This window comes from Pristis pectinata, chromosome 12 (genome assembly GCF_009764475.1).
Source record: "Pristis pectinata isolate sPriPec2 chromosome 12, sPriPec2.1.pri, whole genome shotgun sequence".
In the NCBI taxonomy this organism is placed as follows: domain Eukaryota; kingdom Metazoa; phylum Chordata; class Chondrichthyes; order Rhinopristiformes; family Pristidae; genus Pristis; species Pristis pectinata.
The window spans coordinates 10,840,059-10,912,147 of NC_067416.1; the positions used below are offsets into that span (position 1 = coordinate 10,840,059).

At 38.4% G+C, this 72,089-nt stretch overlaps 1 protein-coding gene across 1 annotated transcript; it reads left to right on the top strand.

Annotated features, from left to right (window-relative positions):
- The first annotated feature begins 2,757 nt into the window (after positions 1 to 2,757).
- Positions 2,758 to 59,172, top strand: smc3 (structural maintenance of chromosomes 3). The gene is given in 30 exon segments (XM_052027521.1): positions 2,758 to 2,984; positions 6,632 to 6,707; positions 9,167 to 9,205; positions 11,697 to 11,764; positions 12,542 to 12,613; positions 13,325 to 13,404; positions 14,390 to 14,468; positions 17,494 to 17,611; positions 18,607 to 18,782; positions 19,217 to 19,297; positions 19,809 to 19,973; positions 21,642 to 21,763; positions 24,308 to 24,440; positions 24,442 to 24,522; positions 25,713 to 25,816; positions 27,045 to 27,144; positions 27,912 to 28,072; positions 28,524 to 28,665; positions 29,012 to 29,162; positions 37,299 to 37,451; positions 39,920 to 40,071; positions 40,623 to 40,781; positions 42,558 to 42,665; positions 44,231 to 44,339; positions 46,618 to 46,865; positions 51,553 to 51,765; positions 53,359 to 53,529; positions 54,145 to 54,322; positions 57,358 to 57,464; positions 58,637 to 59,172. Coding segments are annotated over 30 exon segments (3,633 nt in total). The 5' UTR covers positions 2,758 to 2,969; the 3' UTR covers positions 58,709 to 59,172.
- The last annotated feature ends 12,917 nt before the right edge of the window (positions 59,173 to 72,089 follow it).

Here is a 72,089-nt window from a genome sequence, read left to right on the forward strand (position 1 = left end):
AAATGTTTAGGGCTCACTAATGGGGTGCCAATTAAGCAGAATGCTTTGTCTTGATGTTGGTCAAGTGGAGTATTCCATCACCCTCCTGACTTGTGATGTGCAGGTGACAGAAAAGCTTTGAGAAGATCAGGAGGTGAGTCACTGGCCATACGATACACAGCATTTGATATCCTGCAGCTGTAGCATTTATGCAGCTAATCCTGTTAAATTTTAACAGTGACTACACTTCAAAGGTATTCCATTGGTTTTAATTGCTTTGGAATGTCCTCAGGAACTAAATGCAATTTCTTTCAAAATGTTGATTGTCCTATAATTATGATAACGGCTGGCTCTGTGCGGGTTCGGAGAAGGCCAATATGTAAATCGACTGAAGTCGTTGTAGTTTTCTAAGGCTGGACTCAAAAGTACTGCAGTCCCTGAACTGTAGGAGTAACCTGGATGCATAATTCAAAACATTGATGTACTTGATCATTATGATTATTTCTTTTATCATTAATAATTACTAGACATAAATTCTTGGAATCTCAATGGTTGAATTAATCTGTCAAATTCTGATTAACCTGTTAATGTAAAATGAATCATGCCTAGCAACAAATACCACAAAAGGAGGCAATTTGCCCCATTGTACTTTCCAGCACTAACTGTGACCCAACCATTATAAAATCATGATATCATAAATAGTACAGCACAAAGGAGACATTGAGACCACTGATTCATTAGTGGCTTTTACATTTCAGGTAGACCCATACCCCAGTTTTTTTCTTACATATCCTCAGCAAAGTACTTGTGTGTCAATATGCCAGCTGTGTAGAAGGCTAAAGTGGAAGATACACCTAGAAAAGTTCAGTCATAGTCATAGAGAGACACAGCATGGAAATAGGTCCTTTGGTCCACTGAGTCCATGCCAACCATCAACCAGCCACTTACACCAATCCCACATTAATCCCATTTTTTTATTCTCGCCACATTCCCATCAACTCAATCCCAGATTCCTCACACCTGCACGTCTTTGGGATGTAGGAGGAAACTGGAGCAATCGGGGGAAACCTATGCAGTCACAGGGAGAACGTACAAACTCCATACACAGACAGTACTGGAGTTTGGGATCGAACCTGGGTCACTGGAGCTGTGAGGCAGCAGCTCTATCAGTCATGCCACTGTTCATAATGTTTTCTTTTATAAATTCTTTTTCCGCCTTTAGGAGTGGCTTGGAATGGAAGCTGGTTGATAATGAGAACTCAGGTTTGTTGAGTGATAATTTGTGGTTGGCAAAAGTTGCAGGAGAAAGACTGCAATTGGCTGATATGGTTGGTGATTGAGTTTCACTTCAAAGAGAAATGCTACAGTTCATACAATGAAGGCTGAGATGTTTATTTAGAGACTGAGGTGGTACTCCTTCAAAGAAAGAGTGCTTAAATTGGAACGTCTTAAGAGTTGGCATCTCCTAATTCCTTTTCAATGTTGGATTTCCCTTCCCCTGGGAGAATTTTATATCAGGCCTCAAAATGTGCTCAAGAAGATCTGATGGACATAGTTATTGTTATGCTGATGGACCCCTAGGTACTGTATAGAGCAGGAGGCAGGTGTTTCCAATATTTAAGTCTTCTACATATCCTAAATCCTAACAGCAGCTTCATTTCTTCTGATTAAGTCCTTTTGGATCAAAGATGACTTGCTTCCACCCAGGTGTGTGGGTCCTAAGGTAGCTAATAAGGTCAATATTGAATTGTAGTCTCTTCCACTGACGGGGCAGAAGAGTGGGTAGTTTGTATTGGTGCTGTGCTCTTCTAGCACCTAGGCAAGGTTTTATATATCATCCCAAAATCTCCTTCTCCATACCAACTCCCACAGTTATCATTGTCATTGTATATAAATACCAAAGCATTGTTCCATCGCCCCATCTTGTTTCTTTGGCTGACACATTTTGGATTTCCTGTCAAGTTGCTCTTGTGCAGTGGAATTTATTGTTGACAAAATAAATTTGCCTGCACAAATCTAACATAAGAGCTCCAGTACAATACAGCAAAATACTGCAGATATTGGAACTATGCAGTGAAAGTTAAAAATGTTAATCAAACAGCATTTATGAAGAGTTAATTTTTTTGGCACTGAGACAGATTCTTGAAGAATAAGGTACAATTAAGACTGAGTTTGTGCTAATTGTATCCTGACATTCTTAACTCATGAATGTTCCACTGATTTTAAAGCCTACAAAAAATATCTGCAAAAAATAAAATATTCTCAAAAGCAGTGAGAACATTTTAGAGACACAAAAGAGATTCTGCAAGTGCTGGAATCTGGAGCAACAATCGATGTTTCGGGTCCAGACCCTTCATCGGGAGTTTCTCCAGCATTTTGTGTGAGAAAGTTTTGGACGGTGGCAAGACTCCCGGCAAAGCCTCAAAATCACCACAACAACAAACCAAATAAAAAAACCGCCGACAAATAATTTTATGACGTTTGGAAGGACGTTACGAAGTGCGCCTTTAATAGAATGCGCAGCCGCAGTCGCCGGAAATCCACTTTGGCGCCGAATCTTTGACCTCCCTTGGACCATACCAGTTTCAAACAGGGGTGGCCGGGAATAGAATGGAAGGAAATTACCTTTTTTGTCTTTCTAAAATTAAACGATAACATGAAAATTAAATATGAAAGCTAAACTATATTACATATATTCGAGAATTCTCACTTCCTGAACTGTTCTAACCCACGGATTCCCCTGACAGTTTATCTGCGTCCCCCTCACCTGCGATCCCTGCGAGCGGAGGGCGGGCAGCCGCCGCCGCCATTTCCTCGGTCGGCGCAGAGTTCGTGGGTTTGAATTTATTTTGTTTTCAGTCTCCGAGTTTCGGCCGCTGGACATTATTGACGGGCATCGCCGCCGCCGCTGCTTCTGGCTGAGCCCGTGATTGACCGGTGTCGGTGCGGGTGTCGCGGCCGAGGGGTCGGGCCGGGCTCCGTCTGCAGAAATGTACATTAAACAGGTAAAGGGCAGCGCGGTGGGCGGCCTGGGCTCGGGGTGGGGGTGGGATGTGGAGGGAAGAGGAGAGAGAGGCCTGACCGTGGTGATTGGCTGGTGGTGGTGGGAAAGAGGAAGGAGGCCTGATCCTGGGGGAAGGGGGGCGGGGTGGATGTGGTGGTGGCGAGAGGAGTCTTGAGCCTGAGAGAGGAGAGAAGAAAGGAGGCCTGAAGCTACTGAGGTGGGGGAATGGATGGCAGGAGGCTGCTGGGGTAGGGTGGGTGGGGGGGGCGGGAAATGAGGCCTCTAGGAGTGGGAAAGAGAACATAAGTTTAGATCAAAAGTGAAAAATGCGGGGGGGGGGGAGAAAAGCAGTAGTTCAAGCAACATCTGTGGAAAGAGAAACAGTCAATGTTTTGGGTTTGTGATCCTTTGTCTGAAATGGGTAGGGGAGATGCAAGTTAGTTTTCAGTCGAAAGGAAATGGGGGAGGGGTGGTATGTGAAGAGTGAAGGGAATGTGTGTGATAGGATGAGTTGAAGTGGCTAATGGCAGGTCCGTGTAATGTACTGTTAATGTTAAGTTTGAGAGATCTACTTAGCAAGCTAGACTTGTTCGAGTAGGATAAGAAAAACTGATGTACAAAACAAAATTGGTAAATTGGTTTGTTATTGTCTCATGTACCTAGGTGCAGTGAAAAACTTTTGTATGCCATCTACAGATTATTGCAGTACAGCACTGTATTGAGGTAGTACAGGGGGAAAACGGTAAGATGCAGAATAAAGTGTTACAGTTACAAAGAAAGTGTAGTGCAGGCAGACAATGAGGTGCAAGATCATAACGAGAGATTGTGAGGTCAGGAGTCCATCTTATTGTGCTAGGGGACCATTCAATAGTCTCAAAACGGGGATAGAAGCTGCCCTTGAGCTTGGTGATGTGTGCTTTATGGAGGCAGTGAGAAGTGTAGACGGAGTCCATGGAGGGGAGGCTGATTTCCATGAAGTGCTGAGCTGTGTCCACAACACTCTGCAGTTTCTTGCGATCACAGGCAGAGCAGTTGCCTTATCAAGCAGTGATGCATCCAGATAGGATACTTTTTATGGTGCATTGATAAAAATTGGTGAGGGTCGACCTGCACATGCCAAATTTCTTCAGCCTCCTGTGGAAGTAGAGGTGCTAGTGAGCTTTCTTGGCTGTGGCATCTACGTGGTTGAACCAGGACAGGTTGTTGGTGATGTTCACTCCCAGGAACTTGAAACTTCTTCAGACTTGAGAGAGAGAAATAAGTTATTCTAGGTAGCAGCGAAAGAGAATTACTGTAAATGAGTGAAGACCTGAAGCTGGTAGGATCAGATTAAACTACAGTGACTGTGTATTTTATTACTAATGTGGTTCTGCCATACTGGAACATGCCTGGTTGGCCATACTATATCCAGAGAAGAAAAAATGGTTAGCAGAAGTGATTCTTAAAATGACATGAAGAACATGTTACCTATAATTAGAAAATTTGCTGTTGAGTCCAGAAGGTTGCAAAGTGCCAGACAGAAACTGAAGTGTTGTTCCTCAAGCTTGCATTGTGTCTTGTAATGGTGCAGGAGGCCACAGACAGATCCGAGTGGGATAGTGATTTTAAGTGGCCAGCAAATGGAAGCTTATTCCTTCAGACTAAGCACAGGTGACCCACAAAGCCAATCATCCAATCTGCATTTGGTTTCTTCATTACAGAGGAGGCATTATGTAGACTATGCTCTTGTAACCTGTATGAGCTGCAAAACAGGGCCTTGTTGTACAATTTGTACAGGACCCACATTTCTAGAACTGGTTCCAATGTCCCAGGAATTTAAAGGCTTTCTTTCAGCACCACATTCCTATTTATTTACTTATTGATGTGTGATACATACAGTAATCTGGAGTTTACTGACTTTTGTGATCTTGCCTTTTAATTCCTTTGTTTGCTCTCTGAAGTTTGCCTGAAGTATATTGTTACCCTTTTAACCTATGTTATTAATACAAAAATGACTGTGATCTTTGGATGTTCAATTCCCAGAATATTCTGCAGTTAAGTGGCTTTCTTGACCAAGGTACCAGGGAGGCAAGATATCATCCTGGAATCTGGAAGCATCAGAGGTGCCTATGTGTCCCCATCCCTAATGAATCCTGTTATACTTGCTTTCCTGATTTTTAATCTAGCTATAATTTAGCTATGTGCCTCAGAGGAGCTGCTAGCTGCTTTAATATCCAGAATTGGGTACCAATTACTGATCAAAGTACAATTAAGGGACTTACATCTGGCCTATTTTGTCTCCACCACATTGCTTTTAGTGTTACTGATGCACCGCAGCAATTTCAGCTACTTTGCTGGTTCTGAAACCTGAAGCATGAAGTTCTCAAGATGTCTATCCTTAAGTACATAGAGTTGTTCAGAACATGAGATGCATCTCACATGGCATATGCTGTGCAATTCATGCAGCGGAGGTGCCTGCATGAATTTCTTTAACAATTAAATGTTACCAGAAATAAACTTAATTTATCCCTAATGTCGTAAGTGGGATGAAAACAACTCACCAGCTAGTCACTAGTCAGCTACTTGTGCTGCTGATACTTTGACTTTTCTTCTAATTTTCCCTAATACTTGCCCTCTTACCTCCCTGTCTCATCAATTAATTTTTTTTTGCATTTAGCATATTTATTCAACAAGGGAATTTTATACATTTGCAGTTGTTTAAGGAGATGAAGTGTCTTGGACCTGAAATATTAACTGTTTCTCTTTCTACAGATATTATCTGACCTGCTGAGTGTTTGCAGCATTTTCAGTTTTTATTTAAGATTTCCAGTATTTGGAGTTTATGTACTGACAATGAAATGAATGCACAATAATGAAACCTGCAGCAGGTTTTACTTTTTTCCTTGTGATCTTGGAGTTTCCTTCCACAGCAGCTTTTATTCCCAATGTTTAGGTCTCTCTCGATACTATGAGTTTTTGAATTGGTTAATATTTATCATGTCATCATATACACTGAAATTTAGTAAAATAATTTGACCACAATAATTAAATAGCTTCAAACTTGTAAGCAAGATGTATTTTGGGTCAAGATTTGGGCCATAATTTTTTTTATGACTGGTTGCAAAAGAACATTTTTATTTGTGGGTAGTAGGGAGAGGCTTGCAGAGGATATTGGTGACTTTGTGAAATTGCACGTCATTACTGTCTTCCCTGGAGCTATAAATATATCAGCATCATGGGTCAATTCAGATTTTTGGGAGCAAAATTGGGGCAATCCTGTATTTTAATCAAAGAACTATTTCTGAATTGCTATTAAATTGTGAAAATATGGTAAAATAAAGTTATTATTTGTGTTGTATGTATACAAACTTTGTAGTAGTCAGTAAGAGGACTTAGAAATAGCTTGTTTTGGTTTTCTGATCCATTCTTGTCTAATTGACTGACTTGTTTAGTTTAAAAATGGTTAAGTCCAGGGCATATACTAAAATTAATGAACACTCCTTATTTTGATTTGGGTATTTTTTTTAATTTGTGTTACAGAAAAAAGATCGTGGGATTTTGTAAAGTTGTTCTTGCCCTGAGCCTTTAATCTTGGGGTTTACATTCCATATATGGAATTTAATTTTATAATGCTGTAAAATAAAGCTAATTACCCTGTTTTTCTCCTAGGTAATTATCCAGGGTTTCCGCAGCTACAGGGATCAAACCATTGTTGATCCTTTTAGCTCCAAGCATAACGTTATAGGTGAGTTCCTTAGCTTAGTAATCAAAAAAAAAGTTGTCCAGTATATTTTATTTTAAATTCTCTTAAGCTATTAAAATTGTATTGCACAGTATATATGCCTTATAAATTTCTATTGAACTGATTTAGTTCCCACTTAATTGCATTGTTGTGTGAAGAGGTTCTTTTGGAATCTTAAAGATGGAGGACTCTGGACATAGGCTTTAGATTTTAAAAGTAGTTTAATCAATGGCAAACGCAGGGACAGAATGAATGGGAACAGAGGCACACTCACACAGGAGACCACAAACGTGAGGGGGATCGCAACGAGGATGAGATACACACACAAACACAATAAACAAGGTACAGCTTATCAAGGGATAAACACTTTAATGCCTGAATACCTTGACCCAAACAAGCATTGGCCCTAACACTCCCTGGAATCTGACTAAGACACTCCCAAACCACATGGTGATGCATACTCTTACCAGTGGTCTCTGCAGCATTGTCTCTCTACTCCTGGGGCAGTCAAAAGAGAAAGGGCCAGGGGATTGCAACACTCTTTATAGTGCTGGGAGGCTGGGTGGAGCCTGGCCACGTGATTTAGACAGGCCAATGGTTTGGAGGTCAAGGACAAAGGTGCCTGCCAAGGCCAATGGTCAGGCAGGTTCAGGAACAAAGGTGCTCTACTAGGACAATCCCTGTGCCCACACCTGATGGGTGAGGTGGAGCCACACCTTGATTGACAGTGGTGTCACTTCCGATCTGAGGAGCAAATAGTGTCTGTCTGTCTGACCCTATTGGCAGCATTATCACTGCTGGTTTGCACCTAACAGCAGTATCTTCAAGCATATTGGAGGCTGACTCCTGCAGTATAGAGAGGGCATTGTCTGTCTTATCTGTCTATTCTGGTCATCTATGGTACACAATGGATCTAGTACTACAGTAAATTCTGATCTATTGATCTGATGTATGATTGTTTGGAAATTCCAATCATTCAGCTTCTGGTTTAATGGTTTCTGTTTCCTGTGCTCTCTTTAAACTTGCTAGGTTCACTGGAAAATTTATGATACCACTGTGTAACTTTAAAAATGAAATAAAAGTGTATTGGGTATCTATAGGAGTAGTTTCCGATAGTCTGGAAAATCTGCCAGTTTGGTCTGACCAAAGTCCCAAGAATGCCAGGTTATTGAGTTTTACTGTATTTTTAAGAGGATAAAGAATAAGTTTGTTTATTGTCAGAGGCATACATGCATAAAAGCCATGAAAATTAGATTGTATTGCAGCAGCAGCACAGTACATTGCAAACGACAAAAATAAGTTAACATAAATTTAAATTAACATAAATTATAGATAACTTGCACGAGAGAGAGAGAGAGAGAAATATAGTCTGAGATATTGTTAGATTGGTTCAAGAACCTGATGGTAGTGGGGAAGAAGCTGTGGTTAAACCTTGAGGTGTGAGTCTTCAGGCTCCTGTTTGATGGCAGCATCGAGAAGAGAGCATGGCCTGGATGGTGGGGGTCCCTGATGATGGATGTCACCGTCCTGAGTCCATGACTCTCTGTAGCCTCTTGTGTTGCTGCATCTTCTTCCTCTGATAGTAGCAACTGATCAGTTGTTTCATTTTATGTTTTGTGGAATTTTGCTGATGCCAAATGGCTGCCAAGTTTGACTAGTTTCTCAAAAGGTACTCAGTGGAGAAAGGGAGAATGTTGTGTGTGTGGGGGGGCATCCTGCTCTTGCTGTGAGAAGAACTTGGGTGTAGGATTGAATCAGGAGGACTTGGCATTAAATATCATTTACCAGTTATGGAGTGCAGAAGTTCTTTGAATGTTGGGAAGGTAGATCCTCTAATTATGTAATTTTTAAGTGATGGGAGAAACATAACATGTTTATTTCGTTTATTTTTGTGATCCATTGTAGTTAAAATGTGCTATTGGGGCATAATGGAGAATGCTCTTTGCACGGTGCACCTGATAGAAGTTGAGAGGACTGTTTTGAGATACTATGCTTATAGTGAAGTGTCACTTTGACATAATATCCAAGTGAGAGACAAGAATATACCATTGTAACACCTGATTTTCTAATTGTTCCATGCTAGATGTAGAGATTTTGGAATAGCTTACAAAAGAACAAAGATCTTTGTTATTAGCCCAATTCATGTTAATAATCATAAACGAAAGCCCAGCTTTGTTTAATGTTTGTACTCATCAGGTGTTGGCATGTTTCTGGTCTGCATCTTAAAACCATTGGGGGAAATTGTTGCTTTGATAAAGGACCAATGTAAACGGATAAGCTCTGCATAACTTAGTGTAAACTGGAGGAAATAGTGGGCATTTTTCCTTCAAACCCTTTTAATTAGACATTTCATATTTAAATGCTGTAATGCTTTTCTTGGTTTATTAAAGCTAAAACTTTGTACAGTTGCTATTAAAATAATGGAAATGTAGGATTTTAACACTTATTATTATTCTGTTTAGTTGGTCGAAATGGATCTGGAAAAAGTAACTTCTTTTATGGTAAGATCTGATCCTTAATTTAGGATTCGTTTTTATATCGAAATTGAAATTTTAGGATTTACTTTATGTAGACTGTAGCTTTATTAGCTCTCAATATGGCAACTCTCTTGGATTTCAGGAATTTAGAATATTTATACACTGATATTGTTGTCTTGTATAATTGCCAGCAATTTTTCAGGGAGTAGCAATATAATATGATGGAACTAGTATGTTGACCGAGGAGGAGAAACTGCATTCATGTCCACAATTAGAGAGACATACAAGATAACCTAAGCATTCCATGAGGGAAGGTTTATGCTGGAGTTAAGAAGAACAAGAGGTGACTTGAGTAAAGCATTTAAAATCCTAAGCGGTCTTGACAGGATGAATGAGGAGAGGATGTTTCTTCTTGTGGGAGAATTGAACTAGTGTTCAGCATTTGTATTATAAAAAATGATTGCCCATTTAAAACGGATGAGGTAAAATGTTTTCCTTAAAGGGTCTTTGAAACTGTCTTCCTCAAAGGGTGGTCTTTGAGCATATTTGAGACGTAAGTATATACTTGAGCAAAGGTGTGAAAGGTTATTGTGGGTGGCTGAGAATATAGACTTCAGGTTACAGGCAGATCAGCAGTGATCTTGTTAAATGCTGGAGCAGGCTTGAGGGGCCAAGTGGCCTACTCCTTCTCCGTGTGATGGTATGGGAATTCTAGGTTGGAAACTAAATTGGGGAAGGTGGGAAAATTGCATTGGTAGTTGTCTGATTTTGTTCACAGGTGCTTATGTGTAGACTGGAATATGGTTGGGGTAGGAAAGTCACTCTTATTTTCTCAGTTGTTGACTTTCCAGAAGGAAAATAGTGAGTGAAAATTAAAATAAATGGAAAAACTGGAGTGTTTCTGTCTTGAGGTTCTTGAAGTTTTTCAGGTCATAATCTTCGCTGATGTACTAAAATGTTCTGAAAGCTAATGAATTAAATGAATGACTTTATAGAATTGTTTAAAGGTCAGTTTGCCACCATCTGATCAATACTGTTTAGCTAATTTAGTCATAAGAGCTGCAGCAATTTGATTTTACAAAATAAAATGATTTCCATATAACCTTTTATTGTTAAATCTTGGATTATGCCTGGCTACATAAAACCATTGAAAACTACAGCACAAGAAACAGGCCATTTGGCCCTTCTAGTCTGTGCTGAAACATTATTCTGCTAGTCCCATTTACCTGCCCCCAGCCCATACCCCTCCAGATCTCTCTCGTCCATGTATCTATCCAATTTACCCTTAAAAGTTAAGAGCGAGCCCACATTTACCACATCAGATGGCAGCCTCTTCCACACTCCCACCACTCTTTTGAGTGAAGAAGTTCCCTTTAATGTTCCCCCTAAACCTTTCCTCTTTCACCTTAAAGCCATGTCCTCTCGTACTTATCTCTCCTAATCTAGGTGGAAAGAGCCTACTTGCATTAACTCTGTCTATGCCCCTCATCATTTTGTAAACCTCTATCGTATATCCCCTCATTCTTCTCCACTCCAAGGAATAAAGTCCTAACATGCTCAGTCTTTCCCTGTAACTCAACTCCTGAAGACCCGGCAACATTCTTGTAAATCTCCTCTGCACTCTGTCAGTCTTACTGACATCCTTCCTGTAGTTCGGCGACCAGAACTGCACACAATATTCTAAATTTGGTCTCACCAATGACTTATACAACCTCACCAAAACATTCCAACTCCTATACTCAATACTTTGATTTATAAATGCCAGGATGCCAAAAGCCTCTTTTACAACCCTGTCTACCTGTGACTCTACTTTCAGGGAATTATGTATCTGAACTCCCAGATCCCTTTGTTCCTCCACACTCCTCAGTGCCCTACCATTTACTGTGTATGTCCTCCCTTGATTTGTCCTTCCAAAATGCAACACAGCACTCGTATTTTTATCCCAAACTGTGTTTTCAGTTATACTGTGAATGGCCAGCTTTGTGCCATTATAGTAAAATGACCTTGTGACACTCCCAATATACTGGCTTTAATCTATGGCAGCCTGCAAGTTGTATTGAAGATGTATATTCAGTGTTGTAATGGAAATTTTTGAATAGAAGGACGGTATGGTGGCCCAATAATTAGCGCTGCTGCCACATAGCAGTAGTGATCTTGTTTTGATCCTGAGCTTGGGTGCTGACTGTGTGGAGTTTGCACATTCTCCATGTGGGTTCCCTCTGCATGTTCTGGATTCCTCCCAAATATGCTGGTAGGTTAATTGCCCCTAGAGTAGTTGGGTGGCAGGAGAGTCATGGAGAAGTTGATGGACGTGTCAGGGAGAATAGATTGCAGGTTAATAAATGGAGGAATGGGTTTGAGGCTGTTCTGAGAATGGGCTTAGACTTGATGGGCCAAATGGCTGTCCTCTGTTAGGATAAAAATGAGAAATATATTTAAATGTATCTCTTTGATGTAACTTTTATTTTCTCCTTTTCTGTTTTCTCCACTCTCTTCCCTCACCTCATACTTGTAGCTATTCAGTTTGTACTTAGCGATGAGTTCAGCCACCTTCGTCCAGAGCAGAGACTTGCTCTGCTGCATGTAAGTACCCGTGCCCAAAAGTTAATTTATGATTATACTTATTAATTAAATGCAATATCTTGTGCAATTTTATTTTGAGGAAATTGTTCTTTTAACTGCTTGATTCCTTCTAAAACTTATGAATTGTTGTGAAGCCCTTAGTTCTAATTAGTGAGGCAAAGTCATCCTTCATTTTGGTTTCTGCTTGGCTGACTTGCAGGATAGTATGACTGAGGGTCCTGTAATCCTGGGCCTAATACTAGCTTTGGATAAAGAAACTGAGTTAATTTTTCAGGTCAATTATCTTTTATCATTACAACTGCAAAATCTTTATCAACTCAATGAAGAATTGTTATGTAGTTCTTTTATACTTACTTAATTAGGGAAACTGTTCAACCTATTTTTCCTAAATCAAAACAAATGCTGGAAAAATTCAGCAGATGCAAGAGACTGCTGATGCTGGAATCTGGAGTAAAAGATAAACTGCTGGAAGAACTTAGCAGACAGAGCACGGCATCTCATCAAGAGTCTTTGATCTGAAACGTTGACTGTTTCTCTTTTCACAGATAGTGCCTGACCTCCTAAGTGTTTTTTCTTTAGCATTTTCTGTTTTTGTTTCGGATTTCTAGCCTGCATTTTTTTTTATTTTCAACCTGCTTTTCAATTAGTCTTTGAAATAAGTGTGTATTTATTGAAAGCTGTATATTTGGCTTCTGTAACAATGAATGTGTTCTACAATTTGTCCTTGACTAAGATTCAATTTCCTAATATTAATACAATTTTTAACTATCCTTTTAGGAAGGAACTGGACCTCGTGTTATTTCTGCATTTGTTGAAATAATATTTGACAATTCAGACAACAGGTTACCTGTGAGTAGATTATTCACTGAGTTAAAATAAGCATTTTATGTTAACTTCTATTTTTTTTTCTCTGATGAGGGAGACCTTTTTAACTATCTTTTAATGATCAGGGAACCGTAGTCTGAAAACCAGGCTTCACTAGTTAACGTCGTTATCAATGCACTATATTTGTTAAATGTTCAAACATCAGTAGGGAGATACTTGCTTCCTTTCTCTTTCCTGGTGCTCCTAAGGAAAGTAAGATGTACAAGTCCAAATAGACTCGGGGTCTTGACCTGCTGAGCTGGGTGGAGAAGTTTAATCCTCTCACTTAAGTAAATGAACTAGAGTATTTTGCATTTTGAGAAGATGAAACATGCTACATTGTACTATTTTTGTGTGTTTACATATGTGTGCATGTGAACGCGATGGACCTAGATGTGATGCTCTGAAAAAATAGTTATCGATATTGGGTTTACCACCCTTTTCATGTCTGATTATGCAATGGTATTAGAAAGGAATAAATTGGGAGTTTTTTTATCATTGCTTTGCAAGAGTTGTTTGTGTGTGAATCTGACTGCACAAAAGGAGAGAAAGTTTGGTAAATTAAGATAATGGATTTGTGTCTGAACTTTTAAATCGTTGTCCTGATTGAGGTATTATTTTATTAACTTTTTAGGATCTGCAGAAGTGTGTTCTGATTTATAATTGTTAAAGTATTATATTTATTTCATTTTGTAGATTGACAAAGAAGAGGTTTCTCTTCGTCGTGTCATTGGAGCAAAGAAGGATCAGTATTTTCTGGACAAGAAAATGGTGACGTAGGTTTTTAAATTTTTCTACCTCGGATTTTTGTGAGAACTGTACTAAAGAAATGGCATAACATTTTTATGTTATTTGCACTTCCAGAAGGTAATCTTACTTTCTAAGTTTTGATTGATTTATACAAAAACTTTACTGTCAGATACCTAGTAAATAGTATGCTAATGTTGCTAGACTATTATGCCAGTGAATTGGACTAATAACTCAGCGAAAGAAAATTTGGATTTTGATTTGATAATGTTATTTCAGTTTAAAGCAAGTAAAATTGTTAATAGTTTAAGTGACCATGAAGGTATCAGATTGATAGAAAAGCCCAATTAATTCATGTCATGAGGAAGCAAATTTGGCATCCTTACCCGGTCTGTCTTAGATGCATTAAGTCCCACACCAATAAAGTTGCTTATTAACTGCTCTCTGAAATTCCCTAGTTGTGTTTGACTGCTTTCAATGGTTCAGGAAAGGAGGCCGCCACTACTATCTCAGGGAAACTAAGGAAAGGCAGTAAACGGTGGCTTTGCCTGTGATGGCTATGTCCTGAAGGTCCTGAAGAGGAATATTATAGCATTGGTAAACTTGTAACATGAACATCTCAGCTGTTCCAAGTAACTAGAAGTAAATTTAATGCATGGGTTATCAATGGCTTCCTTCTATTATCAATTTTTTCCTATCAAATTACATTCTGGGAACCTACTTTTAACCCAGCTAGTTGCAAAACTGCCAAATGCTTGTCTTTTGCTCTTATCCAAGAAGACCTCTTCATACCTAAGAAATAAAATGTAACATTCTCAAGGATACTGACCATTTCGAAAAGGTGATTGAAAATCTTTTGAAATGTGAGACAAATATTGTTGAGTGAGGATCTACCGAATTGTTAAATGTTATTTAGACTAGTAACTGCACACTTGAAATGTATTACTTCGGCTGGCTCTCATGGATATTTTTACATTTTTAATATCAAACTTCAATCCTGTTTTTGCTCAATAGGAAAAATGATGTGATGAATCTTTTGGAGAGTGCTGGGTTTTCCAGAAGCAATCCTTACTATATTGTCAAGCAAGGAAAGGTAATTGAATTTAAAGTGCAAGTGGCTTTTCTTGAGTTAAAATGTTTTTAATGGCTTTTCTGTTCTACATTGAAAAATCTTTTGTTAACAATTGTTTAATTCAAATGAATTTAATCTTACCACTTTTGGTAAATTTGAATCATAGTAACATGTTTACTAGCAAGAAATTGAATTATCAGGCATGGGACTGAAATTTAAGGTAGTCAACTTGTTAGAATGTGAAGAAGGGATTAAAACCACATTTTTGCAAGAAAGTTGAGCTAGGCCTTAATTTTACTACTATTTTCTTTCTGGATTCCATTTTTACTTATTTGACACAGACAACCAGACAATATGCAGTGCATTTGCACCATGTTTTTTCCAAAAAAATGTTTCATATTTGGAATTATCTGGGCATTCAGTGAATTAAAATCAAAATTGATATTTTAAATCTGGCCACCAGATTAAGTTGGGCCAGATGTAGAGCTTAGTCAGTTTGGTTTAGTGTAGTATGAATTTTTGATAATCCTCAATGAGGTTCATTTTCATTTGTTTGTGGTCTAAAGAGATATGCAGTGAGTCATGAAAAGATGTGGTTAACATGCTTATGTGTGTTTTGATGGTGGGTCAAGTTGAGTTGGAGGGGGGAAAATGCACAGATTCCATGGAGTTCATTTTAACCTGCCAAAGTTAATATCATGGTGAATGCACTGTTCTTGAAGCATTCTGTTCCATTACTCCTGAGGGTTTGGCTGCTGTCGTTTTCACTGGGGTCTGTAAGAGAGATGCAATTGTTTTATGTGGTAAGTCTCCATTTAATTTGTAAATTAAAATACATAGAACCCTCATTATTGGGATTAAATGGGAGCAGTGCAAGCTGGCATTGATTTCAATGACGGTGAAGAGGTCTAGGAAAAGTAAGTTTCATGTTATCATTTTGGCAGGGGTGCTCCTTTGGATCCCCTCAAAAAAATCACTGGGTCTCTGCACACCTTGACCTTCTTGGTCACTCTCCCACCTATTCCCTAAACATCCCTGAAGCTGTTGCTGATGCCCTAGAGGGCTTGTATTTCTGTGATTCCAAAAAACAACAAGCTGCCACAGGGATACTGTTTGGTATCTGCACTTTACTATTTCTGTTCAAGTGAAATCTCTGGATTAAAACAGTTTTGCTGTTGGATTGTCTGTCTGATATTGCACTCCTAATTAAACAAAATTGAAACCTGGTATATCAAATGATATTCCGGAAGCAACAATGAAGTTGAGAGATCGAGGGTTGTTGATAGATTTGGTGCTTATAGTGGTCTGGATCTGCAGGGCAGCAGGAAATGTCTTTTCTGGCTTATCTCGATGACTCAATCCACTTATCCACCTGGACTGTATTTTGAACAGATTGAACCACCTGCAAGCATTGTGCAGCTTTCTCTCATTAAAGTAAGAGTGCATGCAGTTTTGGATGTCGCTTTTTACTTTGGAGCCTTTCTCTGTATGAAAATAAATGTCAGAATACAAAAATTGACAAAACACTGACAGCTGTGATTTAGGTTGCAGTGGACCATGGTGTCTCAGCAACTCTTCTACCACATTTTCGAGAGAACCTAACCCTGGCATATGTCTGTTGAAATTTACCTTTCACTCCCTGCTCCTTGTAATGTTTGTCCTAAGCCTTATATTGTGATTGCAGTATTTTAAACAGTAACTGTTCATGGTAAGAACAAATTGTTTTCTGTTGTAGCGTTTGTTCATTAAAGCAAAAATTGAGAGTGCCACCGAATGCCAGATCACACAAATGACCCATGTAGTTCTCTCCTATTGCTAATGGCTGTGCACAAACCTTTTGTGTAAATTTGCTGATTTTTGCATCTAAGATGTATTTTTTGATCAGAAGAAAATTGAAGTGAGGAGAGTGAATATTAACTATATTATTTAAAATTTTCAAGTAGAAACTACTCATTTGGAAATGAAGATGAAAATTGATAGATCTGATAATTTAAAAATAGTTCTTTTTACTAAAGCTGGACTGTTATTATTTAGTAGCCCAATGACACTGTTTCTGGCTCCACCATTCTATCCTCCTCTTGTCTGCCACAGAATATCTACCAGTGGGTGAAACATTAAATGTTTTGTGACAATCCAAGTGCTTTAACTAAGAGGATGATTTGCAGGTAGCCTGTGGGAGAAGGATGGGGCAGAAATCAATTTTATGTGCCTGTAATTTCAGGATAGCTTTCCATATTTGCATTAGCTTCACATTGCGCATCAATTATTTATTCCGTTTAGGTTGGTAAGGTGCTACATGCTGACATAGTCACTGTATGAATCATATTTGCTTTGTCTTGCTCACTACGAATTCAACATGAATCACCAGCTTTAGGTCTAGAAGCTGGATGACTTAATTACCATGCGCATTGTTGCAGTGTTTTCTGAAGGGAATATTGCACATCATAATTTCAAAACTAAAACCTAAAATAATGAAAAAGTAGCCCTTTATATATTGTACTTTTATAGCTTTAGGGAATCTTATCTGACATGCATTTGAAAATATTTAAAGGGATAGTAATTTTAAAGAACACATGACAAAATTTTTATTTATGGGACTGGGTATATTGTGTAACACCTTGTCACCTTCAAGTCGTTTGCCCATTTCACATCTTGTCCACCACCACCCCTCACTGATTTTATTTTTTTTGCTGCTGCTGAGGGGTTTACCTCCTTTAGCCAATGGACCTGTTTGTTGAAGATTGGTCATGTCCTTAAGAAGTTGTCATTTTCTGAGTGGGATAAATTGTTGTACTGTTTTCTATGCAATTCAGGATTCATTTACACAAGGTCCTGAAGTTCTTGCAACCTAACTAATCAGTTTATAATGATTTTTTTGAAGTAATACTTTGAAAATAGGCTTTGGAGATTGCTGCAGACTTTTTCATTGAGCAAGGTGACTTCAGTAAATATTGAGATGTAATTTCCATTGATGTTGCAGACATGTATTTTCTGGGCCAGTTTTGAAATGCATGCTGATGTTCTTTTTGCATTAATTTTGGATTAGATTAATCAAATGGCAACAGCTCCAGACTCTCAACGATTGAAACTTTTGAGGGAAGTTGCTGGTACAAGGGTATATGATGAACGTAAAGAAGAGAGTATCAATCTTATGAAGGAAACTGGTAAGTAAACTGAGACTCTGCCTTTTACATAACTTTTTGAACAAAGTTCAAAATAATAAAATGTAGATTAGGTTCTCAGCGGTTTACCCTCTGGAGCTCTTCTGTTTCTGTTAGTTGTCATTTGAACTATTTTGCATTCTTTGAAGTTGGAGCATCAAACAGCAGAGGAGGCTATTTGGCTCATTATGTATCAATCAGCTATGAATGAGATACAGTTAGTCACAATTTATTCCCTCAACAATGGGATGGAAATTGAAAAGGAAAACTGTATATATTGGGGAGTTATTCGTGTCTCACACCTGCTTTGATCTCAGCATTAATGATGTTCTCAGATGATTTCAATATATTGGTGCAATTGATCATGGATTTTCCTTGGTGCCTTCTGATTGACTGCTGAACTTGTCACGGTCAGCAAGCATGAAATTTACATTAGTGAAATAAACTGAAGTTTGGATTGGCTTGATGCCAGATCATTGTGGGAAAGTGCTATAAATTTTTCAGTTGCCATATATTTCCAAAAAAAATTGATGGTTGGAATAAATAGTTATTGCAAATACTGTATGTTAGGTGGTGCAATAGGTAAACTGTGAACTTAAGTTTTGATCCAATGCTAGAATGCAGGCTTTATAACTTGCTACATCAGTCTTGTGAAAAATATTTTGGTGGCTTTAGCTAGGTTTTCATTGGTGTTTGGCTCATAATATAAAATAAGTTTTTGATGTTGGCGCAATTGCAGTCTGAAGTTTGCTATCCAGGGTTGGGGATTAAAGAGTATTGTCGGACCAGGGCAGAACAAACTTCTTATTTTTCATTTGGCTGCCTATGTGAGATGAGAATGTTGTAGAGGGGATCTGAGATTTAAAAACTGTTTGATTTTAAAATAATTTTATAACCACTTTGACCATTAATTTTAGATCTGATGTTCGACATTTATTCTATAAATGCACTCTCTTAAAGAATCATTTTCTAATGATCAATTTCTGTGTTTTTTGCAGAGGGTAAAAGAGAAAAGATTAATGAATTGTTGAAATACATTGAGGAGCGTCTGCATACACTAGAAGATGAAAAGGAAGAATTGGCACAATATCAGAAATGGGATAAGATGAGAAGAGCACTGGAATATACTATTTACAATCAGGAGCTGAATGAGACTCGTGCCAAACTTGATGAGGTAAGAAAGAGCAGGGAATTTTGTGTAAACTTTTTCAGTTTAAATGACCTCTGGAATGTTTCATTACATCAATATTTCTATGCGCACTGATCAATGTAATGGGCACTTTTTAAAAAAAAATGATAGATTGGGGAAAATAGCTCATCACATAGTGTTGGTTTCCAGCTATCCTTTCCCATAATTTTTTCCAGGTCTTTCAGCTTCCCTGGCATTCATTCTTAATTAGATCCAACTCGGTTGAGTATAGTAGCTTTTAGTTTCTTTATCAATTTTTAATCTGCTGTAAAGAAAGCTTGTATTTAGCTTGAAATTTATTACAACTATTGAATTTCTTGATAGTACTAAGAATTCATTTGGTTTAATTGAGAAATCATTCCTCTAAAATTTATTTCTTCTATTTGGATGATTAGAACAGAACTTTTGTCTTTCTACAGCTTTCTGCAAAACGAGAGACTAGTGGTGAGAAGTCAAGGCAACTGCGTGATGCACAGCAAGAAGCTAGAGATAAAATGGAGGTAAAATTTTTCTTACCCTGCTGTGAATTTCAATTGGAGTATAATTAGCAAAAGCACTGGTGCTTTATGTAGATGATTTTTTTATTTTAGGACTTCTCAAGGAAAGTCATGTCAAGCTGTAACCAAAGTCATGCCAACCAAAACATTCCCAACGTGATCTGAATTTCAGAAAAGCTCCTTGTTAGTTGCAGAAATTCTGCTTTTTATTTAGATTTTGCAGTTAATGTGTAGGATATCTTGAAATTAAGAGGTTTAGCCTTAAGTGCTAACTTTAAGGGTACATGTTTGGTACGTTTTTTAAAGAAGTACTTTATTTAATTAAATACAAAAACAGTTCCATTCCTATTCCATTGACTTGCATATACGCAATTGAAACTTTTGTCGATTCTCTTTCTCCCTTAATTGTTTATGCTGTGGGGTGTGTAATCCAACTGATCTTGTACTAAGTAGAATGTGGCGTTGTTTGTCTTACCATTTGTATTTGAAATAAACATCTCTCTTCAAAAACAAGGATATTGAGAGGGTGGCACGTGAACTGAGAGCAAAAATCTCATCAATGAAGGAAGAAAAAGAGCAACTAACTCATGAAAGACAAGAACAGATTAAACAAAGGACTAAACTCGAATTAAGGGCGAAGGATCTGCAGGATGAAATGGCTGGGAACAGTGAACAAAGGGTAAGAAAATAAGAACCATTGGGTTCACTATTGAATGAATGGGGTTGGGGGGGGTGGTGGCGGTGGTCAGGAGAGGAAAGTGGATCACCAAACAGCCAGCCGGTTGCAGGAACAGGAATTTCCACATTGGTATGTATCTGAAATCTGGTCCTTGAATTCAGACTATCCAGCTGGAAAACCCTGCTCCTCCAGTTATCTGTTTAACTATTACAACTCTATATTTTAAAGAATGGGATATTGGATTGAAAAAATGTTTCTTGATGTAAAAGGCAAGTTAGGCTCAGAGAGAGAAATGCAGGAATGCATTTTTACACCAAAATATGTTCTAAAGCGCTTGAAAGATAAAAAGCAAAGGGAATTCAGATCCAGTGGAATTTCAGAAGTTGAAATATCCACCCAAGTAAAAGACTTATATTGTGAAGAGGTGATGCAAGGAAAAGCTTGTGCAATGATTGGGTATGAACAGGAGTATACTGCCTGAAAGGATATTGGGTGCAGATTCAGTTGTGATTTTTCAAATGGGAACTGGATAAATATTTGAAAATAACAAATATGCTGGTCTGTTAGGCAGTGGTGGGGATTGCAGGAGAGCTGAATAGACTGGATTGCTCTACAAAGCACCTGTGCAGAGTTAAGCTGACTAGCTGTGCAGTAAATATTCTATGATTCATTGTGAGATCTCTCTGTTTATATAATCTTTTAACCAATAGAATTGGTTTTAAACAATGTCCTTTTTTCAAAAACTAAAATATTGAGAGGGTGGCTTGTGAAGTGAGTGCTCCAGAATTTTTCTGATAATTTGCTTTTATGCGAGCACCTTTTATTGTTGAACAATGCAAGATATTTTAAAGGTCTAATCATGCACAAATAGACGCCATCCTTAGTGTTCTGTCTTAGTACCCCTTTCCTGTAATCCATTGTAGAAAATAGTCTGCATTAATCATTCCACTTTAAAGGTGTAAATTGATTTTGCGAAAAATTTGTATGTAATATGTATAAATGCAAGATTTATTGTAATGTACATCAGCAGCTGAAGAGATCAGTTGATTGTTCTGACACATCAAATTGCCTTAAATATGGTTTGTTTGGAATTGGATATGTTATTCAGTTAATGCATGTATCAATCAAGTAGCTAAGTCCAAAAATACTTGATTATCTTTTCCCTTAAAATCGTCTGTCATTGGCAGATGGGATTTGAGCTCCTGATACAGTGTGACTACTCTTGCAACACACTTGTAAATGATCATGATAAGTATAGATTTCAGATATTAAGATTTTAAACAGTACCTTAGCTAAATAAAATTTAACTCCATGTCATGAATAGAGAAGATATTTCTAATATTATTTGTGTGACTTACTAATTGAACTGCTGCATTGGAGTTCCTAAACTCTGGCTCTTTAAAATGCAAAAGCATCTTCTCTACCAGGCCACACTTGTGACAGCACAGATAGGAACATACAAGTAAATCCTTTAGTACCTCTGCATGCTGCACCCATGGAAATTGTGTTGTGAGCTTGATCTGCAGACTTTCTCAGTTGATTCTTTCAGTGTGTCAAACAATATGCATAGTATCTGCCCCTGGAACTGTCTTCAGTTTGATATAGTAGAGGTATGGATTAAAATAAAATGCACTATGTTTATGTCTGTGTGTTTTTTCTTTCTTGTAGAAACGTCTTTTGAAAGAAAGGCAAAAGTTGCTAGAGAAAATAGAAGAGAAGCAAAAAGAACTTGCAGAAACAGAACCAAAATTTAGTGCTGTTAAAGAAAAAGAAGAAAATGGGATAGCAAGGTCCGTAGAAAATGGTTTGAAATACAGGCTGTCCCCTGGTAAAGAACAGGTTCCAATTTTACAAATGCCTTGTCGATTTTTGTCTGCAAGTCGGGGGGGGGGGGGGGGGGGGGGGGGGGGGGGGGGGGGGGGTGGGAAGGGGTACACAAAAATCACTGATAATACCATCTCCACGGTATTGTAATGAATGGCACCAAAAGCACACAAGGCTGATAAGAAAGAACAATTACTAAAAGTGGAGAGAGAGGGGAAACTAGTTCTCCCATTCTTGAGAACGAAAGTTCATTTGTATGTATGTCAGACATGTGAAATTGTTAATCTTATGGGAGCTCACTCGTATGTAAGGGTGTCCATAAATTGGCCGTTTATAACCCGGGGACAGCCTGTAACTAAACAAGTAACTTGTTGTAATTTAGTACGGAGCTGGCCGACTTGTGACATCTTTGCATGTTGCTGTTCTTGAGTGCAAGCCAAGCAAGTATGTGTAGACTTCGTTTGTTGCTGGGAAATGCTTAAGCTCATCCTTTTCTTGGCCAATTTGTATTTTCCAGCAGGGGTCACTGCACAGCAATCAAGATGGGATAGTTGGCTGATTTGGATGCTCGTAATGCAACTGCTCAAAAGATTTAGTTTCCAAATGGTTGCAATTTCTTTTATAAACTGTGATTTCCACAGGTCTGCTTAAATAAATGCATAAATAATTCTTTATATAAACAATAAAGATTAATTTATTTTGATATTCTTCAAAATCCATGGATCAATTTGACTTCCAAATTGGCAAGCTAGCCAGAGGTTTCACGGCAAATGACCAAAATCAGAATCCCTGGAATTTCCAGGCCAACTATCATGGTAACAAGTACCACAGACAGTTTCTAGCCGTAGTTTCAGTTTGCTTTTTTTTCCACAATTTGTAAGTCTTTGTTTACCTGCATTTTGACTCATTTTTCTTAGGCCAGGGCATTGTTAAAGTGGAATCTCCTGAAGCTATTAAAAGATTTATTTTTTCAAACTATTCAGTTCGCAAATAGTTTTGAATTTGTCTTAATCTGTTTGTTCAGCAGAGATGTTCTACAACCAAGGGCTTACAACCACACCTGTACAAACTTGACTTACAAGTAATAATTACTAATGTGTTGAGAGGGTACAAGATTAAAAAAAAGAGCAGCATGTTCTTCAAAACATCTTCAACTAAGCTTTAGTTGCAAACAAAATCAGAGAATTCTAGAAACAATCAGCAGGTTGTGCAGCATCTATGGAAAGAGAAGTAGTTAACATTTCGGGTTCGGGACCCTTTGTTAGCACGTTCTGACAAAGAATTCTGGACCTGAAATTTTAACTGTTTCTCTTTCCACAGATGCTGGTGTTTTCCAGAATTTTGTTTTTTTTTTGTCAGATTTCCAGTATGTGCAGTTTTTATTTCTGCACTTTTGGTCACTACTACTATTTTCTCTTGTACCTATTTTATCTAGTTACAAGTCTAGGAATGCCTTACATTGTTCTATATTGAAGATGCTTGTTATCAGAAAAGGTCTGTTGTAAATTGTTATCAGAAAAGATCTGGAACTTATAAGCATTCCATGTCTGTCTTCTGTCCAAAATATCTGTGCAGTGACACATTTATTGATCCCATTGCACACTTGTCTACTGCTTGTAATTCAAAGTCTTGTTTTATGTTAAGTAAAATCACTGTAATTTTTTGTGTATATAATATGTGAACATTATAAATTAGTGTTTAAAACATTATATAAATTTCAAATGAAGCATCTTCTGAATAAGGAGAATTAGACTGTATAATACCATGCATTTCAGGTCATAGACTATTTGTGTTTGTCAATTGAATCTATTTAATTGCTGCCACCTGGTTCATTTTAGATTGGTGGGTGGGAGAGAAAGATCCCAGAACATTTCTCTGCTGAACAAATAGATCATCTACATGCCTTGTTTGCTTACTCTTTTTGATTAATATTTCTTTTTTATTGAATGTTCTCGCTTTCATCCTTGTCATTCATAGTCTGTGCTGGTTAGCCATTTTCGATTTTAGTTGAGAATCTATTCTCAGCCTCGCTACCTATTGTAATTTGAACTACTGGGTGCAGTGTTAAAGAGTTCGAACTTGCATTTCATTTTCTGAGAGATTTGGTCACCATTTCTTAAGTTGGTACATTAGGGGATCAGAGAACAATTTAGCTCACTGCAATTTGAAGGACTTTGCTCTGCTAGCGTTTGAGTATTTGGTTGTGTTCTGTTGCATTTGGTGTGAAATCCATCTTGTAGTTTGAAATGGTATGCCAGCATAAATTCACTGAACCAAATTCACTACCAATATTTCTCATTGGAATGGAATTTGAAAAAAACTAGAATGACTGCCATTGAAGCAGAAAGCGCTTCTCTGTAGCAATTTATTGCAGAAAATAATTTTGGTAAATAGTTTCAAAAGCACATTGCCTGTGTGTAAGGGACTGATGTGATGTATTGAGAGAGAGAAAACTATAAAAAGTCCCAATAATCTTTTAGTTTACATTCAACCTCTTTTGATTTGCTTAGGTTGGCACAGGCCACCCAGGAAAGAACAGACTTGTATGCTAAGCAGGGTCGAGGAAGTCAGTTTACATCAAAAGAGGAGAGAGATAAATGGATCAAGAAAGAGCTGAAGTCACTTGATCAAGCTATCAATGACAAAAAAACGGCAAATTGCTGCAATTACCAAAGACCTGGAGGATACAGAAGCCAATAAAGAGAAAAATTTAGAACAGTACAGTGTAAGTAGTTAATATTACTTATGGATTGTGGTATCTGTCTACCTTTTGTGCATTGTTATATTGTGCATTACTAATCCCTTTGTGATGACTTGGTTTAAAAGGAATTGTTTAAATTGTCTATCATATTTTGTCATGAATTTTAAAGAAGGAAACTCCCTGAAAAGGACTTGCATTTGTATGTGGATAGATTTGAATGTGAAAGATGCTTTGAATTGTAAGCAAAATTAAGATCTTGTGTCAGCCTTGATCAGTGGTAATTTTCAACTAAGTCAGGTTTTGGATGCACACTCCAGTACAAAATCACAGTACATTAAGTAGGCTGACATTTTAGTGTTGTAACACACAGTGCTGGAGGAACTCAGCAGGTCAGGCGACATCTATGGAGGGATGAAAGGTCTCAGCCCGAAATGTCAACAGTTTATTTCCTTCCATAGGTGCTGCCTGACCTGCTGAGTTCTTCCAGCACTGTGTGTGTGTGTGTGTGTGTGTGTGTGTGTTGCTCCAGATTCCAGTGTCTGTAGAATCTCATGTGTCTCCACTTTAGTGGTGTACTCTTGGAGGAATCATTTTTTAGATAGATTTGGGAGCCCCTCTATTAGGCCCTGTGGCACTCTTTGTATATCTTCATACATTTTCTTGCTTTGTTTGATGTGTGAAAAAAATAACATAGACAATCCAGTGGTTTCTGACCTTCCTGTATCTTGTCCCTGGGTGTGTACGTTTTAAATTGGCACCCTAGGGACATGGCCTTTGGACAATTAATTCAGCTTAGGTTTTCCCTCAAGGTCATTGAATATTAGCTACTATTCATCTTAAGTGTAACCCATTGTACAGCTCTTTTGCTTGTGCCTAGAAGGTGCAGTAAAAACATCCTGGTATTATTTCAGCTATAATTTAATGGGTGCTTTTGATGAAATGTTTCCTTCATCTGCTGCTACTCTACCCCTGCCATAGCCCTTCTTCATCCCACCTCCCATCTCTCCGAAATGTCGTGCTGGGGGTATCTCAATGCCTAAAAGTTAATGAGAGTCTGACTCCCTCTAGATGTAAGGGAAAGAACCAATGGGCAGACAAGTGTTTATAATGTGATGTAAATAACAGAAATTCCACCACTCATTGGATAGTGATAGTTAAGCATCTTGGGTTTAAAAACATTGATAGACTGAACTTGTATTTTCATTATTCATTAGAAACTTGATCAAGATCTGGCTGAAATGAAATCGCGAGTGGAAGAGCTTGACAAGAAATACTATGAAGTGAAAAACAGAAAGGATGAGCTGCAAAGTGAGAGGAAGTAGGTTCAGAAAACAATTGTAATGTTTTTAAATCAATGAATATTGTTTGGACTTTTAAGTCCCAATTCACACAAAATGCTGGAGGAACTCAGCAGATCAGGCAGCATCTATGGAGGGAAATAAAAAATTGACATTTTGGATCGAGACCCTTCATCAGGACTGGAAAGGAAGAGGGCAGAAGCCAGAATGAAAAGTGATAGGTGGAAGAGGCAAAGGGCTGAAGAAGAAGGAATCTGATGGGAGAGGACAGTAGACCATGGAATAATGGGAAGGAGGTGGGGAGCCAGAGGGAGGTGATGGGCAGTCGTGAGGGTGGGGTAGGGGAAAGAGAAGAGTGAGGGGGCTACAGGAGTGAGGGAACACAAGGTGGAGGGGGAGGGAAAGCAGAGTGGAGGTGTTACTGGAAGTTAGAAAATTGATGTTGATGCTGTCAGGTTGGAGACTACCAAGACAATGAGGTGTTGCTCCTCCAACCTGTGTCTGGCCTCAAAGTGGCAGTACAGGAGGCCGTGGATAGACATGTCAGTATGGGAAGTGGAAATGAAATGGCTGGCCACTGGAATCCTGGCTGTGGCAGCTGACAGAGCGAAGATGCTCAATGAAACGGTCACCCAATCTGCATCCAGTCTCACCAATGTAGAGGAGACACCACGTTGTTTGCACTCATTGGATCTCAAAATCATTTAAAATTTTTATATTTAAATATCGCACACCCATTAAATCACTTCAGTTGCATGTAAACTAGATATATGTAAACCGCAGCCTTTGTAGTTTTGTACAATTTATTCTTGGGATGTGGTGTAGTGGCCATCCTGAATTACAGTGAAGTAAGATGATAGAATTGAGTAGCCTGCTGGACCACTTAAGAGCTTAACTTAGAGTAAACAACATTGAAGATGATTGGAGTTCAATTTAGCCTAAGCCTTGAGTTAAGGATGGTGGATTTCCTTTCTGAAAGGTCATTGGGGAACTAGTTGGGTTTTTAATCTATTAGCCTCATGAATCGATTTTATTTTAATACAAGCTTTTTATTTTCTATTCTTGATTGAAATTCTAAATCTGTGGTGGTGAATTTTGTTCTTTCTCAGGGTTGCCTGTTGAGCAACAATGCTACTTAATTTATACAGGTTGAGAAGTGCTTACAGCAGAGTCAAAGAATGAATTAAAATGTATTTTGGGGCTGTATTATAGCAATTTTTTAAAAAATCTGTGCTTTTTATTCTTCAGCTACCTATGGCGCGAAGAAAATGCTGAGCAGCAAGCATTGGCAGCAAAACGAGAAGAATTGGAAAAGAAACAGCAGCTACTTCGAGGTGCAACAGGAAAAGTAAGTCCTGTTGCTAATTTCAATGTAGTTGTCCCAAAACTAAAATAGAGCAGAGTTCTAGATTACAGTTTGTACTTGGTAATTGTGTTTGGATTAAAGCTTCCCTTTTACAGATAAATTGTGGAAACGTAGGTTGGATTGCATTTGAATCGTATTTTTTTTGCTATATAACTTTGCTTCACGTGAGGTGAGGAATATAACCACAAACTGTGACATATCTGTAATATACTACATCCAGCACTCTGATTTTTATTGGAGGGCAGATCAATATCTTCACTGTTAGATTGGTTAAGGATAGTATATTTAAAAAGTGCAGATTGTTTTGTGCTTTGTGTTTCAATAATGGCAATGTCTCAATGAGGATAAATATCTGTAGTGCATTTCTAAAATCAGCTTTTTGCTCTATATCAAAGCTATATGCTGTTCCTCAAATGCCAGATCATTAAGTGATCCTTTTTCCCATTCTCGCTACAAAAAGAAATTTTTGAGTATTTTAGTGTGATTTTTCTCCTTTCATTTATTTTCCTCTTTCTTCGCAAGGGAAATGCTTTCTCCATTTTGTGCCTATTCTTGAATGCATGGCTGAGTGTGGGGACTCTGCATGCAGATATGAGAGTTGGAAGGTCCTAAGTTTGTAGTACAACTTCCAGGATAATTTTCAAAAGTTTAGTTGCATCATATCTGTTTAATACTAAACTAGACCTAAGTTATGTTATCTAATATGCTGATACTTGATATGCACAAAACCATCTTTCTTTTTTCTACAGGCAATTTTGAATGGTATTGATAGCATAAACAAAGTCTTAGAGCACTTTGGTCGTAAAGGTATCAACACGCATGTCATAAACGGCTATCATGGGATTGTAATGAATAACTTTGAATGCGATCCGGCTTTTTATACCTGTGTGGAAGTTACTGCTGGAAACCGGTAAACAACTTTTATGAAATAAGGATTTAATTGCAGAATGTAATGTTAGTTGTACTTCATTAAAAAGATCATGCAATATGAGACAATGCACACAACTTAGAAATCACATTATTATCCTAGTGACTATTCGTAATAAAGCTACTTGTATTCACAGCATCGTTTACTGTTTCAGCATGATCAAGTAGCTCTGAAGTTAAGTTTATAATGTTGTATCAACTGTGATGTTTTAGATTTTCTCATGGTATAACAGCATCATTTATAAAGCCACCAGATAAATTTAGTAAGTAGAAAAGAATACTTAATTTGGAAAATGTTATGCTGTTTGTCTGTCACTACTGTTAATTGCTCCTAACATCAAAAATTATCTATCTTTTGCTGGATAGCTAGGTTTTGTTAGAGTACTCTAAGAAATGGCATATAAGAGTCTAAACTAATGTTTTTGTGTTTTCAGATTGTTTTATCACATTGTGGAGTCTGATGAAGTTAGTACAAAGATTTTGATGGAATTTAATAAACAGAATTTTCCTGGTGAAGTCACTTTTCTTCCCCTCAACAAGCTGGATGTTCGAGATACAGCGTATCCTGAAACTAATGTACGTAAGCATCACTCTTGCCCTCTGTCTTTTGTACTTCCACCCTCCAGCCTTTCAAAGCGCTAGAGTAGCCATATGCAAATATTTTAAAATCTAGTTCCTCCCAGTATCCTTATGGCAAAAATGCCATGAATATAAAGTGACTTCTTTTTCAGAAAAAGATGTTCAAGCTTAGTAATAGATCTAACAGTGTTTATTAATTCTAGACTATCCCTTTTATGAAGTATTTGTGCTCCAAAATTTGATTACTTATGATCTCGTGCTTGGTTAACCCAACTTTCAGCAGTATTTTTTTCCTTTGCTTTTCCTTTAACTGTGTTTTTGAAATGTAATTTTTACTTTCCAGGATGCTATTCCTATGATAAGTAAACTGAGGTATATACAAAGGTTTGATAAAGCGTACAAACATGTGTTTGGGAAAACGCTAATATGTCGCAGTATGGAAGTTTCCACCCAGTTGGCCAGAGCGTTTAATATGGATTGCATAACTCTGGAAGGTATGTATAAATAACTCAACATTAGGGATCTGTTATCAAGCAGAATGTTTTCAGGGGCAACTTGTATTTGTTCCAATGAGGCTGTCATATTCTTGATGTGGAGATTGACACAGTGTCACAATCTTTTCTTTGCCCATTTCTTCTTTGTAACTTGCTAAATGATATTTAGTGGTGATCTTACTGGAAAGATCAACTTCAAACCTAAATTGTTAAATTTGTAAAGTTGTGTAGTGACTTAATTTCTGAATTTGGGAACTGGGGTGCAATACAGGTTATAACCCCCAGGATTACTAAAATGAGGTACTAAGTAGTGATAATTAATGTAGTTCTCAAAGTGAATGTGTTACTTTTTTAACTGTGCAACATTGAGTAACTGCTAATGACTGGAGTATTGTTTCTGGGATGTTTGTTCATGGATTGATGTCAATGTGAGCATGGTCTTAACATACTGAAATAAAACCTGAAAATTTTGGAAATATTTTCTTACTGTGGTGAGGGAAATAAAGTTAATGTTCTGGGTCGACGTTCTTTCATTAGAGCTGGAAAAAGTTAAAGCTAAAATAAGTTTTAAATTGTAGAAGTAAGGGTGGGCCCTTGTACGATGAGATGGACTCTGACCTCAAAATCTACCTTGTTGTGACCTTGCACCTTATTGCACTGCATTTTCTCTGTAGCTGTGACACTTCACTCTGCACTGTTATTGTTTTTACCTGTACTACATCAATGCACTCTGTACTAACTCCATGTAACTGCACTGTGTAATGAATTGACCTGTACGATCGGTATGTAAGTGACAATAATAAACCAATACCAAAAGGGGTTGTCTCTGATAGATTGGATGCCAGGAGAAATTGAAGGGCAAAAGTGGTGATGCCAACAGAGACTATGTTAAAAGTTAGTGAATAACAAAGTATATCTGGGGGTGGTATATATAAGAGGAGATGATTTGAAATCTGAAATTGTCAGAGGGAAGAAGACTAAATGCTGGAGTTGTGTGATACAAGGCTAGAATAGCTAATTGGCTGAATTCAGAGTCTGGAAGTCTTTAATATGCCCATTTTGAAGCCGAGGTCTGTTTTTCAAGTTTACATTGAGCTTTATTGCAAAGTGCAAGAGGCCAACATTGCTGCCTGATGTAGTATTTTCTGTTTTTTCAGATTTCCAGCTTGTGCGGTATTTTGCTTTTGGCTCCTTATTGTAAATGCAGCTTAAAAGGACAGCTAGTCATATTTATGAAAATGACTGGAGAATAATGTGTGAAATCAACACTACTCAGTAGTATATCTATAATTCAAAATTTGAAAAAATTGTGTTTTAATTTTACTTGACAGCCACATCTTTAAAGAAATTAATATACATCAAATGAATCTTACTATTTAGTAGTTTTAATACAAAGGCTATTCGTAGGATTTAAAGAAATAATTTTAATTTAAATCTACACATTGTTAAGCTCTTGTGATTTTTTTTCTAGATATTTTTATAGCATTTGTCTAAAGTTCAAGTATTAAGATATTGTAGGTTAATTATCAGCCTGAATTTAACATTCCTCCATTTAGCTAGTGGATGTAGTTACTAAGTGTCAACTGGTGAATTAAGTAACTGACCGTGCACGTTACCTGATCATCTGGACAATCTGGTACAATGTTTAGAGAAATTAAATGGGGAAAATATCTGTAGCATATGTGTATTTATCACTTCATATTTAGAATTGTCAAATATTTACTTGGGCAAAGAAAAATGAATTTAAAGTCAGCTATGATTTTTTTTTTTTCAGGTGAATTTTATTAAAATTAATGCTCAAGGCATATGATGTATGATTAACATGATATTGTAGTGATTCATTGGTGATTCATTTGGAATGACAGTTTTGTTTAGATGAAACTTGAGGAAGGGCTTCTGAGTTTGTTTTGCTCCTATTAGATGAGTCACTAACTGCAATTAATACTGAAAACGATATTTGGTTATGCATTATAATGCTTCACCACATGGGATATTGATCAGTTGTAAACTGCAATGATTTTTCAACCACTCGTTTGCCAGTATCTTATTTATGACGTGGTAAAATGGAAAACAAAATTTGATTCTGTTTCAGCTCTGCCTACCACGTTTATTGCTTATTGCAGATCACTCAGAGTCATCAAAGAGCTATTGTACTGGTTTATTTCTTCTCTCGGGAATACCTTGAGTCTGATTGCAGTTCTCTTTTCATTCAATTTAGCTTTGTGTATTACATGGTATAACACTCCAGCACTCATGAGGAGTTGCAGGAAGCATGAATAATTGTTTGGAGGTACAAAAATTGCTGAAAGCCATATTTTCTCTAAGGTCCCAATTGTAGCTTGCAGCCATATTACCCACCACCTCCCAGAAGAGTTAAAGGAGAAGGAAAGAAAGAAAGAAAGAAAGAAGGATGTGACTGAGAGAAGTGGCAATTTAGTAATAAGGAAGAGATCATACTTCATGGCACCCGTGTATGTTGCCATTTTAGATGGACCAGTTGTATTAAACTTAAAATGTTAGACCTACTTCCCATTTGTTTGCTATTCAGTTTGAACATGATGAAAATTTATAGTAGCCCTCTCTAGTTTCACAAAATTTAGACCCAAGATATCTGCAATTTACCCTTGTATAAACTCATCCATTGTTTACTTGGTAGCTTTAAAGGACACAGCTACACTATAGTAGTAATATGTTGATTTATGTTTTTAAAGTACATCTTTATAAAACCTTCAGTCCTGATTGTGAATAACGGTACCAATGTTTTAAAGGTTGAAGACTTCCTGTTTATGTTTTGATTTATTTATCAATTATGTGTGCTATGCCATGTTGCTGGTGGTGAGGTAGGAGAAGCATACTTAAGTCTTCTAGCTGCTGGGCGCTAATTACACTCTGCTCTGATGGACAAGCCAAATCATTCACATGCCCGACAGCAGACTCTCAAAACAGATACTGTATTCTGAGCTCCCTCGTTGCAAGAGGTTATCAGCTGGACAAATCAAAAAAAAAATTGAGGGGTTGAGGATGTTCTTGAAGCTTCCTTGAAAAAGTGTAACATCCCCATCTCTGACCTGTGACTGCTCAAGATGGAGGGGGAGCATTGCATCTGATGTTGAGAACCTTGGGTTAATGCATTGAGAACACACAGAAGCCCAAACTAAAATGCAGAAGGAATGTACAGCTATCGGCTCGATTAAGCACCAGCTGATCCACTTGTGATAGTCTACAGTTCCCACATGGGCCTCATCAGGGATCTGAAGTGGAAACAAGCCAGTCTAGATCCTGAAGAACAGCTTAAAAATAACAGCAGCTAGTTGGGATCGTGGACTCTGGCACTACTGTCTTGCTATGCCCTGAAGTGTTGGTCGGGCACATGCATCCCTCCTCATCCAGTCTTTCTCTTGCAGGTGTACACACAGTAACATATATCATTGACCTTGGGTGCTGGCCAAATTCCTCCACCTATTGACCATTTCCATTCATGTCCCAAATGATGTAAACAAAATACCAGAAAAAAAAGGAAGTGTACTAACAAAAACTGATAGAAGTGCAGGATCAGAGCACGAAGGAAAACCAGATATGAGAAGTTATTGAGGGGGAAAAAAAAGAGGAAGGAGTGATAATGAAAGAACTTGCATGTTGAGGAAATCTCGAAGCACTTGACAAGCATGTCCCCTTTAGAATTGCTACAGCCAATTTACACCCTATGGTCCACAAGCAACATGAAGTGAATACCCACCTGGTTTGTTTTGTTTTTGGTGAAGTTAGTTAAGCAGGCATTTTGAACAGAACTCCAGTTCTTTGAACAACAAAATGACAAATGGGATTAGTGTAGATAGGCATCATGGTTGGCATAGACGAGTTGGGCTGAAGGACCTGCTTCTGTGCTGTACAACTCTGATTCTATGGCAAATGCAAATTTGGTTTTAAAATCTCAATTGAAATTTGTGCATTGAAAGTTTTAGTCTGGCTCAGGAGAAATGGAAATCGCCACACGATGGACGATTTGAGAAGGATGCCCTGACCCACAGGTGGAAGATTTGTGGCACCAGATTAAAAACATGTATAAAATAATCTGAATTGGATTAATTGTGTGATATTTTAATGCTTGGTCTCTTTTTAACATACGACACAGAATATTTTTTCCAAAGCAATTAGTTCAAACTACTTCCGTGCTAGGGAGTAAGCATATATTAAACATGATTGTGGTGACCTGAAAACATGAAGTTTGTCCACATTGTTTTGATGGATTTAATGCTTATTGCAAACTTAAATTTGGATATAAATATAGAAACCATACATTCTGAGGTGTGGTTAATCAGCTTTGCAGCATTTAATATCCAGTGGTCTATTACCTAATTATGCTCATTGACTTCTGGTGCTGCATGGGTTAGTTCTGACTCAGTGATGTGTAATGGCGTGGGTTAGGATAGCTAGACTGAGGTTGATATTCCATAAGTTTTTTTGTGTGAGACTCTGTGTAATGGATTATTCAAGTTTCAATTATTGTAACATATAAGAGTAATGAAATCTTTCTAATGGAACTAGCTGGGTGTGCACCTCTTTTAGCCACAGATATAAATGTTAATTTTACTTCAACACCTGAAGCAAGCTGGCTGATCAGTAGGAGGATTGAGAAGGCTGACTCATCCACGGCTGAAATGATGGGTTTTTATGTGCATTTTCTCTAGCTGAGCTGACATGATTTCCTTCCAGATCAAATTGATGTTTCCAGATGATGATCCATTTATCATTGTCAAAGTGCAGCAGACTTTTTGATATTTTAAACTTTACATCATTTTGTACCTTTTTAATTATGTCAAAGTTGTCATTTTTTCCCCCAAATTCACTTGCAATTTGTCACTCATTTAGTTGAAATTAGAACCGTATATAGAATCAGAATTTTGAGCTTGCATTGTTGATACAATTTAATGCGTACATTTGTTTTTAAAGTTTTGTTTTCTTTTGGTTTCCATTTTAATTTTCTCCACTATAATTGACTTTTGTAATTTAAAACAGCTGTGCAAATTCAGTGTTTTAGCAGCAGTAACCACTAATTGTTGTTGTCATTAACAGCTGGTAAATTGGACCATTTTGTAATAGTTAAGGGCAGAGGCTTGAACCCTGTCTTGGCATAATAGCTGTGAATCCTATCATTACATTTTGTAATTTTATTCATGGCATGTGCAGTAATGGCTTTGTGTGACCCTTATTTGACCTGGCATTGTGAGCTTTACATGTAAGCACTGCTCTCTTGCCCTTGAGTGAAAGGGAAAATCTTGCAGAAATATATGTAGTAAAAATTAAATCAGCTGATTTTGTGACTAACAGAAGCAATATTGGTATTGGTTTATTATTGTCACTTGTACTGAGGTACAGTGAAAAGCTTGTCTTACAAACCGACTGTACAAGTCAATTCATTACCCAGTGCAGTTACATTGAGTTAGTACAGAGTGCATTGAGGTAGTACAGGTAAAAACAATAACAGTACAGAGTAAAGTGTCGCAGCTACAGAGAAAGTGCAGTGCTATAAGGTACAAGGTCACAACAAGGTAGATGTGAGGTCATAGTCCATCTCATTGTATAAGGGAACCGTTCAATAGTCTTATCACAGTGGGGTAGAAGCTGTCTTTATGTCTGGTGGTACGTGCCCTCGGGCTCCTGTATCTTCTACCCAATGGAAGAAGAGAGAATGTCCCGGGTGGGTGGGGTCTTTGATTATGCTGGCTGCATCACCAAGACAGCGAGAGGTAAAGTCAGAGTCCAAGGAGGGGAGGCTGGTGTCTGTAATGCGCTGGGCTGTGTCCGGAACTCTCTGCAGCTTCTTGCGGTCCTGGGCAGAGCAGTTGCCATACCAAGCTGTGATACATCCAGATAGGATGCTTTCTGTGGTACATCGGTAAAAGTTGGTGAGAGTCAAAGGGGACAAACCAAATTTCTTTAACCTCCTGAGGAAGTAGAGGCGCTGGTGAGGTTTCTTGGCCGTGGCATCTACATGATTTGACCAGGATAGGCTGTTGGTGATGTTCACTCCCAGGAAGTTGAAGCTCTCAACCCTCTCGACCTCAGCACCATTGATGTAGACGGGTGCTTGTACACTGCCCCCTTTCCTGAAGTCAATGACCAGCTCTTTTGTTGACATTGAGGGATTGGTTGTTGTCATAACACCATTCCACTAAGCTCTCTATCTCCTTCTTGTACTCCAACCCATTGCTGTTTGAGATACGGCCTACAATGGTGGTATCATCTGCAAACTTGTAGATGAAGTTAGAGCAGAATCTGGCCACACAGTCATGAGTGTATTTGGGAGTAGAGTAGAGGCTGAGGACGCAGCCTAATGGGGCACCAGTGTTGAGAATAATCATGCCGGTAATAATATTAGTACTTGGGTAGATCTTCATGTGGTCGCCAAATGTCAACCTAATGTTAGTTTGGCTGCTCAGAAACAACTGATTGGAATTGATAAAATGTGTTATCACTAACTGGCATTCTATCCACAACACTATTTTAATCTCTTGAGCCAACTTGGAAATTGCCCCATGCATTCTTGTCCCTCCATTTTTGACTTGTGACTGCACTTAAACTTTGCTTTTTCTTCTGTCTTCCATTGTTTGTTTTGTTTTGGGGCTTGATTTTCTTGCCCATCGGTAATAATTGACTAAAGGTTTTCACCTTTGTTTTCTCAACTTGGTGCAAGTGATCCTCTGGATTGTTTGTTTAACGTGCAAAGAGACCCTAAGCATCTCTGCAACATGGCCACCTATATGCTATGTAGCTGGGTCCATTGCTAGTCCTTTGGGAAGTTGCTCTTCTGGCAAGTGAAAAGCATCACTTCTCTATACTGTTGTTTTGTACCTGGATGGGTATCTTTACCATTGCTTTCTGTATTTGAAGTCACGATGAGAGTAAACTACTCTAAATGCTTTGGTGCTTCAGCACTGATGCATTTGTGATCTTTTTCCTATTTCAGTCAGTCACATATATGTGAAAATGTGATGTTTAAAGCTTGTTGTCAAGACCACCCAGAAATCTATACACTACATGACATCTTTAATAGTGGCATCCCAAATATTCTTTCTAATAATGGAGTCCAGATTTTAGTTGATTCATAATCTTTGTTTCACATTCCTATTCCAGCTTCGACCTCTGTTCCTTGCTTGTGCTGTTGCCAGTGCTGCCCACCTTTGCAAATTTTAAGGATCTCTTGCGACTCAAAATAACCTGCTAAATGGCTGATCATTTACTTTTGTTTGTGTCAACAATAATAACTCAAAGCTTTTTCAATTTTTCATGTAAATTTAAATAGTAGGTCCTTCAGATTGGCATCCTTGTTGACTTCAGATTGAATTTCTCTCCTTTTCCATTTTAGGCTGGCCCTAAAGTTAAGATGTCGTAAAAGATTGATTTTTTTTTTCTGAATCCCTGGTTGTTCTGGCAATTCAGCTAACCTATTTGATTTTGTTTTAGACCATGTGTCCTTTTCTAGAACTATACTTTGTTCTCTTGATTGTGGTTTCATACACAGTTTCTGCAGACTACCTAGTAAATAATTGCATGCCCTAAGCAAATAATACCTTATTTGAGAGTTAGGGGTCTTACCTACAGTTTTTAAGTGTGCATTACCCAACAGAAGGCTCTTACTGGAAAGAAATCATCCTACTGTCAGCTAACTGGATTTTGTTTTGCAACTATTTGCTGCTGATGTTTAGAGATGGAAAAAAAATCTTTTAGTTTTTCTCTCCTGTTACTTAGTTTCAAAGTCATTCAGAAACTTAAATGAAAATTTTGCAAAACCTTAATTTGCAACTGTTTTCAACCCATAAGTGAGCTGTACAGTAAATTTGAGAATTCATTGTTGCAGTGGCTCCATTTCTTCCCTAGGTATCTTCAACCTAAATGCTTTGCAAAGTACTTGTGGTTAATTTTTGTATTCCATCGTGGCTCTTCCATTAATATTCCACTGAACTCTGACTTATTAAGTCCCAGTGTTTGTTCTTTCTTGTTGGCCCGAAGTATTATTCTTCCTAACATCTCTGGTGTTTTGAAAGATGATTGTAAGCACTAATCTCAAGTGTGTAGCAAGAATTGTGGTTTACTGTTGATGTTTATCAATGAGAAATACTTTTGAATTCCTTCTAGGTGACCAGGTTAGTCACCGTGGTGCTCTTACTGGTGGCTATTATGACACCAGAAAATCAAGGCTGGAGCTTCAAAAGGATGCACGGAAAGCAGAGGAAGAATTAACTGAACTGGAAGCAAAACTGAACGAAAATCTCCGTAGAAATATTGAAAATATCCTTGAAAAATCCCGTTTCTACATAATAGTGAAAAGAAGTGTTAATGACATAAATTTCTTTTGTCTCGTTTTACACATTGTGGTGCAATCAGAAAAATATGAAAAGAAAATTCAGTGTAATGTTCAGAAGGTTTTAAATAACTGCAGAAAGAATTGCTGGACTTGGGGGGAGGGGGTGAAGAGAGGGAGAGTGCTAGGGGAGTGGGAAGTGGGTTGTTTTACCAAAAAAAAAACACTGGCATGGTGGCTCCTATATCACTACTGATTCTGTGCCTTTGTTCAATATATACGTTCATGACAATGTTGCTATCATCAGTGGACTGCCAATAAGACATAAATTAGGTTGACTGATGGGTGAAATTTACAGTATGTTCTCAGCAACTTCATTTTCTGTTGTTTTTCAACCCGCATCTATGCCAAATCCTTGCGTCTGATGCTCCGGAAATTCTGATAGTTATGATTCTGTTATTAATACAGTTTTGATTATCTTGTTCTTAAACACACTAGTATTTAACCTCATAAAATGAGTTTGTTCCACAAGGGAAATGATTTTTCAATGTATTGTTAAATAACTTGTGTCAAGATGTAGAAAGATGAGTAGAAATTTCTATTTAACAAATGAGTGCTGTTTTATTCGATTAGCAAATGATCTAAGTAAGACCTCACTGATTTTCCTCATTACAGGGTAATCTTTCTGGAGGAATGGAGGCGTAAAGGAAACAAAAGAAAATAGAATTCACCTTGGCTTCAGTGACACTTCACTGTTGGTTTTCTTAGAAATAAATTGTATGAAAAGTGTTGTTTTAATCGGTTAGTTAAAAACTGGACTCCCCTGATAGCAATGAGTCACTGTGATAAATCATTACGGCCTTTTCTGTTGGTGATAATGAGTGCACAGCTGTATACAAGACTTTTCAGATCTGTATGATTCATCCTAAATTAACGTCTTCAACTTAGGACAAACAGAATGTAGTTATGACACAATACTCCTTAAAGCACAATGCAATTTCTGAAAATAACAGTAATTGACTTTGTGCATGTTTGAGCTAATGAGATGTATGGTTCACAGAAAATGTTTCTTTAGCTCATGCATGTAAATATGTGACTTTTAATTTGCATCATAGTTACTTGTGCAGAAGTAAAATGTGTGTTAAATAATAGTAAGCTGCTGTATGATGTTTATGTTAGTTAACTCATTGGGACAATTGCCAATGTGTATAAAATAGTGAAGGGACCTTGGAGCATCTGATTATCATAGTGAGGTGGTGTTGGTACTGTGACAGTGTCAGCTGTGCTCAGTGGGTGGTGCATCCTTCTCTCAGTCAGAAGAATTCTGTTTCAAATTGCATTCCAGAGACTTTAGTGCAAAAATCTTCAAACAGATCAGCAAGATGTTTAAGATTGTTAGTTATGGAGGTGGTTGAGTATGGAATAAATTTTAAGTGCTTGGCTCTGGTTTCAAGTTGGATTTTCAATTTTAACTTTGAACATACACCTGCTTGGAGGTTTGTTGTTTGGATGAGACCTTTTACCATGATGTCTTAAGCTCTTTGCAGTTTGATGTAATGTACTAATTTGAACAAATGCGGGTAATTATCCAGTGTTTTGGCCAAAATTTATCACACTATCAAGATTACAAAAGCAAATTTATTGTTTTGATGTTTCTGGGAGCTTGGATTGCACACATCGAGTCCTGTGTTTCCTACATTACCACAGTACTTTTTTTGACTATAAAATGCTTTGAGACATTTTGAAAGAGTTGGTAAAGGTGCTGCATAAAATGTAAATGTCTCCCTTTCACTTACTGCGGATTCTTAGGCCAGATAAGTCAGATATGGTCTTGGGAGTTGGTCATTTTAGGATCTTAATACTTTTGAAAAGGTGAAATGGTTTGGGTCTTGAGGCTGGAGTTGGTCTGTGTCTATCACACTAGTGCTGTTCCTTCATAGATTCTTCCTGAATTCTGATGCTTTGCTTCTACTTTTTACCTTTGTTTGACTCTGGGTCTTGCCTCTGTACAGCCATCTATTTGTTATCACCAAAAATGGGATATATTTCCTTCCCTTGCACCAACATGCTGAAACATGAGAGATTCAGGCAGGAGAACGTTATGGGAAAAGAGGACCAAAACAAATTTGAGAGGTAGTGGCAGGTTTTGGGGACTGAATTGGTTAAATGGACATTTGCTGCTTTCTCTGAATTTTTAGGAGTTTTTGGATTTCATTATTTTAAGTGACTGTCCATTGACTCAGGTTGGGGGCGTGTGCTGCAAGGTGAATTGTAAAAGGGACTTTTGTTTTCTTGTTCATTTAAAATTAATGATCTTGCCTAAAAAAAATCAAAAAATCTGTTCAATGGTTTAAAATTCTTCTGCTTATTTATATTACTAAGTAAGTGGCGCTCGAATTACTTAAGGTCCCCTCGCAACACTATTGTGAATGTGCCGTTCCTTAGCACAACATACAGATTAATAATGAGATTGATCAGTTGATGAATCAAATGCAGCAGATTGAAACACAACAGAGAAAGTTTAAGGCTTCACGAGACAGCATTCTCTCAGAGATGAAGATGTTGAAAGAGAAGAGACAACAGTCTGAGAAAACCTTTATGCCTAAGGTACCAATCCATTGAACACTTTTTCAAACTCCTTTTCTGACACGGGCCATTTTAGCACATGGAGTCTATACTGGCTCACAGAACAATCCAATTCCCCACCCCATCAATTTTCCCCATAACCCATTTCTTCCCACATTCCATTCAATTTCCCTAACCCCGTCGATATTTTATTGCAAATCAATACACTAAGGCCAATTTACAATGGGCAATTAACCTACCAAGCAGTGTGCCCTTGGGATGCGGAGGAAACTGGAGCACCTGGGCAGAAACCCACATGGTCATGAGGAGAACATGGAAGCTCCACACAGTCAGATTTGAACAGAAGTCACTGGAGCTGTGATAGACAGCTCCACTAACTGCTGCCCATATGTCACTGAATGTTTTCATTTCCTTATTCTTTAAGAATATGGTGATGCAAAGAATAGTTTGGTTAGTGGTGAACAAGATTGCAGTTTCCATGAGGAAAAATGTATGTTTGGTGACTGGATGGAACCTCATTCAGTTTTGACCAATGTTTTTAAGTAAAGGCAATTTTTCCATTTTATTTGTAGCAACGAAGTTTGCAAAGTCTAGAAGCAAGTTTACATGCTATGGAATCGACGCGCGAGTCCCTGAAAGCTGAACTTGGCACAGATCTGCTCTCTCAGCTTAGCCTGGATGATCAAAAACGAGTTGATGCACTCAATGATGAAATCCGACAGCTCCAACAGGTATGGCGTGTGGAGATGCAAAAAGTTACAAAGTTTCCTCATCTTAGACTGCTGAACAAACTCTGCCCTAAGGAGGTGCCAATCAGTATTAGGAAAGTTGAAATCACCCATGACAACAACCCCGTTTTTTTTTTGCACCTCTCAAATCTGCGTCCCGATCTGTTCCTTGGTGTTTCTGTTGCTACGGGGGGGGGGGGGGAGGTCTGTAGAATATTCCCAATAGAGTGATCGCTTCCTTCCTGTTTCTAACTTCCTCCCACACTGACTCAGTGGACGATCCCTCCAAGACATCCTCCCTTTCTACAGCTGTGACACTGTCCTTCATCAGGAAAGTCACTTCCCCACCTCTTTTACCTCCGTCCCTGTCCCTTTTGAAACATCTAAACCCTGGAATATCCAGCAGCCATTCCTGCCCTTGTGACAGCCAAGTCTCTGTAATGGCCACAATGTTGTAGTTCCATATACTAACCCATGCTATAAGTTCATCACCCTTGTTCCTGATACTACTTGCATTAAAATAGACACACTTCAACCCATGCAACTGACTGCAATTTTCCCTTTCAACTGCCTATTCTTTCTACACGCTGCATCTACTTGTGCACTAAATGCACCAACCTCTGACGACCTATCACTCAGATTCCCATCCCCCCGCCAAATTAGTTTAAACTCTCCCCAACAGCTCTAACAAACCTGCCCGCAAGAGTATTGGTCCCCCTCCAGTTCAGGTGTAACCCGTCCCTTTTGTACAGGTCGTACCTTCTCCAGAAGAGATCCCAATGATCAACAAATCTGAAACCCTGCACCAACTCCTCAGCCACGCATTCATCTGCCAAATCAAGCTATTCTTACCCTCACTAGCGCATGGCACAGGCAACAATCCAGAGATTACTACCCTTGAGGTCCTGCTTTTCAACTTCCTACCTAGCTCCCTATATTCCCTCTTCAAGACCTCATCTCTTTTCCTACCTATGTCATTGGTACCAACATGTACCACGACCTCTGGCTGTTCGCCCTCCCCCTTCAGAATGCTGTGGACCTGACCCTGGCAGCTGGGAGCAACATACCATCCCGGAGTCTCTTTCTTTCATGTCCACAGAATCTCCTGTCTGCTTCCCTTACTATTGAATCCCCTATCACTACCGCTCTCCTCTTCTCCCCTACCCCACCCCCCACCCCCCGCCACCTTCTGCGCCACACAACCAGGCTTCCCTGTTATTGAGGGAATGGCCACAGGGGTATGCTGCGCTACCTGCCTATTCTCCTTCCTTCTGACAGTCACCTGCCACCTGCAGCTTAGGAGTGACTGCCTCCCTGTAGCTCTAAAAAAGTGACTAGCATCTATTCTCGGACATTATTTTTTTATCATTTCTAAACAACTTAAAACTGATCTGTAAGCAGGTGAAAAGCAGGACAATGTGTCAATGTCCATATTAAGTCAGCTTCATTTCACTAAATGCAGTACAGGAATCACTTAACTGTGAACAGTGGCTTGAACTGTGAATGAAAAGTTGCAGATGTCCTGCTGAATGGTTTATGGATCATGTACATGCAGATTAACAATCTGCTGGAGGAACTCGGTGGGTCAAGCAGCATCTGTGGGGGGCAGGAATTGTTGACATTCCAGATTCCAGCATCTGCAGTTTCTTGTGACCCCACAACTGTGCAGAAGATGGCTTGAAGGAGCTTTCTATTTAAGCACAGGTTGAGATGGGACAGGACTTGGAACACGAATGAACTGGTTTTTAAGACTGCTTTAACTCTGATTTGTTCTTTTAGGATAACCGGCAGCTATTAAATGAACGGATTAAGTTAGAAGGTATAATGACCAGATTGGAGACATATCTCAGTGAAAATTTAAGGAAGCGCTTGGACCAGGTTGAGCAGGTAAAGTGACTGTTGGAGTAATAGGTTAAACACATGCTGGAGATTTACACAGCAACATTTTGATATAATACAAATTACTTACCATACTTTGAGAGAACCAGGATAAGATTTAAGTAAGTTTTAATCAACTTAAAGCTTTCAAATAGCATGTATCAACCAGTTAGTTATTCTGAACCCTGTCAAAAAGTATTTTTGAGTTTAAGACCTATTTGACATCTGTGTCTAAAATTGATGATTTGAGACATCCTGATGAACTTTGCCTCCTTTACATTTCAAATTTGTAGCCTTTAAACCATATATTGAATAAATACTGTGCTGTAGCATGACATCTTGTGTTGGGGTGTGGTTGCTCTGTCAACATATTGCAGTGTTACACATCAAATTAATAATGGTAACATTGGTAGAGTGAATCGGACCAAGTTTGCTTTGCTCCTGCATCAGTTGGCCAAATTGTCATGGCTTTTGGTTCTGATCATAACTTCAAGCATTCAGCCATTGAGACTGAAGCAAGTCCCAGACTTGTGTGAATCCAAAGCTTACTGACGGATTTGGGGACTGATTCTGTTAGTATGCCCTTTTGCTGGAATCCGTGTAAGAGCTCAAGAGACTTGACACAGGATCCAAAACCCTATTGATTTCAGTGAGATTTATGGGCCTGCAGATCAGGAGATAAGGACAAAACTAAGTTGATCATTGAGCTTTGGCATGCTTCTGATGATATAAGTGTTTATTTTTTTTCCTGCTTTAAATTTGCTTTGATTTTAATTGCTATTAAATGTTTATGCATATTGGAGATGTTTAAAAACTATCAAAGTTGCAACTATCAGAGATGGCAACTGCTCTCTCTACTCTCCCACCCTGAGCTTTGCTGACTTTGGAAGACCATCCAACCTTTGTTGCCTGCAGATTACTTGTAGTTTGGACCTTGCTGCTGGTTTTAGATTGGCTCACGAGGTTATTGTGGACAGCAAGCACCACCTAACTCAATTTGACCCTTTAGTTTGGATCTTCAACAAATTTCACATCGTATAAGTCAGTGATGATAATTCTGATTCTCTCCTGGCTCTTGGTTGGAACAGTTGAGTGAAATGGGTTTAGCAGATCCTAATAAGTGCAAATCCACAAGGTATTGTCCTGTACATGACAGTCATGTTTAAGAGGATCAAAGTTTCTTGGGTTGAGTGAATAGTTTTAACTTGTGGCATAAGTTTATCTGATCTTAAGGGATGCTTAATCCTTAATGTTGAATTTAAAATGTTCAAGAATTTATGTACACTGTCACTGAAATCCCAGAATAAAAAATATTCGCACTTAACAGGGGCAAAGGTTTTCTCCTCTGCTGAAAATAATCGACACTTTTGGCTAAATAAAAAGGGTTTTAACGTAGCATGAGTGATTTTTACACAGAAAACTGAAACCTTTTGTGGTATGCTTAGTGGAATCTTGCATTTTGTTCTATCATGAGCAGCTTTACCATTTTGAAATGGGCTGTGCTCTTTTCTGTTACAAATTGAAGAGAATGGGTATCGATATGATGAATTTGATTGTGTACATTCTTTACTTAGGAGTTAAATGACCTGCGAGAAACTGAGGGCAACACTGCTCTAAATGCCACAACTTCTGAACTGGAGACCATTAACAAGCGTGTAAGGGACACTACAGCACGTACAGAAGGTTGGAACAATTTTAAGTGCCAAGATGTCTTATTTTTTGCCTTTGTTCTAGTTTATAGAATTACAACACAGGAGGCCTCATAGCTCACTGGATTCATGTCAGCTCCTAATAGATAAGTCCCCTTCCCTTGCTCTTTCACCATGGTTCTGCAAATTATTTTCTATGCAATTCAGCATTAAAAAGTACAGCCTTTGTACCTGGCAGAATTTGATTTGATTTAATCTTGAATTTCCCATTTCATAATGTGATGGAGTGCTGCAGTAGATTGGTCCTCAATGGAAGTCAAATTGAAATGCAAAACTCATAAAGATTGAGGGATTTCATGAGGACTCTGCAGGCTGGATTACTGTTTAATGCACCATAAGTTGCAATTATATAATATTTCTAACAGAAAAAAATTGGATACAGGAAGAGGTATTAAATAATTGGCAAAAGGTGAATTTTAAGGAAAGAGTGAAGTATTTTTGAAGCTTTAGCACTCTCTGGATGTAAGAAATGCAGTAACCCATTACAATACAGCGAAGTCCCCTGGGGTGTAAAATGATTGTGACCAGACAGTCCTTTGTACTAATGTTAGTTGAGGGCTAAGAATTTGCTGGGTCAGCAGAAGCATTTCTTAAAGGTGGTTTGTGTGAGGGTACTCGAGATTGTGAAGTTAGGTGGCTGAAAGTACATCTGCTATTAGTGGGAGGAAAGTAAATACAAGGAAACAAAGTCAAAAGGAAGGGATTGTAGAACTGGAGGAGGTTATAAAGATAGGAAGGAGCAAGACTATGAAAGGATTTAAGTGCAAGGATTTTGAAATTTGAGTGCTCTGAGATAAGGGGCAGTGTTGGCAAATAGAACATAGAACAGTACAGCACAATATGAGAGGAAAGGTGATGGGTGAGCAGAACTTGGTGTGGCATAGGATGCAGTAGCAGAATTTTGAAAATAGCTGAGGTTTATGGTCATTTTATGGGTGAAGGAGAACACTGGAGTTGTTGATTGAAAATGACAAAGGGATGGATCAACAGAAGGTGGAGCAGAGGGTCTCTGCTATATCAGAGTTGATTTTCGTGATGCAGTATATATTGAGGCAAATAGGACGTTGAAGTTGCAAACCTTGGTACTTCAGCCTGAGACTGACATGGAGTTAATGAGCTGCTTTTTGAGTTATGGTAGTGCTTGTAAATTTGCTTTTGTGATTGTCATTGTGGTCCACATCCTAAGAAACAGCAATAGAAGGAGGCTGTTCAGTCCTTTGAGCCAATTCAACCATTTAACTATATAATGGCCGGTTGGTATATTAACAATTTTGCCTTTGTTTCCATATCACTTGATACCCTTGTCTAACGCTCATCTCCTAAATTCACTTTTGAATTTTTTTAACTGACTTGGTCTCAACAGCTTTTTGGGAGGGAGCTGTTGAAGGTTTCCACATTTACACTAAAGTTTTTTTTTGTAAAATAAAGATTTCTGACATCACCTGGATTGGTAACCATTGAAAGAATTATTTAATAAAGCACATGTAGTCATAAAGTCACAAATTTTAGATACATTGTGATCCATTACTCTTGTGTAATCATGATCGCTATGCTTCCTAACTGTAAATCTTGTGACTTAATTACGTTACTTACTATATTGCTTCAACTTTCACAATTCATTAATGACCAGCGTATTATTTATCTCTAAATACAATTAATTCAATAAAAGCTGTACTCTGTATTGCTCCATCTAGCTATAATCCACTTCATAATGTTACTGGCAACAATATCTTCTATATCAGAGTATTCTAATTACTACTGGTCATTTTTCAGAAATGATAGAAATAGGAATTTTCAAGTCAGGGTCAACTTGACCAAAAATTACTGTGTTTTTGCTAATTGTTCAAAGAAGATTGTCTACATAATTTTAAACTGCACATTATGGGTATGATCAAAGTAATTTTGGGAGCATGAATTATATTCCAGGTGTCTGAATACAATTGCTGCTTCCTTCAACTGGACAGAAACCATGGATCAATTTTATTTATATAGTGTAATTGAATGAACTCAAGTGCACAAATACTCATTAAGCATTTTTTGACTGCAGTATCTGGTATTAGAGAAACAGTCCATGATTCTTAATTATCTAAATAAGATTAGTTCTTGTGATGTTGACCATTGACATCTGGTGAGTTCATTGTTAATATTGGATTAGGGTAATTGTTGCAGAGATAACTGAGCACTTAAAGTAAGCAGTGGCCTTTTTCCCCTTCCACAAAAATCTGTGCTAAAATATCAGATGTGTTTTGCAGAACTGGAATCTTTGATAGATAAAACAGAAGCAGAAACCAAGGATCGGCTTAAAAGCATGGACCGCTGGAAGAGCATGGAGAAAGATCACATGGAAGCTATTAACCATGACACAAAGGAGCTGGAGAAGATGACAAACCGGCAGGGCATGTTGCTTAAGAAAAAGGAGGAATGCATGAAGAAAATCAGAGAATTGGGCTCTTTGCCACAGGAGGCTTTTGAAAAGTACCAAACACTGAGCCTCAAGCAGGTAATATATTTGGAAAAATTGAGTATTCCAAATAGAAAAACAGTCACTTCTGGCACCAGTACTATTTTTGTTTATTCATTCAAGGGATGTGGGGTTTGCAGGCTGAGCCAGCATTTAATTGCCTGTCCCTAATTGCTCTTGAGAAGGTGGTAGTGAGCTGCCGCCTTGAACTGCTGCAGTCCTTGAGGTGTGGGTATATCCACAATGGTGTTAGGGAGAGAGGATTTCTGACCCAGTTTCGGTGAAGGAATAGCGATTATATTTCCAGGTCATGATGGTGTGTGGCTTGGAGAGCAACTTCCAGGTGGTGGTGTGCCCATGCTTCTGCATTTCAACATTTTAAGCTAAAAATGTATAACAGTAAAAGTAAAAATATAGTTGCATCATCCATCTACAGATTTCAAGAAAATTATACCTCTTTACTGTACAATTGCTTTGTACGTTTCTTTTGGTCTTCGACACAGGCATAAATGGAGGTGCACATTTCTACAGACTGGGTAAGTCACCAAATTTGACAAGTTGTTTCCCCAATTCACTTTTATTGAAGGCAAGTCTGTCGAGGCTTAAGCAGTACTAGAAACATCGTTGAGCTTTTCAATTTAGCATCACCTGCTATTATCTTAATGTTCCATAATGGAAGCCCATTGGGCTGGTGAATTGTTAGACTCGGAAATAAATGGGATTTGGCATACAAATTCTGTATGACTAAGTGGGCACTTTTATTCTGAGGTGATTGATTCATTAAATTGGAGCACTGATAAAGGCAATCCATTTACTTCAAGATTGGTAGAAGGTTATGAGCACCATCTGCAGGTGGAGTGAATCATTTGATTGTGTTACATGATCGTATGGTATCTGTAGTAAGCTATTCCTGAATTCCTGTGCCAGTCTTAATATTGCACGAGTCACCTTCATTTAACCTCATTGACATGAATTTTTTTTTTAATTTTTAAATTTTATTTAAATTTTACTTACAGCGTGGTAACAGGCCTTTCCGGCCCAACGAGTCCGCGCCGTCCATTTTAAACCCAAATTAACCTACCCGTACGTCTTTGCAATGTGGGAGGAAACCGGAGCACCCGGAGGAAACCCACGCAGACACGGGAGAACGTACAAACTCCTTACAGACAGCGACGGGAATCGAACCCCGATCACTGGCGCTGTAATAACGTCACGCTAACCGCTACGCTACCGTGCCGCCATGATCTTCTGTTTTTATTCCCCATGTGTTTATCCTGCTGTACCTTGAATGTACCTTTGCTTGTCACTTAAGCTGCTCCTTATGGTAGTGTTCCACATTGTAACCAGGATACAAATGTATCCCTCGTATTTCCTATTGCATGTGTTAGTGACTGTCTTGTATTTATGATTGCTGATTCTGGACTCTTTTCCAAGTGGAAGTACCTTCTAAATCAATCCTGGAAAACCCCTCTGTTGTTTTAAAAGATCTGTCAGATCATCTGTCTTCTCTTTTCTATGGAAAGGAGCGCTGGTCTTTTCAGTCCTTTTGAATTGGTATGTTGCCTCAGTTCTGGTATCGTTTAAGTCTTTTTTTTATTTTGTACCACCTTTGGTGCCCCACATTTTTTTTCTGGGGGAAAAATATTTGTATTTTTCATCTTTGGATAAAATCTACAGTTCCTTATAGTCGTACAACATGGCAATGGGCCCTTCAGCCAACTGAGTCCATACATTAATCCTCCATTTTATTCTCCCTACATTCCCATCAACTTTCCTTGTATTCTATCACTCACCTACATACCAGGGGCAATTTATAGCACTAAGCCCACATAGTGGACTCAGAAAACCCATGCAATCATGGGGATAAAGTGCAAACTTCACAAAACTTTGGAGGTCAGGGTTGGACCTGGATCACTGCTGCTAATGTCCTCAAGTGTGATTATTATTGTAGTGTCTGAACTGTCTCACCAAATGTTGCAACACAAAATATTAACATAATTCAGTTGTTTATTATTAGATCAATTAAAGAGGAGATTCACTATCAGTAACAATCTCGAAGAGGATATTGCGTAGGTAGTGAGTGGGAAACTGGTTTAGAGCAGCATTTGTACCTCCCTGATTTTTATAAATGTGAATTTTTTGGAGATTATTTGATCAGATGACTCTGTAGGTCGTGGGTTCGGACAACTCATCTATTCTCTACTAAAGGCAAAATACAGCTTGCAGTGCAGCAGCACACGTTGGCTTGGAGTTGCTTCCTCCACCTTGAGCATTTATTCACCCACTATCAGTGCACCATGGCAGCAGTTTATGTCATTGACAATATAAACTGCAGCAATGATCTAAAGCATTTTGTCAGCTCTTCCCAGTACCCAGCTCTACTATCAAGAAGTACAGTGGCAAGTGGGTGCAAGATGCACTGCCATCGGTGAGACCCAGCGCAGATAGGGTGACCGTTTCGTCGAGCACCTTCACTCCATCTGCTGCAACAGCCAGGATCTCACAGTGGCCAGCCACTTTAATTCCACATCCCGTACCCATACTGACATGTCCATCCACGGCCTCCTCTACTACATTGAGACGAGACGCAGGTTGGAGGAGCAACGCTTCACATTCTGCCTCTCTCACCTGGTCTCACCTATCATCTGCCAGCTTGTGATCCTTCCCCTGCCTTTTTATTCTGGCTTCTACCTTCTTTCTTTCCAGCCCTGATGAAGGGTCTCAACCCCCAAAATGTTGACTGTTTATTTCCCTCCATATATGCTGCCTGACTTGCTAAGTTCCTCTGGCATTTTGTATGTATTGCTCCAGATTCCAGCATCAACAGAATCTCTTGTGTGTCTGCTGTCTACTACAGAGTCTGATTTCTTTTTTTTTGACTGCGGGGTCCATGTTTTTCTTGTACATTAAGTATCACACTGAACTGGGTTATAGTAGTTTTGGATCTCCTTTCTATATTGTTTCTTTTAATATTAAAAACAATTGCAAACAATTTTTAAAAGGGAACTTATTTTTATAGTATGGGCTGATGACTGCATTGAGCTGCAAGTTTTCAGAAGCAGTTAAGTTTTTCAGTAAGGGAGTTGAAGTAACACCCATTTGAAATTAGCTTAATGCTGAAATAATGTTTGCATCTCCTACTGATGTCAATTTAGTTCCCGCATACATTTACTCTCTACCATCACTTGGTTAGTATTTCAGGTGAAGTCATCAACACTGCTTGTTTGAATAAAAATATTCAAAGCAAAAATCAGGTGGAAAAAGTGAATCCAGGGATAAGGAAGTTGTGCATCAGGCTCTGGTACAACAGTTTTTTAATAATACTTTTGTAGATCTTGGTATTTTTCCCCACAAAGTATTATAAATCTTTCTCCAAGCCAGATAAGCTGTGAAGCCGTCCACAGAGGACATCGGCTATATGATCCCTTGATTGCAATGCTGAGTCATGAAGTTATTGAATGGTAGATCAAATTCAATGGACTGTTCCTGCATGTTGGCTTATTATGATGGTTGTAATTCTGACCATCTATCCATTCTGTTAAAGGCATCTAAAGTTCAGAGGCATTATAAAAGATATGCAAAACTTTGTGCTGGAACCTATTGTCAGCAGCAAAGCAGTGGTTGCTGATGTTGATTGATGGAAAAAGTATGGGCTTTTTTTTGTGAGAACTAGATCGCTGTCCGTGAAATGCCTGGAAAATCTTTGAGCTGCAAAGCTATGTATGTTGCTGGGTCTACCAGCTGTTAAAGCTGATGTTCCCTGACATTCAGAACCATTTAAAAAGTATTAAAGTATTGTAAAAAAAAAAATTGGGGGGTGGAATGGCAGATGCTGAAAATCTAAAATAAAAACAGCAAATGATGGAAGTACTCAGCAGGCCAAGCTGCATCTGTGGGGAGAGAAACAGTCAACGTTTCAGTTCAGAGACTCTTCGTCAGAAAAGATTTAAAACGTTAATTTTGTTTCTCTTCTCATAGATGTGGACTGACCTGAGTATTTCCATAATTTTCTGTTGCTATATTTTAAAAAACATAATAATTCAACAATTGTAAATAAATTACAGCAAACTAAAATAATTAAGCGTTAATTTACCAATGCTTACTCTTGGCCTTCACACCATTCCTTCCAATCAAGTGAAAGGACTTGCTGTTCTTGCACTGTCTCACCTGGTACAGTTCAGCAGGCAGATTTTCCAGTGTATTTCTTAGAGAATTCAGCAAAATCATCCTTCAAGGTTGGGCTTCATGGAGGAATCCATTGTAAAAACGCAGCTAAGTGATTGATGCTGGAGCTCAGTTGGAAAGTTCAGGACATCTCAATTTTTGCCAAGTCCCAAACTTGCTGACAGTTACTAGGATACTTACCAGAAAGCAAGGATGAATGGGTGGTAGATTTGGCAGTTCAACGGAGGTGTGGTATTTCCTAGCAAGTTTGAGCCCCATGTGATCACAACAAGGACCTGGTGGATAATTAATATAATGCACTTATATTGATACCTTAGTTAAAAGTAGAATAACTAAGTCCATCATAATTTTCATTTGGGTAACAATACTGTACCATAACATTTTGCTGTATTTAGATCAGTCACTGATGTGCATGAATCAGTTTGTAAGTTTTCAGTTTGGCAGTGACTTGTAATCTAAAGTTTGTCTTGATACAAACTGTTGGTGGTGTTTTGCCTTTTCTAAGTGGGTTTCTACTGTTTTTATTTCCCATCATTTACAGCTATTCCGGAAATTGGAACAGTGTAATCAGGAGCTGAAGAAGTATAGCCATGTCAACAAGAAGGCCTTGGACCAGTTTGTGAATTTCTCTGAACAGAAGGAGAAACTTATGAAACGTCAAGAGGAGCTTGACCGTGGCCACAAGTCCATCATGGAGCTTATGAATGTACTTGAGTTGAGAAAGTATGAAGCCATACAGCTTACCTTCAAACAGGTAAAATATTATGTGATATTAATAGTTTATAACGTGGGTGAAAAACCTTAACTTTGTTTTACTGTTCAAAATTGAGAAAGATAACTCATTATAAAACTGTAGAGTCATTTTCTCCAGTGTAATATTTTTTCAATAGTTGTAAGTAGTAATGGGGAGGGTGGGGGGCTTATGTTAAGGTTTCAGTCAAAATCGCTGTAGTTTTCAAGTCTCATCCCTGGTCTGAGAGACATCCATGTATTTTGGATGGTCATAGTTAGACCACTTCTGAAGTGTCCTAGCTAGTCAATATGTTACTATCAAACTGCTACAAATGAGGGAGATGCCCAAGTTTTTTTTTTTGGGGGGGGGGGGGGGTGTGGAGCTGATGATACTGTGAACAAAGATTTGGCTACCTTTGCTCTTGTGCTGAGTGAGCTTGGTATTTGGCTCTCTTGGTCCATGCTGGAACAAACTAAATATAATTATTGTCAAGGCTCAAGAGTAATGTTTGGCAAGGTACTGTGAGAACTCAAATGACCAACCCAAGTATCTGAATGATTTCTGCTTGTGGGGTAGAGACTGGAAATATTTTTTTTATTAATGTGTGTTTATTAACTTGTATTAAATGTTATTTCTGATTGCTCTTCCATTTGCTTTCTGATAATCACAGCATGGGGCCATAAACTGGAATGACCAATTTAAACAAAAATATATCTTTTTTTTCTTGAATGATTCAATCACTTCTAAATTTCTGAACTTCGTGGTTAAGCAGGCGCTTAGTTTTAGTGGCCTTTGTTTAAAAACAAAACTAGATGTTTTGAGTTTTACATTTTAGTCTTGGGATTGTCGAGTGATTTTAAAAAATGAGATTTTTTTCATGTTTGGTCAAAAGATTGGTTGCAGTTTTAATCATGTTGATAAATAATAGTCTCATCTGTGGTTCAGTGGGGATAACAAAATGCAGACAGCATTATCCATGACATATTGGAAGGCAGTATGGTGGGTAGTAGAGAGGGAGATGGTTAAATGACCATCGTAGAGTTACTGATGAAATGGCAGATGGCAAGTGGTTATGACAAAATGGCATCCAAGGAAAATTGACAGAACGAATTTAGCCTGCAGCAAATATTGCATAAAACTTCATCTCTTAAATTTCTGTTTAAAATCTATTTTTTTCATTAAACATTAATTTTCAGTTATATTCATCAGCAGTTAATTGACAACTAACTGCAAACCAATTTACAGTAATGATTTTTTAAATTGAAAACAATGGATGGAACTGAATAAGACATTATTATGACTTTTGAAAATGTACTCAATGTAAAGAAATTGCCTGTAAAATGATTATAGGCAGAGACTTCAATGTGGTGTGCATCTTCTGTCATAAGCAGTCTGCTTGCAGAAACTCCCTTGTCAACTAGTGGGTGTTTATGCAGGGTCATCACCTGAACAGCTAAATGTTATCCAGCTTTGAGCTTAACAGTACTGCATGTTGCAGTTCTGATGCAATGACCATGTGTGCCATTAATGTAATAAAAGCAAAAAGTCTGGGCTGTATTGTCATTTCACATAGAATGAAACATTTTGAAACGTGAATCATGTTACTCTGACCAGGTATCCAAGAATTTCAGTGAGGTGTTCACAAAGTTGGTCCCAGGTGGTAAAGCATCCTTGGTTATGAAGAAAGGTGATGTGGAAGGAAGCCAATCGCAGGATGAGGGAGAAGGCAGTGCATCACAGAGCAGCGTGCCATCTGTTGATCAATTCACAGGAGTTGGGATTCGGGTAATTGATTTCATTGCATGCACAGTTTATTCACTTTCTATGCCAGCAAATCTTTTATTTTCAGTCATTCGGTGCTTTCAGGATGATTTGTAGATTATTTTCACTTCATAATGGTTACAAGAAAAGGTTTCACGAACTTAATATAAACTAGGTTGGAAATCATTTTGCGAAATCAAAGAATAAATTAGCATGTTTTAAGACAGTGATGGAGAATGAAAATATTCAACCTGATTATTGAAGGTTGGGTTACAATAATGGGATGCACAAACTCTAAAGTTTAATTTCTCGTGACAAATTTTAGTATTTTTGTTGCACATCTAATATTCTTCAGATTCCATGTCATCAGAATGTTTTGCTTATAGGCTTTGGGATTGTCTTAGATGTTGTCACTCGTTATGCACATACGCAGTCCTTGGTTTTAGTAATTGGTCTTTTAAATTCATAAACAGAGCAGACTCTGGTTTGCTTGTTAGCTTGTGGACTTCCCAGAGGACAGGATTAGGCCATCCAGAATCTAATTTATAAATGCTTTGTCTTTGCATGCTTGATAGATTTTACAACCTTTTGACAGATGCTGGTTGTGCTGCATTTTAATTCCTCTTCTGACATTGGCAGGTGTCTTTTACGGGAAAACAAGGAGAAATGCGAGAAATGCAGCAGCTTTCTGGGGGTCAGAAATCACTAGTAGCACTTGCTTTAATCTTTGCGATTCAGAAATGTGACCCAGCTCCTTTTTACCTCTTTGATGAAATTGACCAGGCCCTGGATGCTCAACACAGAAAAGCTGTTTCAGGTAAACTTTCCAAAGAAAATTGGTGATTTCAAAGCGCTTGTTCATTCTGCTCCATGCATAAGTTTTTGCCAAGGCTATTGAAAAGAATGTCATTGAGACAGCAAGATTCTATTTTAATCAAATGTAGGGATAGAAGTAGGCTATTAAGCCTTCGAGTTTCGCGTGCGATTCAGCAAAATCATGATCTGTAGCTTAACTCCATCTGTCTTAACTGAGATTAAGCTATTCTTGTTATACCCATGTATAAGTTTATTTATCTTGGGAGTTAAAATTATTGACTGAGTTATGGAATTAACAATATTAGATCATCTTGTATAAATTCTAAAGTTTAAGAGGTGACATAGGCAGAAGTAATAAATTCCACTTTTTGATTTGTTGTGCTGTCTTATGATAGAGGATGTGTTTCCCATTATACTTAAAGTGAATGAGAGTTGGAATGAATGCTGACAGAAAGAAATCAATTTAATCTCAAGTGTCGCTGATTTGTTTTCATGCAATCTTTTGTGTGGGTTTCTGGTACTGAGCATCAGTACCAAGGGTTTAATCTATTTTTTGTGTGATACAGTCATTTCAAGCTTCAGTCTCTCAAAGTCGTATCTCATGTAATGTATGGGAGTGTAGATAAATGGGTTGTTGACGTTCTAATGATAATGGTAAAAGTGTTGTTAGAGTCCAACTTTGTTTTATTGAGATAAAAGCAGAAAATGCTGGAAACACAACAGGTCAGGCAGCATTTGTTGAGTGTACTTCCCATCAGAATTGATCTGAGCGTTTCCAGCATTTTCTGTTTTTTTTATATTTCTGATTTCCGTCATCTGCAGTTTTTGCTTTTAGGTTGTTTTATTGACACAGTCAGTCTTGTCCTTTGTTTCACCCATGAACATAGAACACTACAGCACAGTACAGACCCCTCGGCCCATGATGTTGTGCTGACATTTTATCCTGCTCTAAGATCTATCTAACCCTTCCCTCCCATGTAGCCCTCCATTTTTCTGTCATTTATGTACCTGTCTAAGAGTCTCTTAAATGTCCCTAATGTATCTACCTCAACCACCTCTGCCAGTAGTGCATTCCACACACCCACCACTCTCTGTGTAAAAAAAAACTTACCCCTGACATCCCCCTTATACCTTCCTCCAATCACCTTAAAATTATGCCACCTTGTGTTAGCTGATTTCACCCTGGGAAAAAGTCTCTGACTGTTTAGTTGATCTATGCCTCTTATCATCTTGTACACCTCTATCAAGTCACCTCTCATCCTCCTCCGCTCCAAAGAGAAAAGCCCTAGCTCGCTCAACCTATCCTCATAAGACATGCTCTCCAATCCAGGCAGCATCCTGATAAATCTCCTCTGTACCCTCTAACGTTCCACATCCTATAATGAGGTGACCAGAACTGAACGCAGTACTCCAAGTATGGTCTAACCAGAGCTCTATAGAGCTGCAACATTAACTCACAGCTCTTGAACTCAATACCTCGACTAATGAAGGCCAACACACCATACACCTTCATAACAACCCTATCAACCTGCGCGGCAACCTTGAGGGATCTATGGATGCGGACCCCAAGATCCCTCTGTTCCTCCACACTGCTAACAGTCCTGCCATTAACCTTGTATTCTGCCTTCAAATTCGATCTTCCAAAGTGTATCACTTCACACTTTTCCAGGTTGAACTCCATCTGCCACTTCTCAGCCCAGCTCTGCATCTTATCAATGTCCTGTTGTAACCTACAGCAACCTTCTGTGCTATCTACAACACCAAAGAAGAAAGAAAACAGTGCATTTAAATAGGGAAAAAAATTAATAAATTTTAGATAAACATTTTATCAGAGAAATTTCATGTTAGTGGAGAACTGTTAGTAGTAACAAAGCTGTAGGGATCTTCAAATGTTTCTGAATGATATTTTGTAATGTTTAAGTAGTTCCTCATTAAAACAAAATTCAACCAGAAACTTTTTTTTTAAAAAAACTTCCAAATAATTAAAACCGTGAAGTCATCCACAAATAATTAACTTCCCCTCTAATCCTTCGTCCCTATTGCAGTCAGTGAAATTGCTGTTCCTGGCATGGGATACAGGAGGTCTTTTAGTTCTTCTGCCCCCACCTAATCTGCTCTTTACCCCACCCAAAAAAATGTAAATCCTGTGGAGTCTCAAAGAATGCAGAGTTCCATGAATCTTTATAAGAATCTGGTGCCAACTAGTATTGACAAAGTTCAACACTTCTATGTTTGACTACACAAGTATTTGTGTCTAGGCTGCTGTTGATCACCATATTCCTAAATTACTTAGTTGTCACAAAGGCAATATTATAAGCAATTTAAATAAACATTAAATTACAAAACAATACTACCAGATTAAGTGAATGACTGAACTAGAGTAAATAGATTTCAATATGAGCCATTGTGGGGTTAATCTAAAGGATAGAAGAAGGTAACTTCTAACTGGTGTAAATCTGGAGTAAAAATGAGGGGTGAGAGACTTTAGTCCATGACCATGCATTATTAAAATGGCAGGGGAAATTCAGGAAGTACAGAAATCGGTACTGGAACTGTGTTTTCTTGGTATAAGTATTTTGTTGCGTTGGGGGAAAGAATAGTGAGTATGAGGAAGAATTTACGATAAAATGCCAATTTAAATTTAATGGAATCTGAACCAGTGGTTGTGCTTTAGATTGGTAGTGGGTGTGCTGGAGAGAGAGAAGATATTTGGATTATGTTTGCAGCTGCACGTACAAGGTCAAATGAAGTGGACAAATGGGTTGCCTTATCTGCCAGGTACCTGGCAGGCTCTTAGCCCCCACATTGTACAAACTAATCTTCTAGGGCTTCCTGTTGTGATGGTTGTGTTCAGATACAGAATGGGTGAATACTTTGGTTCTTGCTGCTAAATGGAACCTGTCATTTAGTAAGTCGACTCCATTCTTGAAAAGTTGGTTAATTTGCACTGTTTGGCACTAACTTAATAATTTAAATGCTTTTGTAAATTGTAATTTTGCTTATTTCTCTCGCCTTTATTAATCTTTTTCACAATAGATATGATATCTGAACTTTCTGCACATGCCCAGTTCATCACCACTACATTCAGGCCAGAATTGCTCGAATCCGCAGACAAGTTTTACGGAGTGAAATTCAGGAATAAGGTAATTTTGCAAGTAAATTGGATACTGTAACCTACTCATTTTGTGTTCAAGGTTTATTTGAAAAGCTGTTTTATTTGATCAGTTTAAAAACAACTATCAAAATGGGAAATAGTGATTTTTATGTACTTTTTTGCTGCATGTCATTAATGACAGGATGGAAGGAAGTGCGTGGTAGGTGTCTGGGGTGGGGGGGGTGGTGGTGGAAGGGTGGAGAAAATTCAAACAGTTTGGCAAACTACTTTGCAATGAGAAGATTCCCAAGGATATCAAACCATACAGGCGAATTCTGAACTTGCATGTGCCTCTTAAGAAATGATGCTTTGCCTCGGTGATTTATTCTCTTCCTTCCCTGATTTGTAACATGTAAGTTAAAGATAGTTACATTTAGGTAAGAATTGTATCTTCTTGGAATTAAGGTGCAAGGTTTTTTCATTGATGTGTAATATAATAGGTAAGGTAGCTCCCTTAATTATCTAGTTTCAAAATGCATTTTGGAAGAATTTTTTATTAAACATAGAAATCTTAGGATCTGTAAACACTAGTGCCTTTGTTTCACTATTAAATTGTTGCAAAAGTTGCAGAATTTAGAACAAGCAGAAATAAACTAATCAACCCCTTGAGACTGCCCTGCCCTTTAGTAAGATCCTGGCTGATCCAATCTTGGCCTCAATGCCACTTTCCTGCTTTCCCCCCATACCCGTAGTGTAAAAACCTATCAGTCCCAGCCTTGCATATATTCACTGACTCTGCCTTCACAGCTTTCTGGGTTAGAAAATTCCAAAGATTCATAACCCATGAGAGAAGTAACTCTTCCCCTCATCTTAATGGGAGATCCCTTATTCTGAAATTATGCCCTTGGTTCTAGATGCTTGCACTTGGAGAAATGTTCTCTCTGCATCCACCTTATCATTCCTCAAAATTTTGTATTTCAATAAGATCAGCTCATTCTCTTCAATGAGTAAGGGCCCATCACTTTCACTCCAGGAATTGGTCTAGTGATTTTGATCTAATTTACTTAAGTATGGATTTCCTTCATGGTAATATTTTGTTAGCTTTTCAAAGTTCCTCCTGTTAAGTTTCTCCTTTTTTTCATAAATACTGAATTCCAATTTTTGCATTTTATGTACTTGGTTTGGAGTAAAGCTGCTTTATTTAAAAAAAATCTTTTACAGGTCAGCCACATTGATGTGATCACAGCTGAACAAGCTAAAGACTTTGTGGAAGATGATACAACACATGGATAAAAAAATAGCAGGACTTGGTTTCCAGTCAATTGAACACAAGTTGTATACTTTTTATCTGCAGATTTGATTTGCACTAATAGTGCTTGTATCATTACTAAACTCTAGTCACTGCATTTTACATGGCTACTTAAGAATTCTAAATTCCACCTTTGAGGATGAGCTTAGATAAATTTAATTGGACTTCATGGCATTTAGGAAGTGACCAGAGCAGATTCATATTTGAAGAAATTAGGCTTCTATTATGTCTCCTTGTTGTTGTGTTTTATTTTAAAAGAAGTCACCTGCTTCAGATACCTTTCTCGCATGCAACGTTTAAGTATGTCCATGGTTTTGTAAAGTTCCTTGTAGTTGTTTATACACTTTGTATCTTCCATTGCAATAAATAGCTTTTCTCTATATAATTTTACCATTTCCTTCCTGTTGTATTTTCTTTTAAAGAGTTGCAATAAAATGTTAGATGAATACTTTAGTGTTAAGTTTTTCTATGGCAAGTGCACTCTTACGAAATTGCAGTTCTGTTGTTTCCCACAAGGAGTAAATTTTACACATTAATATCTGGCATTAACTGCAACATCCAGTGCATTTTTTTGGGAGTCAACATTGAATAAGTGGAACAAGCCATGCTGATGTTGCATTTTCACTAGTGACATTTAAGCACTTTGTCATCTCCAGGCAAGCAACTATATAACTCCACAACTAATGAGACTGAAGCATTGTTAGTGATCCTGCAATATCTGAACTAATTTTAATGCTAAATTGTTGATAAAAATCAAACTAGATTAAAGTGGGATGAAGAGACAATTATGTTGTTGAAAAATTAATTTGTATTGGATAGAAGAAGCTTTAAGTCTTCGAGGCAGACTTAGTGCGAATCTATCACAAAGTACAACAATTTCATTGTGCCAAGTGTTACAATTCCAAGCTTGTCAGCTGCTGGAGAAGTAAAGGGACTTGAACAGCAATTGATGCTGCTTTAATTTTAAAATTGGGATTTATAGATTTTAATCAAAGGGATTAAACAGTTTGAAAAAGAGGTGGGTATGGGGAGTTGTGCTTCCAGGAACCCAGGGAGGCCACTTACTACTTTGAAGCATGTTCCAGCATTCAAAAAGATTGTGGAGACACAAGAGACTGCAGATGCTGGAATCTGGAGCAACAAATAATCTGCTGGAAGAACTCACCGGGTCAAGCAGCATTCGTGGGAGGAAAGGAATTGTTGACGTCTCGGGTCAAAACCCTGCATGTGACTGATCTGTACCATATACTACTCTTGCCTACATCTCATAATCTCTTTCAGTCTCGGATTTTAACAACAGTTGACAAATTTCTACCACCCGCTCTGTAGAAACTTCTAAATTTTACACACTGCCACACATTACCCTCCCACTTCCCCATTCCAGATTCCCCAACCAGTGAACTATTTGTCCTCCATCTGCCCTTCCAGATTTACACCTGGTAAATTTCGATTAAGTTTTCCCTTTTAATAATCACAACCTACCCTGAATTCCAGGGAATACAACCCTAGTTTCTGTAATCTCTCCTTGTGACCCTAAGGAGCCTAGTTTTAAGCTGCCAGATCTGCCCTGAATCTGTCCTATTTAGCACAATGATAGTGTCATTAGGGTAACATGATCACATCCCCAACCACCAGGCTCCCAAAACTGACAGTCTATTCTGAGCCATGTCATGGGAGGAGATTATTTGGCAGACAGGCAGAATGCATCATTTCAATTCTTTAGTTTTAAGTGGAAATGTACTTAACTCCATTATAAAGAAGACCTTTCAAAAGTTTAAAAGGGATCTAGAATGTATCCAGCTTTGCAATTGGCAAAAGGGGTTCAGCAGGAAGGCAGGACTCCTGGGGTCACGTGTGCAGCTAGGGGAGTTGTGGGAAGTTAGGACTGAATTATGGATAAATTCACAGTTTGACAGGGCATTGGGACTAAATTACAGTTTAAAAAATCCTATTTGACTAGTCTGAAATAGTAGTTGATTTAACTGAATTAAGCTTGTAATTACCAGCAGTAAATGGTCCCTATCTTTTCCCCATTTTTAGCTTTATGGTGTTAAGAGGCTGGAGCTATGCAATTAAAGAAAAATAATAATTTTGCTATTCAGTAGAGAAGGGCAATTACATGTATCTAAACTAATAGTTTCCTCATGTCAACCACCACTTCAAAAACAAAGGATATCAGTATCACTTTCTGGTAGCCATCTACCTTCTGACTGAATACATGTTGACTGTACCTTTTTAATGACATGTTTTAATATTTACACACTTCTATAAATCAAGTGTTTCCTACATCAGTCAGGCTGTTAAAAGTCCAGATCTTCTGATGAAGGGAGGAAATACACAGAGGTCAAACCACAGCTCTTTCTTGCATCTTGTGGTTGGTTGGAATGGATATTTACAGAATCCCAAAACGCAATGACTATTTTTCCCTGAAATTATTTGACCTGGAAGCTGTTTCCCTCTCCACAGAATGCCATCTGATCCACTGAGTGTAGACAGCATTTTGTTAATATCTTGCCCTTTTGGTGAGGGAGATGTGCTAAATTCAGATTTTTTTTTGATGTACATAACTCAACTAACTGTTTAATTAAAACAAAGTGTAGAGTAAAATTGAAATATATTGCATTAAATTACACACTGTTTGTGTATTCTATTAGCAATGCTGACTGCTGAAAATGCAGATTTAATGTAATCCATCCATGTTTGAAAGAAAGCTGTTTCATACAAGTACTTAAATGTGAAACTGACAAAAACTTGCCAGCATTTATTGTTTCCATACATTCTAGACATAGCCAGTTAAACTATTTCTGTCTCGGTTGTAGCTGTACAAATTAAACTTGGATTATTATCAGTAGGGGTCTTTTAGGTGTGAAATTCTCTGCACAGACATAGAATTATATAGCACAGTTTGAAGCATTTTGACTGGTCATGCTCTGAAAGCTGTCCATCTTCTCTGCGCTTTATGGGAAGCAATCGCTGGATAGCAATGCTCTCATTGAGTGAAGATAGGGCACCCCAGCTCAACCTAATTGCTGAACGGTTTGGTTGCTTAGCTAAACAGTGGCAGAGACAGCTAATTTAGCTAGACCTTGAGTCTCCCTTAATCTGCTTTTACATGGGGAGATGTACCTAGCACCAATTTATGCCTACTCAGTCATCCACATCAATAGTGCCTTGTCACTCATCAGTTTTGGGCTCTTTCTGAAGGCAGTTGTTGTAGTCAACATACTGTATTTGCTTGATCTCCTCCTGAGATTGGATAGTGTGAACCTGACCCCACCCACCAGCTTTGAGTGCAGAAGAAATGCAAAGAGTTGACTGACCTACTTGTGTAGGTAAAAAGATGAGGATTGGTGAGGGAATTCCACCAGACCTTAGCACCTGAGGACACGGTGACCATTAGTGGAGCAATTCAGTTGCTGCTATTTGTATGATTTCAACTGAGATTGAAGATTCAACCATAGAAAGCATCCTATCAGGATGTATCACGGCTTGGTATGGCAATTGTTCTGCCCAGGACCGCAAGAAGCTGCAGAGAGTTGTGGACACAGCCCAGCGCATCACGGACACCAGTCTCCCCTCCTTGGACTCTGTCTTTACCTCTCGTCATCTTGGTGAAGCAGCCAGCATAATCAAAGACCCCACCCACCCGGGACATTCTCTGTTCTCTCCTCTTCCATCGGGTAGAAGATACAGGAGCCTGAGGGCACGTACCACCAGACTTAAAGACAGCTTCTACCCCACTGTGATAAGACTATTGAACGGTTCTCTTATATGATGAATGGACTATGACCTCATGATCTACCTTGTTGTGACCTTGCACCTTATTGCACTGCACTTTCTCTGTAGCTGTGACACTTTACTCTGTACTGTTATTTTTTTACCTGTACTACATCAATGCACTCTGTACTAACTTGACGTAACTGTACTGTGTAATGAATTGACCTGTAAGATCAGTTTGTAAGACAAGCTTTTCACTGTACCTCGGTACAAGTGACAATAATAATAAACCAATACCAATATGTAGAAACCCCTTACAATGAATAAAACATAAGATTAAAAATGTAAAATCATATCTTAAAGTCTCTTTCTCTTGTTGTTGCCTGTACTACCTTTACATCTTTGACATGCTTCCTAAAACAGGTTGCCCAGAATTAGACACAAGCTTCTAACTGTGGCATCCAGCTCTGTTCCAGCTGAAATAAATTCCAGTATATGGCAAAGGCTAGTTTTGAGGATTGTGTTCTCGATGTCCCTTGCTCAAAGTATGTCTTAAAGTCATCCAATGTGAAATTAGACAGGCCATTTTTTAGGGTGATTAATGGGATATTGGGTCATTTAATATGTGACCGAAAGGCCAACCACAGTTCTCTGGGAAGTTTGGTAGCAAGGAGCAGAGCAAAAGGTGAATCTGCCACGCTTGCATTCTTCAGTTGCCGGTGAGTTATTTTTCAAATGTGAAAAGTTATTCCCATGAGATAAGGAAGAATGAGTGTTCTCTCCTGGTTTCTCAATGCTCTGATAGCCACCTCCTACCAGGGACTTGCTAACAAAAATATTACATTTTTTATAAATAAAGTACATTAGTTAGTTAAACAACCAGTTATCCTCCAGTATCTTAAGAGAGGAATACTGAGCTACCATTTCAGGTCAATGATTCAGCTCTCCCCACCAATGAGGACATCTACAGGAGGCGATGTCTCAAGAAGGCAGCATCCATCATCAGGGATCCCCACCATCCAGGCCATGCCTTCTTCTCGATGTTGCCATCAGGCAGGTGGTACAGCAGCCTAAAGACCCACACCTCAAGGTTTGACAGTAGTTTCTTCCCCACTGCCATCAGGTTCTTGAACTGACTTGCAAAACATTAATACTATTTTGGACTTTTTCTCTCAATCTTGCACTACTTTGTTGTTTGTTTTGCACATGCGAGTTATGTATAATTTAATTAAGTTTATGTTAACTTATGTTTGTCCTCGTAATGTACTGTGCTGCTGCAGCAAATAGCTAATTTTCATGGCACTTATACCCTGTGGATGTACTGTATGCCTACGACAACAATAAATTTGAACTTGATTCAGGGCATTTTGGGATTCTGCAAATATGACCCAAATGATGCAAAGTGACTGAGGTTCAAGGTCAGGCTACCCTAGGCCTTCCTGTTTGGGATGCCTATTTCAGGGGTGAATAATCAACTGAGCCATTAAGATGGTTTATAACCTTTGATTTATGGGATTAGATGGTCGTGCAGCGGTAGGAGTGTCAGGTCTCATTTTATGATTCAGTCCATAACTGGTGTGTATTTTTGCAATTCTATGCAACTCAGATTTATGGACTTTAAATGTTTAATAAGTTGTAAATGCATCATGTTCCTTGTGTATAATTAGGAAATGATTCATGGATTGATTCACCAGTATATTAAAAGAGATGATGCCATCATTATTACATACAGATTTAAATTGCAGTTGGTCAGACCACTGTGGGTTCCGGTGGAGAGTACATGCTGCCATTTCTTTTATGGAGCTAATTTGGTTTAGAATCTGTGTGGTAGCTGCTGTACTATTTAACAGGTCACAAAGTGTACAAAACTCATTTCATAATAAACAGAAATACTTTTTTGTGATGTGACTGTGTTTGTTTCTGCATCCTGGCAGCAACTTAGGCTGACGTGCTCTTTGACAGAAATGGTTATTAAATCCATCAACCTGAAAAGGAAAGAATTACATCGAAGCTAAATCTATCAGGTGTTTCAAAGAATCTGTTTAGTTTGTGTATCTTGGGGGTTTGACTGAGCTTTAATAGTGGAATCTTCTGAAAAATTCCAAAATGAGTAGGATCGTGTTGAACATCACAGCACACCTTTTCTGGTCTCTATATCACCACTGGAAAGCTGTTCTTTTTAAAGGCATTCACAATGTTGCTATGCAGAGCAACAGCACAATCTTGTGCCATGTATGTTATGTAATATAGGTTGGTACTATTTGAAGAATTATTGCATGTGATTGTCTGCCCTCCATGTGTTGTTGATGCACTGTTTCAATGTAGAGGCATTAGAATGTGTGTCAGCCTCCGGGAAGAAGTCATCCAGTTCTGCAAAGGAGGCTTCTGTAAGAAATGATGTTTTGCTCAGAATTTTATTTAAATGTGATTTGGTTAGTTCAAACAACCAGTTATTCTCCACTACTTTTGAGGAATACTGAGACATGCTCATCTGTTCTACTTTTCCCAAAATGCAAATACCACTATGATGCAAGTGCATCACTTAAATTCAGTTTCCATTTAGTATAAAATAAAACTCATATTGTTGGGTGATCACTTTTTTTTAAGTAAAAAATGTCCAAAGTTTTTGACTACACAGTCAGTCAGTTATGCTAAAAAAAAATCTCTAGTGTGCATTTTAAATGTCACCATGCTGGTAATTATTAAACAAAATCTGGCTATCAGGTGCTTCACCCTGTCTGTCTCTGCTTTTTGTGCTATTTCCTCTAATCCCAATAGGAACTCGCTCCAGTTTCGCTGATTTTTAAAATAAAAGTTTCACTATTTTTAGAATCTGGGTGGGGGAGAAAAAGCCCTGTTAAAACAGAGTGAACACTCAGCAGTAAGTTTTGAAGCAGTGCTGACACAGCCACACTTTGGAGAGATTCAGACATAGCTTCTTTCCCTTCGCCATCAAACTTCTGAATGGTCCATGAACACTACCTTTTTTTAGCACTATTTTTGTAATTTATAGTAATTTTATGTCTTTGCACTGTATTTCTGTCGCAAAACAACTAATTTCACGTCATAAAAATCGGTGATAATAAAACAGATTTTAAGAGATTGAAGTAGCTAATGGAAATTGGCAACAAAGTGCATTAAAGGCACCAATTGTGAGGCTGCGTATAAATATGAAAATATTAACCTAACAGAGAAATAAACTGCATAAGATGTAGGAAGTATTGATACTCCGTAAAGGCAGCAAGTCTCCAGGCTTCATTGGATGCCACTTACTACAACGTTCCCATTATAAATGTTACTGTTGTAAGTTGCAATTTATTTAGTAGATTAGAGGGAACACTTCAATGTTGAAGGAATGTTGCTTCTGATAATACGTTAATCTGTATACAAAATAAGTGGATGCTAAAAATTCCAGGTGACTCAAAGAGCAAGGATTTTGTTTGGTGATTTGGTTAATATTCTTCTCTGAATTAGTATTATGAGAAATTGTTTGGCAGAATCAGAATTATTATCACTGACATATGATGTGAAATGTGTTGTCTTGTGGCAGCAGTACATAGCAAAGAAGTAAAAATCTATACAAAAGTAAATAAATATTGCAAAAAAGAAGGAATAATGAGGTAGTCTTCATGGGTTCATGGATCATTCAGAAATCTGATGGCGGAGGGGAAGAAGCTGTTCCTGAATCATTGAGTTTGGGTCCTCAGGCTCCTGTACCTCCTCCTTGATGGTAGTAACAAGGGCATGTCCCAGATGGTGAGGGTCCTTAATGATAAATGCCACCTTCTTGAGGTACCACCTCTTGAAGGTGTCCTCAGTGGCGGGGAGGGTTGTTCCCGTGATGGAGCTGGCTGAGTCTGTAACCCTTTGCAGCCTCTTGGGATCCTGTGCATTGGAGCCTCCATACCAGGCTGTGGTGCAACCAGTCAGGATGCTCTCCACTGTACATCTATAGGAATATGTAAGAATCTTTGGTGACATACTAATTGGCAGTGCCCAGTGTGTTCACATGCATATTAAACATGTAAAATTGAAAAAGCTTAAATGTAATTCACTGAATGAAACACTTTGGGATTTATAAATTCAAGTGCTAATGAAATGGCAGCATCACTTACATTAGCTTATTGCAATTTGAGGACAGCCAACTTCATGGTGAGTGAAGTGTTCTAAGAATGCCTGGTTGAGACTTTAATCCAATCTTACTATCTGATATCAGATATAAGCACTTTATTGGTTACATTCTGCAAACCACTCAATTAAGTTACTGTGGTCATTGATTGATAACCACCCAATATTCTTTGTACCAAAACATTGCTATTAATGTAGTAACAGAAAATGAATGGCCATGCAAAAATCGTAAGCCTTGCTGTCAGAAACCAGCAGCAAGAAATGCATTTAACTCCTGGTGAACTAAAATTGACCAAACATTCTATTGCAGCACACCTTAAGAAACATTGGGGATCTGCTGAACTTTTCAAAGAAGCTGTAAGCTGAGAGGAACTCCTCAAGACCATGTTTATACCAACACAGTCATGCTGTTTCCAACCACTGAAGTCTAGCTGTTACCAAAGATTTACAAGCCAGCACCTGAGAGAGACAGTTTCTCATAATTCTCATATTTGCTTATGACATCGAAGAAGGCTATTTGACCTATTGAGTCCATGCCAGCAGCTGGTAATTTAATATATCATAAAAAATCATAACAATAACATGTCTTATTATTTGTATTGTTTGTATTTATTTGTGTCAATTGCTCAAGTTTAATAAACTTTTAAAAGAGTTCTGGGTTGTGATGCTCTCTAAACCTTGACTAAAGTCACCTCAATTTCATGGCCCCTGCACTTTATTTGTCTACCTGGACTTCACTTTCTCTGCAACTGCAACACTATATTCTGCATTCTGTTATTTTTCTCCTTTTGTACTGCCTTGATGTACATATGTATGGAATGATCTGTCTGGATGGCCAACAACAGCTTTTTACTGTATCTCGGTACATGTGACAATAATAAACCAATTTTAATACCAATGCCATTCATAGATAACAGCAGGATTGCTACATAGAAATAAACATGGTGAGGCATAGCTGTTCAATTGTTTCTGAAAAACAAAACATTTCTTAAAATTGTTGCTTCTTTTAACGGAGCTTAGTCTCCCAGTGCGCACAAATGGATGCCTCATTTGCATACTGCAGCTCGACTGCTGAGATTTGGGTGATCTTGATTCTAGAATATGTTCGTCGTAGGTTGAGCAGTTTCCCATTAGTTCTGAAGATTGGTTCCATTCCCGTGATAAGCTTGTTGGAGACGAGGTGCAACATTCGGAGAGAAAGAAAAGTGTTGTAATCACGTCCCTTATTTGACTCCCATCCTCATTAGATTGACACTGTTGTAGACCTCTTAGTTAGGATCATGGCTTGCAGCCATGAGACAAAATGTGTTAAAATAGTGATCAGTATCAGTGGGCAACAGATTTTGGAGTCACAGTCCCTTCTACGTTTAATTATTGAGATGCCATTTACAGCATGCAGCAGCAATATTTATACCTAGTGTTATAATCAGAGTAATAATAACTGGTGGATTGAACTGAAAAACATTTCAGGCAGAGCCCTGGGTTTCCAGTGTTGCAGTTCTGTTTGCCATTGGTCTCATTGGATTCTCCATTTGATTCCATTTTATTATGAGTACTGAATAGTTGACTTTGCCAAGCTGTTCAGTTTAAGTGATGTGTTCTGACCTTACTAACTTCATAAACAGAAGTAAGCACCAAGAAAACCACAGGAAAGCCCACAGTTTTCTTAATGGGACAAAATCCTAGCGGCATCATCCCTCTATGTATATCAGAAGATATCCACTTAAAAGTGGCATAAGATAAGGTAAGATAAGAATTCTTTATTAGTGACATGTACATTGAAACACACAGTGAAATGCATCTTTCGTGCAGAGTGTTCTGGGGACAGCCCGCAAGTGTCGCCACGCTTCTGGTGCCAACATAGCATGCCAACACAACTTCCTAACCTGTACGTCTTTGGAATGTGGGAGGAAACCGGAGCACCCAGAGGAAACCCACACAGTCATGGGGAGAACATACAAACTCCTTTCAGACAGCGGCGAGAATTGAATCCCGGGTCGCTGGTGCTGAACCTTGACATAGCATATGCAGAGCTTAGAACTGACAAGAGGAAATAGAGTAAGGAGGTCACAATAGAGATAGTGGAGTCACAACTGAAATTATTGTATAAAACCATGCTCCACTCATTTCCATTTGACAGTGTTACTAATCCAAAAACAGTATAATCCATTATTTCTTGTCTGGCTTAATAAATTCCAAATCAAGATTGCTAAAATCTGTTTGGTGTTTGCTGAAATGCTCATTTCAAATTTATAGCTAGTTTCCCGGAAAACTGGATGCAATTTCATTAGGATTCAATTAACAGCAAAAGCAAGATGTTCCAGCATTTATGGTGCATGACTTTACAGTGCATCAGCTGTAACAGCAGAGGGCACTGGTGTGTCTCAATTGTGCTTTCCTGTTTGGATTGCACAACGCTGTGTAGATTTCTATGGGCATCGCGTGCCAAGGAATGGTTTGTATAAATGTTCCATCCATGAGACATGCTTTGTTCTGCAAGAGAACAAGCAAACTGCTTGAGATTTTGTATAAAATAATAAACTGTAAAATGTCAGTGATTGAAATAAAAGCCAGAATTTGCCATCTTGGTATTGGTTTATTATTGTCACATGTACCGAGGTACAGTGAAAAACTTGTCTTGAAATTCTGTTTTGTTTTAATATACCATTCTGTACTACAGTTAGATTTCAAAATCTACTTTGAATCACAGCTGAATTTCTTAAAGGTTGGAAGTCCTCCTTAAGACTTCGAAAATTCCTGTACACAAATTGGGTTCAAAGAGTTGATATCCATGAGATTTAATTTGTGAATTTAAAACATACGTTTACTCAGTTTTGTTGATAACAGCAGTTTGTTCCAGGGAAATTTGCAGAGGAAAAGTCTTTTGGTACTTTGAGAAAATGGTGATTAATTTCCAATTTTGTATTTGTGTTTCTTCAAATTATTCCATCTAGTAACAAATTTATTTGTGGAACACTAGACCTGAGAATGAAGACTGGTTTTGGGTGGTGCTGGAGTGAGGGGAGATGTCACCTGATAACATGGCTTTATAATTTTTTTTCAAATGACTGGTGATTTGAGGCTAAATACACAGAAATTAAATGAGCAGAATTTGGGCAGTGGTAATTTGCTTCAATATTTGTGGCAACTCACAATATCAGTATTCATTTTCCATTGATAGTTAACTTCATTACTTTTGATCAAACCAGTGGGAAATTCCAACCCCCCCCACCCCTTCACCACCATTTTGACTCCCAGTGACAGCATCTCAATGGTTGGTAGTCCCCAGAGAGTCGATGCATGCGTTGCATCTTTCCAACTGCACGTGCTGTTTTCAGTCAGTGTAGGGCACACTCTGGATGTTGCATAGTATCTAAATAGCATTCTATGTTTAATGTTACAGCCAACACCTGTTGGATCACAAATTATCAAAAGGTCAATCAAATTGTTGTTTCAGCACATCTTGGCCTCCAAATGAAACAGATGTGGCATAAACCTGAAACTTTTCATTTGGGCTGATACCAACTATACAAGTTTTATCCACGAGGAGATTAATTCAAAAGGCTGTTATTTAATTGTATTACATGGGGTAAACCACGTCAAACAAAATAATGAAAGCAGCCTTGAGTCCACCTCTGCCTCACTCCAATCCATGCTAATCACTTCATCTCTTCGCACTAAACAAAGGTGATGATTGTGAAGGATAATATTGCAGAGTCTTTGAAGATCTAACTAAAATATAGCAGGTGTAATGGGCAAGTGGACATTGTTGAACTGATACAGTGTAGGACTTCTGGAGCAAGCCCAAAAAATGGCTCATATCATAGGTGCAAGTTAGTTTTCAAGATATATTAAACATATAGACATTGTACTGACATATTGGATATCTATTGGGATACATGATGGTCAGTTATATAAGGCTGTTCTTGATTAGCTGTACACTGGCTCCCACCCAACAGTAATATAATACAGTTTATCTTAATTTTATGTAACCTCAGTATTAGGCACTAATATTTTAAAACACTATTAAGCTAAAACTAGACATATGGTCCTGGTTATCTTGATGTGTCTGTCTCTTGTTCTTTTTTTTTGTTTACTTCTGTTGAATTTGTCAGTACTTTTTCAAAATCCAACTAGTGGCATAATTTCATCTTTGTTTAATTGTCTAAGCCTGGTTCATTACAGTTCATTACATGTACAAAAGGTGTATTTTGGTTTTGCTTATCTTGCTGAAGCTGTTGTTTTGAAATGAGACGAGGCAGACAACATCAATCTTAATCTGTCTTGCATGTAGTTCTGCACTCTGTCTCTCGTAACATGGACAGTAGGTCCCTGCTTTAATTGACTGTTGGTTCTGTTTAACTTTGCCAGACCAGCAACTTATTTTGCGTCCTGCTAAAGTCACTTGGTGCCAGCCTTAGTTCCAACGTGGACAAAAAAAAAAGTTGAATTTCTGCGTGACAGCTCTTAACATCAGGATGGTATTTGATTATAGAGATCATGGGAGGATCAGCATAAATTGTGATGCCTTCTGCAGTTTAAAAGCAGGGACTTCCTCTGAGTCCAGTGTCAATTCTGAAGAATGCCCACCTGCTTCGTCACTGGTAGTCTGCTAATGCTCTGAATACTCCGTGACTCCCTAGTTCACTCCTCCCTCCCCATCCAGCTCGCTCCCACCCCAGGAACTTTCCACTGCCCCTGCCATAGGTGTAACACCTGCCCCTACACCACCTCCATCCAGGGACCCAAACAATCATTTCAGGTGAGACAGAGATTTACCTGCATTTCCCTTAATATCATCTACTGCATTCGGTGCTCCAAGTGTGGCCTCCTATACATTGGCGAGACCAAACGCAGACTAGGTGACCGTTTCACAGAACAACTACGCTCCGTCCGTAACCGCGACGTGCATCTCCCCGTTGCCAGTCACTTCAACTCCCCCTCCCACACTATCACTGATATGTCAGTCCTCGGCCTCCTCCACTGCCGGGACAAGTCCAAATGCAAACTGGAGGAACAGCACCTCATTTTCCATCTTGGGACCTTACAGCCTAATGGCATAAACAGTGAATTCTCCCATTTTAAGTAAACCAATCCCCACCTCCCCACCCACCTTCCCCCAGCTGGCTTCTTCTTTTCTTCCCTGTCCTAGCCGATCTCTCTTTTTTCTCCTTGCCATTTTTTTCTCTCTCCTTTTCCTCCCTCCCCCCCCCCCCCCCCCATGCCACCCGCCTCCAGATCTTTGACCCATCCCCCGGTGGATCTGCTCTCCCCTCCTCCCCCGCACCTGCCTATCACCATCTCTCACCTGCATCTACCCATCACCACCCTGTGCCCATCCCGCCTCCCCTCTTTTGTCCACCTATCACTGCTCTGCTTTTCCCCACTATATATTCGGCTTCCCCTTTTCCTCTCTTCAGTGGACAAAAATACTCAGGTCAGGCAGTATCCGTGGAGAAAAGCAGCCGGTCAAACGTTGACCGTCTGCTTTTCTCTACAGATGCTGCCTGGCCTGCTGAG